This window comes from Lygodium microphyllum, chromosome 29, assembly GCF_053477565.2.
Source record: "Lygodium microphyllum isolate KBCC chromosome 29, Lygodium_microphyllum_v1.1.10, whole genome shotgun sequence".
NCBI lineage: Eukaryota > Viridiplantae > Streptophyta > Polypodiopsida > Schizaeales > Lygodiaceae > Lygodium > Lygodium microphyllum.
Window position 1 is genome coordinate 102,830,057 of NC_141163.1, and position 72,089 is coordinate 102,902,145.

Genomic DNA, 72,089 nt, shown 5'->3' on the forward strand with positions numbered 1-72,089 from the left:
TGTTATATTGTGTGAGTTCCTTGTTATTTAAAACAATCCTCAATGTTACATGCACTCAAACGCTCAAGTGGTGCGTATCGATGTGCACTGTGCAAAATCAAGCTTTCCACTTTTTCGGTGCACTCCAAGTGTTTAAGTGATGCGGTGTGTCAGTTCAATGAAAGCAATGCAGATCACACTCTTTCCGATCACCTTCAACTAATTACAACTTCTTCATATGGGTGACGGCCACTCTTGATGGTCCGTTCTAATCTCTACTACATTTTAGATGTGTGGTCCAAGGGATAGCAAGCTTGATTAGCTAATTCGAGTCTCTAGTAGGATAAGTGACCAATGGCTAGTGACCATAGTTGTTTTTGGACCGTCGAGTAGTGATTCTTGAGTTTGTCAGCTCTATGAGCCATTCTATGCATTTGGAGACATACGGGGGTATCGCCTAGCTTGGACTCAAGCTTTGCCAGGCCCTACGATGGGTTTGATGTGCTATAAATGTTATTTTGTATTGTTGAGAGTGGAAAAAGACTGAATTTTGACTGATTTTTGTTGTTTTTGAGGTCCGAATGATTGATTTTTGATGGATTTAGAGTGATGTATGGTTGTTAAGGGAAGTATTTGAGAGTGTTTTGGATGATATTGATTATGTTTTGAAAGTTCATGATGATTCTCAATGGAGATATGAGGTTTTGTGATGTTCTGATAGGTTCTGATTGGTTATGTATACCTTCTGTATAGCTTCTGTTTTGTTCTGATTGTCTTATGTATAAAGCATGGATTGATGATTGATGAATATTGAGATCTTTTGGAAGCCTATCAAATAGTTTTTGATAGTATGGAATGGTTTAAGTATGAGTTATGAGGTTCTGATGACCTTCTGCAACCCTATCCAAACCCTCTATAGAGCTCTGTCGCTGCTCTGTCTCTGTACTGTAACTGTACTGTAGTTGTTCCGGTGCTGTACTGTGACTGTTCTGTAGACCTTCTGTAAGTGTTCTGTAGAATGTATGTGTGACTTTGGGAAAGTTTTCTAACCTTTGGAAAGGATGAATCTAAGTTCAAAAGAGCTAAAACAAGTGGAAGAAACTGCTGCTGAAGATTGAAGAGAAGACTAAGTGACAGTGACAGTAGTGAGTTGTGAAAAGACACTGTAGTGGCTCTGGTGACTCTTCATATCAGATATACCTCTTGGGAGGTGCATTCATGACCTAATAAGGATTATTGAGGATTATTATGAGAGCATTGTAGTGAGGATATGATGTACTATTGATAGAGAGAGAGAGAGACAGAGTCAGAGATAGTCAAATCTATCAAAACAGTGTAACTGTATATGAGAGATTGAGAGAGAGAACTATGAAGACATTGAAGATGAATAATATGTGATTGATTTCCATTCAAATATGGTGTATTCCTTTGTGTTCTTTGTTATATTGAAGAATTTTATGAAGATGTTGAAGATTATGGTTGATTCTATCAAATCCGTGGGAGAAATCTACTATGATGCTGCGTGAAGAATTGCTGTTTTCTTTGTTTTGATGATCAAAAGAATGAAATAAAAGCTTGTTGATGTTACAAGATAGATTTTCTTGCAAGAGAATTCCCTTTTTCTTGGTGTTCCTCTTGGGGCTCCATGTTGTTGATGCGTAGCCGGGGAAACTTGCCATCAACAAGCACCAGAAGAGGCTGAAAATGAAGGAAATGGCATTGCGAAGAAGAGGAGAATTCAATGGATGTTTGTAAAGTTCCTTCTTCCACTGAAGAGTTGGAATTTCTTATAATCAAAGCCACTTTCCACAAGAAGTTCATCCCATAATGGCGGAAACATATCACCATCATGATGCATGCTCTATGTGGTGGATTGTTTCCTCTTCTTGTTGAAGCAGTAGAAACTTGCATCTTGGTGGCAAACTGTTTGGGAACAAACTGAAGAGCAGAAACAAAGAGAATGACCACCCATGGAAGATTTGGTATTCATTGAGAAGTTTCCAGACATCATCAAGTGGGAGATTGTGAAGAAGCTTCAGGAGTCTTGGTCTGTAGAGGTTCACGAAGACAAGAAGGAAAAGAGTTGGAATTTGTTCGTGGATGCTCAAGAGCAAGATACATGGGATGCTTGGTGCACTGATAGTCTTCTGTTTGTTCAATTAGCAACCCACTGGAAGTTGGTAGACAGAGTTTTTTTCACAACATACACTGTTGAAACCCTCAGAAGCTGGTATTATTATAATGATGTAACAACGATCCTAAGAAGAATGAGTTTTGATACTTTCAGAATAGAATATCTTCCCCTCTGTAGTGGTTTGAAAGCTGAATTCAGAGATGTTGAAAAGAAGGAAGTAGAGGAGATGTTGGCGAGAGAATAAATACTGAAGCCCCCTCTGACACTATCTTGTTGAGTCTAGACCAACTGGTTGAATCCAACCCCCTGATGAATGACACAATAAAGAGGCAAGCATTAGAACGAGTCCAGAGGTACGTGAGAAGAGAGAATGCAAAAATCAAAGCTGAGAACGAGCTCGTAGCAAAAGCCTCCTTTGATGCCCTAAAAGCACTCTTTACAGAAGTCCCCATGGCGACTCAAGGTCCCCTTCCTAGTCAGATTCGTCCTAGAAATATTGATGACAGGCCAACAAATGTAGTCCCATTGCCAGTTTTTAAGGGAGAGTACAATGAAGACCGTGATCTTCATGTAGCAGAGTTCATGGCAGCATGTGTGGCTAACAATGCTAGAACCCCTGAGCATTGGTTAGCAATCTTCCCCGCCACTTTCAAGGGCGTGGCGTTTCAATGGTATGAGAGACAAGCAGCAAGAACTTTTGGCACATGGGACGACTTGAAGTTGGCCTTCCTCACTAAATTCAGGCGTGAAGGTTTTGAAGAGTAGATGCGAGAGGAGTTCATGAATCTAAGTCAGTCCTCTGGAGAAAGAGTAGAAGCTTATGTCTCTCGAATGGAATCCATCCTGAAGAGATGGACTAATCATCATTTGAACGAAGGTATCCAAAAAGGAGTGTTTCTCAAGGGCCTACAACCAGAAGTTCATAAGTTCGTGGAATTGAGAAGACCAGTCAATCTGCAAGCTGCAGTGGAAGGTGCAAGATTGTATGACGAAGTTGAACCAAGGCTGTCAATGACTCTAGGAAGAGGAGTCTTACCTCCTCATATGCCTGGAATGGTATAACCATCAAATGCAATCGGAGGGATAGTTCCCTACCCCTATCCCTAGATGCAAACAGTGTCGCAGTATAATGCACCTAATCCAGTGTGGTCACCAGAGACAACAGTGCCTCAAATGATGGTTCAACCACAACAACAGTGGCCTCAAACAGTTTCTCCAATGGCGACTCAATAACAGTGGAATCCTACCAACTGGAATCAACAACCCCAGATCACAATAGGAGCTCTGAATCAGAGCCAGAACAGAGGATCTTATGGATCTACCCAACCAGTGTATGTAGTAATTACAAAAGCTTCCCAAAACCCTACTACAAGCACTTAAGGAGGTGAAAATCTGAAGGACTACTTATCCAACTCAGTTGCAAGTATCAAGAAAGAGCTTCTGGATGTGATTATAGAGCAACTACAGATGCTGAAGGTGAATATCGCCAATATATCCACTCCTGCAGGAGCTGGAAGAGATGTGATGCGCTCTAATACATGGTGTGGAAAGTGTCATCAAGCGGGACATTTAGCCATTGAATGTACCCGAAAACCAACCATTCCTGGAGCCTTCTGTTCTTACTGTTTGCGGAAGAACGATACAGAGGATATTTGCTCTCTTAAAGAGATGCATGAACGAAGACAGAAGGATGAAAATGAAAGATTCAACTTGCTAGAATCCAAAATGACAAGACAGGATATTGGACCCAAGCCTAGAGAGTTTGGTCCTAATTTCGGTCCAAGGAGGTTTCCCTCTCAAAGTTACAGAGGACGATAGTCTGGCGGTGGTCAGAGATCAGAGGTGGAATGTTACATGTGTGGAGAAAAGGGACATATCTCCCCGAATTGCCCAAATTCTAGAAGATCAGTGGATTACAAGCCCTTGTGCAGCCGATGCAAAGGAGAAGGCCACACTGCAAAGAGCTGTCCCAGTCCAGCCCCTGTAAAGGCCAATGCCACTGATAGCCAACAGAAGGTGCAAGAGCCTGCTTCCAATTTGGTCGAGTTGAAAGTTGCTGCTGTTACGTGCACCAAGAAGAAGGAACTAGTGGTTCAGAATGAAAATAACTCTCCTGCCAAGACTATGAAGTTCAACCTACCTACAGAGGGACAGAGCAATACAGAACAGAACAGTGCAATACAGAGCATTACAATGCCACAGAGAGCTACAGAGACAATCACACAGACAAGACCAGAGGCCCAAGAGGTAGAAGTTACAAAAGCACTTCCAGAAATAGAAGAAGTGTCGATGCAGGAATTGTTAGCTGAAAAAGGAAAGATGAAAATGGGTGTCGCCCCATTCCCCAGCCGGCTGGAGAAGCCTGTGAATCCTATTAAAGATTATGACTTGGTCAAAGACCTAGACACTTTTAAGCCAAACTTAACATTCTGGCAGTTGCTGATGCTGTCTCCCAACTATCGAAAGAGATTCAAAAGCATCTTAACGCAAAGACGTGGACTAAGGATCGCTCCTTCAACAACAACCAAGACCAATAAGGACCCGGAGCCTGTAAAGGAAATAGATTTAGCTAATGCCTTCCTAGATCCTAGAACCCCAGAGATTAGTGTATGGATAGAAGGATGTTTCATTTCAGATGCATTGATTGATGAAGGCTCATCAGTAAACATAATGACGAATGTCACAATGAAGGACTTAGGGTTGCAAGGAATTCAACCTACACAGTGGCTTATCAGATTGGCAGACCAAAGTAGAATCAAACCGTTGGGTATCCTCCCATACGTAAAAACAACCCTTGTAGGAAGAGACTATTGGTTGACATATCTAGTGGTTAAACCAAAATCTTATGGGACTTTATACCCTCTACTGTTGGGAAGACCTTGGCTTTTTGAAGCAAGAGCCAGGACGAACTAGCTCAAAGGAACCCTAACCCTAGGTAGAGGACCCAACAAAGTGGTGTTAAAGCTGTATGGATCTCAAAAAGGCAATGGATCCACATCCATTGAAGTCATAACTGACTCCTCTAACGAGGCAACAGATGGTACATCAGGAGATGAAGAAGCTGTTAAGCAAATCTTTCCTAAGTTGCAGAGACAGAGTAAAGTCAGTACAGAGACAATACAGCTACAAAGCAAAGTTAGTATAGAGACAGAGCGGCTACAGAGCAAAGACAGAGAGGATACAGAGACAGTTACAGAGACAATAACAGATACAGAGCCAGAACCAGAGGCAGAAACAGAGTCAGAACTGGTGACAGAAGCAGAAGTGCATGCAGAGGTAGAAGATCTGTTCTTCTCCTACAGAGCCTCTACAAAAGCAGAGACAGAGCTTCCAGAGGATGAGGATGAAAATGATGAGGAAGAAAATGAAGTAGGCTATGCAAGTGCAAATGAAGAATTTCCTCTAATAGAGGATGATCTGGTTGATATCCCTACTGAGACCTCAGAGACCGAATATTTCAGGGTACTAGATGGAACGACCATGGTTCCATTTGGGTTGGTCAATGGACCACAGAGTATGTAGAATCTGTATAAGCAATGGATTAAAAGCATAAAAATTAAGTTCACCAGTGGCTCCTGTCGCCCTGATTATTCAGTCAAAAGAAAAGATGATGATGATGCCCCGTGCCAACAGAAGCCCAAGCCCTCAAAGCCACAGCCTCTAGCAGGTCCGTGCTATGTGACATTCCTGGACGCATCCTCTGAAGATGAAGCCTTGAGTCCTTAAGAGGTCAAGCAAACAAAGCTCTGATACCCTTCCAGCAACTTAAACAGACAAATGAGTCACCTGTTCAAAAGGAGGACACTGGTTCTAGTGGAACATCAGAGAGGATACGACTCTCTTGAAAGAGTCAGGACCTCTACCCAGAAGCAATTCGTGGAACATTTATCCGCGAAGTGGAAGGTAAAAGACGAGTAACATTCCTGGATGCTGAGAAAACTGAACGTCACCTGAAAGTGGGTCTCAATCTTCCAAAATAAGAATTAGTGGTCCTTTGAGACCTACTAAAGGAGAACTTAGATGTGTTTGCTTGGTCCTATAAAGACCTAAAGGGGATTGATCCCACAATATGCCAACATCACATTAACCTAGAGCCTGATGCCAAACCTGTAAGGCAAAGACAAAGATAGATGAATCCTAATTATTCTGCTCTGGTGAAGACCGAATTATTGAAACTCCTTGAAGCCGAGTTTATTTATCCCGTAGCTAATAGTGAATGGGTTTCGCCCATTGTGGTAGTACCCAAGAAGAACGGGAAACTTCGAATATGCGTCGACTTTCAAAAGCTCAATTCGAAGATGAAGAATGATCATTTCCCTATCCCTTTTACATACCAACTATTGGACACAGTGGTAGGCCATGAGCTGTATTCCCTCTTGGATGGATTCAGTGGATATAACCAAGTCCAAATTGCAGAAGAGGACCAATCTAAAACAACCTTCACCATGGAATGGGGGTCCTATGCCTACAAAGTGATGCCATTCGGACTCTGTAATGCTCCTGCCACCTTCCAATGAGTAATGATGGCGGCCTTCCAGAATCAACTTCATGGTTTCATTGAGGTGTATCTTGATGACTTTTGCATCTATAGTTTGATCCGTGAGCACTCGGGACACCTAAAGCAATGTTTTGATAGATGCCGCGAGTATGGTCGACAAATGTGTCTTTGGCATTTTCTCAGGAGTTTTGTTGGGCCATATTGTCTCTGCACAAGGAATTGCAATAGACCCGGTAAAGATTGAAAAGATTGCCGCATTAACAACACCAACAAACCTCAAGCAATTGAGAGGATTTCTTGGCCATGTGGGCTATTACAGAAGATTTATTGCACATTTTGCAACTAAAGCAGCCCCTCTGCACAAGCTCCTAAGGAAAGAAGCTGATTTCCTTTGGACTAATTGGTGCACAGATTGGATGCCGTAAGCACGCTAGTGAGTGTCGGAAGGTTTCCAAGAACAAAAGAACTCTACTTTTTGCACAAAACTCAAGGTAGAAAGCATGCACGATATGAACAAGAGACCAATTGGGTGCAATCTCCCCCCATGCCTTGTGTGAGCGCTCCACAAAGCATGTATTTTATGTATTAATCATCTTCAAGCTCAAATAATAGCCCAAATTGCAAAATAGCACGCTTTTGGCTTTTGAGTTTGCTTTAGTACTAAATAGAAATAAAGTTAATGGGCGGGCGCCCAAGAAGTTAGGCATACCCAATACAATGTCCAAATACAAATATCATAATCGTGCGCCCATACACATACAAAAATAATAAATAAATATCCAATGCCTTAATAAATAGGTACGTCAAAATATAGGCGCCATGCCTAAGGTATGCGCCCATCAAAATATAGGTGATAACTCGAATACACGCTATCCTCCAATGCTTTCCTCCGTCATTGCTGCTATCTCTACATACCAACTGAAGCATTCACAATCGTTAGTAAAATAATACAATTAAACCGGCAAAAGTGAATACCTAGCAGTCTTCAGCTACATAAATAAATCAATTGGTTAGAAATCAATCCTAACCTTAATTTATCACGAGTGCGCACTCTAAACTCATAAACGTTTATTAATTTAATATGTATTTTGCGGAATCACCCGCTATGGAATCACCCATGTACACACTAAATTAACGAAACGCCCGAAAAGGATAGGTGTCCCCATCGATTTCTCGCACAAATAATCCACTTTGTGTATGAGCCCCAGTAATCAAAGTTTACGGAATCCACCGTAAAACCTCACGAAATCTACCGTGGCACGAAATCCACCGTGAAATATGCCTCCTGGCATCATACCCCCGGGGTGGGATAGCAATTGTCCTCAATTGCTATTAGCTCAATGAGGAGCTAACAGAGTGGGAAAAGCATTTAAGTCTCTAGCGTGCATCCATTGGGCTTCTTCAACAGGATGGTTTTTAAACTTAACCAAATATCTAGAATATCTACGGCCAGTTCTAGTGGTCATAAAGTCAGTATCTATAATAGCTTTAGGCTCAAGGATTTCAGTCTCTTCATCTAACAAAGGTGGGTTTTCATAGATAGGGTGTACAGGTAATTGGCCTCTAAAAGATCGTAATAAACTAATATGAAAGGTGTTGTGAATTTTCCAATATGGTGGTAGTTCTAGTTTAAATGCATTGTCATTGATTTCGTGAATAATCTTAAATGGTCTATAGAATCTAGGTGCTAATTTCACAACTGGGTGTTTATCTACACTTTGTAATCTACATTTTTCTATTCTTAACCAAACATAGTCATCAACTTTGAAATTCATGGCCTATCTTTTCTTATTGGCTTGCTTTGTATATGATTGCTGGGCTTTGGCAATCATGTCATTAACCTCATAAAAAATAGTAGCCTACATGTGAGCAATATCAGCAGCACTCTGAATTTTTTTGATAAAGATGCAACAGGTGTAGACAATCTATAACCATAAATCACTTCAAACGATGCTTTCTTTGTAGTTGTGTGTGGTGTATTGTTATATGCAAATGAAGTAAATGTAGATGTGTATCCCATGTATGTGGTTTTGAAATAGTGTAAGCACGTAAAAGATCTAAAATAGTACTGTTAGTAGCTTCTGTTTGTCTATTTGTTTCAGGATGAAATGCAGATGAAAAATCAATCTTTGTTCCTAAGTTAGTAAACAAAGTAATCCAAAAATTATTACAAAATCTAGAATCACGATCGGAAATAATAATTTTTGGTAAACCATGATTAGTAAAAATAGTTTTCAAAAACAATTGAGCTACTTGAGATGCTGTTAAATTTTTCTTGCATGGAATGAAATATGCTTGTTTACTAAACCTGTCTACAACAGTCCAAATCATATCATGGTTAGCTTTACTGATTTTTGTTGTTTTTTAGGTCTGAATGATTGATTTTTGATGGATTTAGAGTGATGTATGGTTGTTAAGGGAAGTATTTGAGAGTATTTTGGATTATATTGATTATGTTTTGGAAGTTCATGATGATTCTCAGTGGAGATATGAGGTTTTGTGATGTTCTGATTGGTTCTGTAAACCTTTTGTATAGCTTCTGTTTTGTTCTGATTATCTTATGTATAAAGCATGGATTGATGATTGATGAAGATTGAGATCTTTTGGAAGCCTATTGAATAGTTTTTGATAGTATGGAATGGTTTAAGTATGAGTTATGAGGTTATGATGACCTTCTGCAACCCTATGCAAACCCTCTGTAGAGCTCTGTCTCTGCTCTGTCTCTGTACTGTAACTGTACTGTAGCTATTCTGGTGCTGTACTGTGACTGTTCTGTAGACCTTCTGTAAGTGTTCTGTAGAATGTATGTGTGACTTTGGGGAATTTCTCTAACCTTTGGAAATGATGAATCTAAGTTCAAAAGAGCTAAAACAAGTGGAAGAAACAGCTGCTGAAGACTGAAGAGAAGACTAAGTGACAGTGACAGTAGTAAGCTGTGAAAAGACACTGTAGTGGCTCTGGTGACTCTTCATATCAGACATACCTCTTGGGAGGTGCATCCACGACCTAAGAAGGATTATTGAGGATTATTATGAGAGCATTGTAGTGAGGATATGATGTACTATTGATAGAGAGAGAGAGAGAGAGAGAGAGAGAGAGAGAGAGAGAGAGAGAGAGAGAGAGAGAGAGAGAGAGAGAGAGAGAGAGAGAGAGAGAGTCAGAGATAGTCAAATCTATCAAAACAATGTAACTGTATATGAGAGATTGAGAGAGAGAACTATGAAGGCATTGAAGATGAATAATATGTGATTGAGTTTCATTCAAAGATGGTGTATTCCTTTGTGTTTTTTGTTATATTGAAGAATTTTATGAAGATGTTGAAGATTATGGTTGATTCTATCAAATCCGTGGGAGAAATCTACTATGATGCTGCGTGAAGAATTGCTGTTTTCTTTGTTTTGATGATCAAAAGAATGAAATAAAAGCTTGTTGATGTTACAAGATAGATTTTCTTGCAAGAGAATTCCCTTTTCCTTGGTGTTCCTCTTGGGGCTCCATGTATACTTGGTCGAGTTGCACACCAGGATGTCCAAGTCCGAGTCGTGTGCCTGTCCAAGCATGATTCCTCGGCCATTTACTATGTCTTTTGACTTTTTTTCATTTTCTTTTTTGCTTTCTTTGCACTGGGGTTAACACCCTTGCTTTGGTTAAGTTTTGAAAGTTTAGTAGCAGTTATTTTTAATAGCACATTCTCTTGGATTTTGCATTGGTATACTATCATTATGGGTGGTTCTTTGAATGATAGTGTTATTTTCAATATTGAAAAGCTTGATGACATAAATTTCATCTATTAGAAGATGCAAATATGGCAAGTACGAGTTCAAAAAGCAAGTTAGGCCATTGAAAACCGAGTGTAAAGCCCAAAGGCATGGATCAAGATGCTTGGAAAGAGTTGGATGAGCTATGTAAATCCACACTTACACTGTCATTGTTTGAACATGTTTATTTCAATGTTATGGCACTCAAGGATAATGCTTGGTAGTTTTGGGAAAAGATGTGCAACATTTATGATAAGCAAAGTTTTGCTTCACATTTGTATTAGTTAAAACAACTCATGGATCTTCGCATGAAGGAAGTGACTAGTGTGCCTGTGCATTTGAATTAGTTTCACTCGATTTTCAACTAGTTAACTTTGCAAGGCATTGAGTTTAAGGAAAAACTTTCTCCTTTGTTCTTGCTTGTGACATTTCTTAAGTCATGGGACACTTTTTGTATAGACATATGTGCTAATATGCCAAAGGATGGCTTAAAACTCAAGATATTGAGGGTGCTTTACTCACAAAAGAAATAAACAAAAAGAATGTGGATACCTTTGGTACTTTTTATGCATTGATTGTTAGGGGAAGACATGATGGTAAGAGTGGTAATGACTAGCATGGTAGAGACTCACTGAGATCTTAGTCTCACACAGAGTCTCGCAATAAGTCTCATCTTCATAAGTCCTCTCTAAACATGTCATTATTGTGGAGAGCAAGGTTATATTTTGCTATAGTGTCATAAGATTCACGATGAAAAGCACAAAGAGAATTGCAAGAAAAATTTACAAGAAAAGTTTGATGATCACAACATTATCCCTAGTAAGTCTAGTGTAAAGATTGAAGAGACAAATGTAGTATAGCCAGAGTCACATGATGAGTACATCTTAATAGCTTTCTCTCTTGATGCTTCTCAATTGACTAATACTTGGTCTACATATTCTTAGTATTAGTTGCTTGATTCCGTGGCTTCTTTTTATGTTGCCTCCATAGGGATTGCTTTCAATCCTATTGTACATGATAAGTTCTCAGAGATTGAAAAACGACTTGGCATTGAATATTATTTGCACTAGGGATGTATAATTGCTGTTTCCTTCAAGCAGCTCTTTTACTCTACACAATGTATGTCATGTACAATATTTGATCAAAATCCTTGGATAGTTGGATGATATAGGCTATTATGTAACTTTTGATAATTCTGCATGGAAGATTATCCGTTAGAATATTGTGTTTGCTCAAGGTTCCAAGGCTAGCAACCTCTATCCATTATTTGTATTTGGGTCTCTTGACCATGTTTTGGCTATGGCTAACATACCACGTGTATCTTTATAGAATCGTCGTCTTGGACGCATGTCCTTAAAGGGAATGAAAATACTTACTCTTTTGCAGTATCTTCCACCTCTTGATTACAAATGTTTTTATCCTAGTGAACATTGTCTTTACGATAGACAGACTCGTAGTTATTATAAGAAGTATGACATTATGTGCATGGGTGAGTCTCTAGCTCTTGTGCATTTTGATGTATGTGGTCCAATACCCCTTTAGTGGCATAAAGTACTTTGTTGTATTCATTGATAATTATTCACATAAGGTTCGGGCATATTCTATTAATAAGCAGAAATCTGATATTTTATCTACCTTTCATTTTTTGTTTGCTCTTGTTGAGAACTAGTTTGGGTATAGGTTAAAATGCCCAAGGTCACACAATGGGGGTGAGTATATTTCTAAGAGCAAGTATGTGATAAGAGATGTATTAAGGATCAGCTGATCACCCCATACACTCCACCCTAGAATGGTGGTGTAGAGCGCATGAATATGACCATTCAAGAAAGAGTCCATGGTATGCTTAGTCAAGGAGGCTTACCATAATATTTTTGGGCTAAGGCAGTTACTAATGTCGTATATTTGATAAACAGATCCCATGTAGTACTGTTATTGGTTATTAGATTGTAGAGGAGGTATGGTGTGAAAAACCTCCCTCATATGCACATCTTAGAGTCTTTCGATGTGAGGCTCTCTACCATATATCCAAGGACAAATGCAATAAGTTGGATCTTAAGTCAATGAAATACATCTCCCTTGGTTACGACGGGCATGCAAGTGAGATGGGCTATCACCTATGGGATCCATAGGCTTGGAAGGTTATCCATAGCCATGATATTGTTTTCCATGAGAATAAGATGCATAAGTAGCCTCTTGAGTAGGTAGTTGAGGTAGATATGGTAATCTTTTAAGAGGAGCCTCCTATTACCATACATCTAGCCAAACAACCTATGGTTGATGTTCCAATGATCCATAATCATTATGTTGGACACAATGTATAGGCCCCACAACCCATTTTAAAACAATCTACTAGAGATAGACATCAACCTAATCAATTTACACTCTCTATGGACTATGTTATGGTGACATATTCTGGTGAACTCCTTACTTATGAGGAGGCCATGCACATAGGTGATAGTCAATCTTATGAGAGGGCCATATAGTCAGAGTTTGATTCAATGCAAAAAAGCTATATATGAAATTTGATTTCTTTGCCCAGTGGAAAACATACATTGCTATGCAAACGGATGTATAAGTTGAAGAGTACCCCTAGATACCCCAAGCTAGCATAAAATGCTAAATAGGTTGCTAAGGGTCTTAAGTAGAACATGGTGTTGACTTTGATGAAGTATTTTCTCTTGAGTTTCTCTTATAGCCAAGATAACTACCCTACGATTGATTTTGGCCTTGGTTGTGCAATTAGATCTAGATCTTAGATGGATATGAGAATGACTTTTCTACATGGGGACTTGCAAGAGAATATCTATATGCAATAGCCTGAGGGTACTATAGAAAAGGGCAAGGAACATCTAGTGTGCAAGTTGAGAATGAGCCTTTATGGCCTTAAGCATGCATCTATGGAATGGTACTAGAAGTTCAATATTTTAATGCATTCACAATGATATACTCGCAATGATATGGATTCATATTTATACATACAGAGGGCCGGTAATGGTAGCCTTATTAACTTAACTTAGTACTTTATATCGATGACATCTTGATTATTAGGAGAGATTGTGAAGAATTGGATTATTTGAAGACTTGGCTCAAGAAGAGCTTTGAGATGAAGGATAGAGGGCGGGTCTCACATATTATTGGTATACACATTACATGTAATTTCTCTAAGGGACTCCTTTACATGTCACAACAGGCATACATACAGAAGGTACTTAAGTGATTCCATGTGCAAGATGTTAAGCCGATTGGCTATTCTTTACCTTCCCATGTGAAGGTTATTTGGGCCGATTGTTTGCTAGTTAGATAAGTAGAAGGCCAAGATGGCCAAGTTCCCTTATGCATTTGCAGTGGGTAGTTTGATATATACTATGATAGCCACTTGTCCTAACATAACATTTACAGTGGGAATTGTGGCATGCTATATTGCTAGACCTAGCCAGTGACATTGGGACACCATGAAGGGTATCGTGAGATACTTGAAAGCTACTGTAGATATATGCATTCTCTATGGTGGCTAGGATACTACAATTGTGGGTTTCATTGCCTCCGACTATACAAGACATGCAAATAGTAGGAAGTCCATCTTTGGATATGTCTTTACTTTTGCTAGAGGTATTATTTGTTGGATGTCTAGGATACAAAAATGTACAGCCTTATCTCCTATTTAGGCATAGTATACTGTAGCCACTAAGTCTTGCAAGGAGGCCCTACGGTTAGGTCATCTTGTGGTGGTAGACATTGGTATTATTGTTACTCATACACTGCATTTGGATTCTATGAGTGCTATTGAGTTGACCAATAATATAATCTTCCATGCAAATATAAAGAACATTGAGATATGCCATCGCTTCATCATGGAGGTGATAGAGGAGAAGTTTGTTGAGCTTGTCAACATCTTGATTGATGAGAATCTTATAGATCTGCTCATTAAAAGTGTCTCAACTGAATGTTTTGCCTTCCTTAGGAAGATGATGGGTGTAGGATGAGATGATGTCTATTCCTCATCCTATTGTACTTTATGTAGATTTATAATTTGCACTTTTTTCTTATTCTATCCTCATTGGAGGCACATTTGCCTTTAAGTGGGGGGTTATTAGGGGTAAAGGTGTCTGTGCTTATTTTGCCACCTTATATTTACTTCACACATCGCGACCACACACATGTACACTATAGCTAGCAAGCGTGTCCATCGTTGTCACTTCATTGTTTATTCTTTCAGTGACTATTGAATAAGAAAAGGCCCATCACATATTGTGACTATTGGAGTTTCCATATATGGTGTCTCTCTCTCATGCTCTCTTGTTCTATCTACTATATCTCTTGCTTTCACTTGTGTGTTTCCACTTGAGTTGTACCTTTCAAAAGTCTCCTAGTGGACTATTATGCCTTTCTTAGGTAGGTGATGGATGTAGGATGAGATGATGTCAATTTCTCATCCTGCTATATTTATATATACATGTACTTTGTCAAAATATTCTTATTTTCTCCACACTTAAATATATTCGCCTTTAAGGTGGGAGGTTGTTGCCGGTTAAAGGCTGATTTAGCATTTTTGGGCCGAGGCAGTACTACTGCCATACATTTGATCACTAGAACCCCATGCATTGTTATTGGTTGTTAGGTTGTGGAGGAGGTATGGTTTGGAAAACCTCCCTCGTATATGTATCTCAGAGTCTTCAAATGTGAGACTTTCTACCATGTACCTAAGTACAAATGCAATAAGTTGGATCCTAAGTTAGTGAGATCCATCTTTCTTGGTTATAGGGATGCAAGTGAGATGGGCTACTACCTATGGGATCCGCAAGCTTAGAATGTTATTTGTAGCCATGATGTTGTTTTCCATTAGGAGAAGATGCATAAGAGCCTGAGCAGGTAGTTGACATACGTAGGGTGATCTTTTAGGACAAGGCTCCTCTTACTGTATAGCCAGTTAGACTGTCTACAGTTGATGTTCCAATGTCTTTGAATCATGATTTGGGCATAAACCATGATGATCAAGCATCAATACATCCAACAGGACACCCGAATGTCAACAAAGAGCATTATGCATAAGCCATCCCTAATAAAACCTTGCTGCCTTTTGGATTGAGGCTAGAACCCAAGACCGGGTTGGAATTGAATATTAGTCTCTGATTGTGACTAGATCTTGCTTAGCTCTCTCTTGTCTCCCAATCTCTTTAAACCAAGTGTGGGGCTAGTCCACTCTTGGTCTTGATCAATTCCGAAAAAGTGATCTTTGATCGATTGGTGCTAGTTCACTCTTGGCCTTGATTGGTTGTTGTAAAGTCATATTTCTTAACTAGGCACTAGATTGTTGATAGAGATTAAGAAGTCATGAAGCCATAAAAGCTAAATAAGAAGGTTGGAGATGAAGAGAATTTGTATTACTGCATGAATGATGAATAAAAAGAATCCTCTTGCAGCTTATACTCGCGCCACTATGTCTAGAGCATTATTCTCTCGCTAAAATTAAATTCCTATTTTCCCACTTTATTGCAACTGGCTATTATAGGGTTGTTTGCTTTATGTTGAAGAAGAGGGAGAGAAGAAAGGATATTAGGAAAGAGACAAGAGTGATATATGAAGGAACCTTTTGTGACAAAAGGGTGAGCCATATCTCTTATGCATATGAGGGTTTTTATGGGCTGAACAATAGCAATTCATAACTATAAAGAAAGTAAAACATGGGCAACACTACTACTGTCCATATTAATTCCAAATCTATGAGCTTTTCATGCTTGTACCTGAGAAGAGAGTATATGTGGACAAATTTGGGGATTTATTTACCTACTATGGTAGGTGATTGAAAGGAGGGGTTTGAAGAGTCTATGCCCTACTCTAAACATGGCTCAAACAGGACTTTACTGTTGTAATAAATTTCAACATACTTCTCTTGCTTACAAGGCTTAAAATAGGGATAATCTTCTTGTATACATTGAATAAATGCTTTATACATGCAAATATGAGTCTTTGACTGAATTTAGAGTCGAGGAGGTAAAGGAGAAGCTTCTAGATGATGACATCATTTATGACATAAGCATCATCAAGATAAGTAATCATATGAGTTGTGCTTATGTAAGTGTTGATACAATTGCTCTTTTAGAATGTTCCAAAGAGTCTTCTGGAACTTTCTCAAATCTTCTAAAAGTTTCCAAAAGATACTAGATTTTTTGTTGTCTTGCTTAAAGAAGGTGTCCAAGTGACTACTAAACATTACCTACTTTGGCTAGAGATGGGTACATCACACATGGTATAAGAACAAAAACAATTGATGGGTTGGCTAATGCTAATAACCCCTCCAAGGAACTTGACTAGACCAAACCAAAACTCAAGAAAATGACACCTTAGTTTTTATTGAGATGGGGACATCTTGATGTCTCTAAGCGGAGGAGAATATACAATGCTTGTGTATATTTCTTAAAAAGATTTATTTGTGTGCTTATGTATGAACTATTTATTATTGATATAACCTTTTTATTATGGTCTAAGAGTAAGATAATTATTTTTATAAGGTTAGATTTATTAGATAGGTTTTAAAAGTTATTAGACAAAAGCAAGTTATACATGTAAGGAAAGTAAGAAGCCCAAAAGGAAAAAAAATAAAAAATTTTGTAAATATGTGCATGAGGGAGATGCTCACTCATGCATGAGGGTATATTGTATTCATTTTCTTGTCACTCACTCTTGCTCCATTTGTGCTCATTCAATTTTTCATCATGCTTGGTTAAAGCATGGGGAAGGGAATAGCAAATAACATTCATTGTATATAGTTTTAGTTGTCGGTTCAGGAAGCCCCAAACCTCCAAAGGGCCTCTCGCATATAGGACACCTCTTCTAAACCTCTCAAATATTTGAGTTAATATAAAAAAATAATATTCTAATTAAAATCTATAAGTATGCGTCCCATCTCTCTCCGTCTCTCATAGCACAATTGGCGCTCTCTCACACACACTCTAACTCACTCACTATCTCACACACACACACACACACACAGAGTGTGTGTGTTTGTGTGTTGGTCAATAGCATTGCCATTAGCATATTGTGGCTACCCACGGCACATGTTCGCTACTTGGCCACCTATCCATCCCACACCGCCTACCTATTGTGCCTCACTTTTCCTAATAGCTACTCTACTTACATGCCTAGCTTGCACTAAACCACCTACCCATCATTGTCGTGCCACCATACCCAAGCCCAAGTAGCACTGCCACATTTGAGTCATGCTACTTGTTCATCAAACCCATCTCTCACTCCCATATCTTCCACCATTGCACTACCTCTCCCATCATCACTACTTGCCCACCAATTGGCTTGCACACACACATAATAAAAAAAGAGTGAGAGAGATGGGAGAGAAAATCCACTTACTGACCTTAGTCCCTTTGTTGGATATGTTAAGGATGCATATTGTCCACATTGAAGAGTCCTTCATTGAATGCATATACTGCCCACATGGAATCAATAGCCTAATTGCTCCCCATTTACTTTCCAATGCATCATGTTAACTCTTCTTCATTGATGATTGCTTACTCTAACACTTATCTGATCATGTGTGTGTTGAATTGATCCCAAGTGAATAATAAGCCATTGTAAACGGGTAAGTGGCAGTCGGTGAGTCACTGGTGGACTAGAGAGAGAGAGAGAGAGAGAGAGAGAGAGAGAGAGAGAGAGAGAGAGAGAGAGAGAGAGAGAGAGAGAGAGAGAGAGAGAGAGAGAGAGAGAGAGAGAGAGAGAGAGAGAGAGAGAGAGAGAGAGAGAGAGAGAGAGAGAGAGAGAGAGAGAGAGAGAGAGAGAGAGAGAGAGAGAGAGGCTTCTCTCTCGAAGCTACCTGCACGAAATTGCTCTCCACCAGGCAAGGTAATCTCGAATAATATCCTCTCCCATTTTAGTATTTGGTAGTTTCGCACTCAAAGAGGATGAAATGTGGGCTATTCCTTTTCCCCAACATCAATGTTTCAAATTTTCAACAATGGTTCAAGAAGGAAAGTAGAAAAGGCCAACGCCATGTCAAGTCCATGCATACATATAACAATTTGTTAAATATTTTTGTGGTAACAATCTATATCATTTGATAAAAGGGTATCTTCATGACATCCTTGAGGGATCAATGCTTCTCTTAGGGACAAAAGTTTGCAAATGACATAATTTAGGCTAGAAAGGGACTAGTATTAACATGTGAGAGGTAGGTCAACAAAATGAGATTATGTTAGAGAATTTTGATTTATAGGGGAAAGGCCCTAAATTCTTCTACTTGTAAATAACAAATTGGAGGTCAATAGTGATATCACGAACACATATGATTTTTAAAGCCCATGCAACCAACTTGAGAAGATGTACCTTCAAAGCATTACTCTATTAGTTAATAAGGTGACCCCTCTACCAAGACCCTATGACCCTCTCTTTTGTTATGTCTAAACTATGAAAAGTTATTTCCTAAGGAGAAGGATTGCCATGTGAGTTACCTTCTTGAGGTAGAAGCTGTATAGCTTCAACAACCATATAAAGTGTCTTCTTGAGGAAGCCAACATGGAGGTAGTCCAACATGCACCTTTGCATTCAACATACATCAGACACAACAATGGACCACCTTTAATGCTTGACTTGTAATATACTTTATTGAACAAATCAAATTTGTGGAAATACGTCCCCAAAGTGATGGTCTAATGGTAAAGCTTGTGATTTATAACCTAGAGGTTGTGGGTTCATGCCACACAAGGTGCATCATGGGTAGGGACGTCGATGTCCACATGGAATGTTCATGTGGTCTAGGTTGTTGTCTGCTGAACACTTAGGTGAATTCTCCTTGGTAGGTGGCGAGGATTCCACTTGTGGGCAAGTATGAGTCTATTGAGATTTTTTTTTTTTTTGTGGAAGTATTTGATCATGAAAAAGGACAAAAATGTGTTGTAACATCACAAGCGTGAATGAAGTATATTAGGTTTGAGGATCCTCCAATTTTAAGACAAGTAAAGAGATCTTCAAATTTGGGTACTTTTTGCATATGGAAGAAGTAAGAATGTTAGGTCTGCGTGTGTGTCCCAATTTCAAGACGAGCGAACATATCTTCGCCGTGCATGTGAATGAATATGATTAGAAATTATGGGGCTGTTCTTGCTTATGGAAGAAGGCATGTTCCGCGAAATCCTTGGATAGGGGGCCGAGAGAGATGGTAGATCATGGATGAATGGACGGCCCAAAGGGACATGCAAAAGGCTCTAACTTCTAAAAGGAAATAGAAATCATAGATGGCACACAAATGCTTTTGCTTGTGACAGAAGTCATCTTGCTGGTAAGGTTGTGGAGCTGATATGGGGCTGTGCTGCCGCAGGGGACGGCTCAACTGCTTCCCGACTCAGGACTCAGGGGCAAGGAAAGAACCCAGAAGGAGAAGAATCCACCCCCTGCGAGCCTGCGCTGAAGAAGAATAGCGAGAGCCCACATCGACCCAGCTCCCTCATTCTGTGCTACCTCCAGCCATGCGGACCAGGGGAGAGCGCGCATCGAGCAAGCAAGAACGGGCGTAGAACCTTCCAGAGGTTTCCAGAAGCTACTGCTTCTGTCTGCATCTCGTGGGCTCCGGCCATGGCAGCCAAGTGTTCTCCCTCTTCTCCAGGCTCCCCACATCTGTCTCCCTCTGGAGAGCAGCTGTCTGGACCTGATGAGGGCGTTTCCTTTTCGGGCAAGTTCCACCTGCCCCCCGGCTTCCGCTTCCATCCCACTGACCAGGAGCTCGTGCTTTATTACCTCAGGAGGAAGGTCTGTGGCCTCAAGATTGAGTTTGACGTGATTGCAGAGATTAATCTGTACGAGTTTGAACCATGGGACCTTCCTGGTATGTTATCTGCATATGCATTCTTTCTCTGGCACGACTAATATTACTGTAAAGTCGTCATTGTGTCAGAGTTTCTGTTCTTGGTACATAATTTTCCGGCAAAATAGCATCAGTCTTTATTTAATCTCAAGCAATGCCTATCTTGCGACAACATTGTAAGTTCTTGCTTGAATTTGATGGCTTCATGAAATTTATTGAGTACTTTTAAACTCTGGGTATTCTTTTGCTGCCATGAATATTGTAATGCTAAGGTCCTCGTGTGTTCAATCCATTATTGGTACATAAAATTTTCTGCAAACTATCATTGGTTCTTATTTTAGCCTCAAGCAATGGCTTGCCACAGCACTGTATATGCTTGCTTGGCTGTAATGGCTTCATGAATTTCCTTCAACTCTTTTTGAGTTTAGACATTTTGCATTGATGAATCTGCCTGTGCCTTGCATTTATTTTGATTCAAACAATTGAAGACTAGGTGGGCTATTATGTTAAGTGTGATTATGCATTTATATATTGTACAAACCTTGAGATGTTACCGCTCATGTACTGTTTGTATTTTGTGGTGGGTTTTGTTTGGCAGAGATTTCTTGTCTTCAAACAAGAGATTTGGAATGGTATTTTTTTAGTCCCATAGACAAGAAATATCCTAATGGGGGTCGCACAAACAGATCAACACATGCTGGATATTGGAAGGCTACAGGAAAGGATAGGCCAATCACATCGGGCTCAAGAATTGTGGGGATGAAAAAGACCCTAGTATTCTACAAGGGACGAGCGCCAAAGGGTGAGAGGACTGATTGGGTCATGCGCGAGTATCGCTTGACTGACCTAGAATGTGAGAGGATACATGCTCAGCAGGTACTATCTATGTTTTACTTGCTTTTTGTAGGAGGGAGGGAGCAACCGAGAGTGTATGTACACCCGGGGGGGGGGGTATGTGCACAATCCTTGCATAATTGTCTCAAATTAGAGTGGGTTACTAGTCTTACCTATATCTGTTTATCTAGTGTTTTGATATACCGTGTGTTCCTTTGAGAATCTCACATAGAGGGGTCCTTATATTGTACATTTCAATAAATTAGTTCAAGAAAACTATGTTTGCATGTTTTATTAGAACTTATTGTATTCTTTTGAAGAGACTTTGTCATGAAGGCTGATCCCCTTGTGTGTCGATGAGCTTTTGTACATTGACAAGCTAAGTGTAGCGATTTCATTTAAAAGTGTGTGCACATGTCTCTGCATATGCATTTTGTGAGTATTTGCCTCCTTTTGAGGTTGTTCATGTGTATGCGTGCTGGTTTTAAATCCTTTTATAGGATATTTGTATGTGCATTTTGTGTCAATAAAAATTGATTGCTGTCAATGATAAATCTTTGCAATGTCCAGAATACTTTTGTGGTATGTCGAGTCTTCAAGAAGAGCGGGCCTGGACCTAGGAATGGAGAGCAATATGGTGCTCCTGTTGAGGATGAGGAATGGGAGTCCTTGGAGACTGAAGGAGATGGGCATGATAGGATGGGAGCCCATCCTCCATTAAATACAAACTCTAGTGATAAAGATTTTCAGTGTGGTGAGAGCCTTGGTGAAGATGGTAGTACTTGTATGAATGATTTGCCAAGTTCGGAAGCTAGTTGTAGTCAAAGGGTTTGTTTTGACTCAAATGCGCAGTTACAATATGTTAAAGGAGAGACTATGAAGATTGTAAAGTATGAGGTAAGCAATTTATACTCGTACTTTTAAGTGAGTATAGTATAGGGTTAATAATATCTTTAATGTTTTTGAAGCTTTCAATTAAATGGTATGCTTGTGAAAGTAAAAGATATTTGTAAAATAATTGCTTGTCAAGTTGTTGAAGCATTTCATGTGTTCAAAATAAAGCACCTTTTTGAGAGAGAGAGAGAGAGAGAGAGAGAGAGAGAGAGAGAGAGAGAGAGAGAGAGAGAGAGAGAGAGAGAGAGAGAGAGAGAGAGAGAGAGAGAGAGAGAGAGAGAGAGAGAGAGAGAGAGAGAGAGAGAGAGAGAGAGAGGTGTGCAAAGGGATGCTAGGATACATAGAGACACAAAATGCATGACAATAGTGGAACACAATTTGTAGAATGCTTAATTGAAGAATGAACGAGTATGATACAAGAGGGCCTCAAACCTTCGTGTCTTAAGGATGGAGGATGAGGTGAGTGGAGAGGGGTGCAAGACATTGACATAACTCAGAGAGTGTGTTGTTTTGTCGAGATAGATTTCTAAACGCAACAACAATAGACCATTGGATGTAGATGGTTACTCCAGTTCCGAGAGAGAGAGATCAAGTTGCGAGTGATTAGGATGGCCCTAAGTAAGATGCCGCTACAATGGGTGGGGTTGTGCTGGAAGGATTTGATAGCATGACGTTGCTCTGCATCGGTTATAAATGGATTGCCATTGCAAGCAATGTTGAGGTGATGGTTGTACCGGGTTTTAAGGAATGGATGTTGAGAGGCACACTTCTAGTGAAGCTTGGTCACTTTGGCTGGATTGTGGGCCTCCATGATCGAGCCGTAATTGGAAATCAATCGCATCGCTTTGGTGCCCTTTGTGGGGACATTGCCTTGTAAGCTTCCTCTAGATTTTGGTGGAGTAGCCAATGCTTTGTTGGCCTAGATATCATTGACACTAATTAGTTTAACGGGAAATCCATGGTCATGTATGTTTAAAGGCATTGGCAATTGCAGATAGGATCGTCACAAATGCTATTGCACGACATTGTTTTTTATAACAGACATAGAGAGTTGCTATTTTAGGCACTAGTACTATTGACATCGACATCAAGTTCTCTTTGAGGCATCTTGGTGGTGGCTTGATCCCCCGCCGCTTGGGTATCCATGTTGCCATTTTGATGATCATTGTTGTATGTATGATGATGGGTTAGATAGAGTGTTAGCAGATTAGTCAGCGCATGAGTGAGTTTGTGTGTTGTTTAGTGGGGTGGGCACAATATTTTATTTGTGCATTTTTATTGTGCTTGATTTATAAGGTTTTGGTGATTTTTTGTCTGGCCGACTAGCTTTTATTATTCTATTATTTGATGGCTGACTTTTCTTGATTGGAGGTCTATTTATTGGTCTAGGCTCTTTCTTCTTATTGATTCGTCACTTGCATACTTTTGGAGGACTTGCCATTAGAGAGAGGGAGCGAGTGCGAGTGTGTAGATCAGTTGGTGATTGCAATACATGGGGTTATACCTATTAGTAGCCATAGCTGGATGTTAGATGCCTTGGAGGAATATCTGGAGAAGTTTCTAGTATTGCATTTTACATTCCCCTATTCTCACTGGATGGGGGTAGATCTACATGGCATCATTGTCTCTCACATGCATATAGCCCGTGTCCCAAGATGGACATACTTGTATCCATTGAGGGCTTGCATGGATGATGATGTCTATAGACTACACTTATTGCACATTTAGATAGGATTTTCATACACTTTTCACTTTCATGATATCTTGAGGATATTCCTTTGTACATGGATATGTCTCATAGACCGATTTGGTATTTAGTAGATGTTAATATATCTTTCTCTCTTCCCTCCCCAACCAAAAAAAAAAAAAGGCCATGTGGCATGGATGAATCATGATGGGCCATGGCCCATAGTACATACACTTACTCACACACACACTCTCTCTCATTCTCTCCTTACCCCTTCTTCATCACCAACTCTAAATCCTAAAATACACAAACACTCTCTATAAAAATCTCTCCCTCTCCCTCTCCCTCTCCCTCTCCCTTTTCCCTATCTCCTTCATCCTTCAAGCACTCTCCATTCCCTCAAGCACTCTTTGCCACCTCAAGCTCTCTACTCCCTCAAGCTCTCTCTACTTCCTTAACCTCTCTACCTTTCAAGTTTCCTACTTGCTCAAGCTCTCTCTACTCTCTCAACATCTCTATCCCTCAAGCAAGTGCTACCCCCTCAACCTCTCTCCCCCTTCTACTCCGTCAATCTCTCAACCCTCCACCTTCTTGAGTCTCCAAATTCATCTTGTTGAGTCTCCACCCTCTTCTCTTAAGCTCTCCCTTCCTCTCTCTTTTTCCGTGAATAAGTGTATATTAATGTATGAAAATGTTTACATTAAGTCTTTAAGCCAACCAAACAGAATAGAAACAACTATAATGAAGCTATTAGGCTATTAGAACAACCTACTATTTGAGCAAAACCTTTCTCTCTCTCACTTTCCGCACCTCCCCTTCCCCCCCCCCCCCCCCTTTTGTTGCCTTTTGGGCAGCCATGAAAAATAGTGTCAATCACAAGCCAAGCCATAAGGTTGCCAAAACATAGCATGCAAATATCATGCAAATAGTACAATTGGAGTACAACAAACTATATCCAGCTAAGGTGTAGCTACATTAGGGAGGACTAGGTCTATTGAAATCATAGAAGAGATTTGCCATAAGAGTAATCCTTGAACACAAGCAACATGATCATGGATACCTGAGGCCGAATAAAAAATAAAGGCTTTACGGGTACACTAAATGTGCCAAATAGCCGTCCATCTGAGAAAGTGGAAGAGGTAGGGGTGATCCAATTGCAAAGCTGATGAGGAAGGCATGTTGCCCAATACTCGGGAATGGATGGGTGTTTGTTGCCTAGTCACTAAGGTCCACACACGGGAAACTTAGCTCCAAATGTGCCTTGCCAGAGGGTAGGAAATGAAGAGATGAATTGATGACTCATCACTAGTAGTGCAAAAGATACAATGGCCCTATGAGGTCTTGTGGGCACGTAGGGCACCCCTAGTAGAAAGACCACCGATAAGTAGTCTTTGTACAAAAACTTTCCCCTGATAAGGAGTCTTGCACCTTCATAATTGACCACTTCTGTCTACTATCCTGAGCATGCCAAAATTTATTAGCTTTCTTAGTGACCCATGACTTGTTCTCTATCATCTTATGGTAGATTTGATTAGCTGGCCTAAAAAAATCATCAGGTTTCACAAGTATCCAATCCTGCCAAGGTGAAGTAGACGGAAAAGTAGGCAATGGATTATAGCTCTAAAGCCGATCCTGTAGGGTCAACCAGATGTGGCTATAGCCTCTACTATCTAGGCACTTGAAAGTATTGGCGTATGCGATGGAAAGAACAAAGATGGGACTGCCCAGGAATGGCATCTTGTATCTTTTGCAGTCCCAATCTGACTGTCCGATTAAATCTCTCTTTGCAATTCTTAATCTGGCCAATCAAGCAGCCTAGAAGTGGGCAACACTTGTGCATGTAAGGAATTAGCCTCCTTTTGGAGATCGGGAGGACGCCAAATTGTAAACTGAAGAATCTCTTGCTAAGAGGCAATCAGATGAGTTAGGAGAAATGAGTGTGACATTTTAAGAGGTCGCATAGAATTCAGCACATGCCACCAAGATGCCTGGATAACTGTGCGACCTTGGGAGATGCCAATCTCCTCGATAAAGGATTTTGCAACTTCATTCCAAGGATGACTTTGCAAATGAAGGGCTTTCAAAAGTGCCATTCTTAGAGCTTTCATATGAAGTTTGACATCCAATAGAGCAGCTCCTCCCAATTGTTTTGGAGTAGTAATATGTTGCCAAGATATCCATACTTGACCCAAATGATTGCCTTTCTTTTTCCATAACATAAAGCGGACGGGTTGCACCAATTCCAGGAGAGACTTCTTAGTCCAAGGAAGTAGGGATAAAAAATAAGAGACCATACTAATCATGATTCATGATAGATTGAGCCACTTTGAGCCGCAAATGAAGAGGCTAGCTTTGAGATTTCCAAAAGGAGAGCCTTGAAGACATGCACCGACTGAGGAGTCATTTCCAAAACCAAGGGTAAATGATTTGAAAGAACAATGATGCATCTCCATGCACATGTCAATCTCAGTTGGAATAAAATAATCACTTTGGTAAATATATACTCTATCAGGATCAAGCCATTACCACATGTCCTGTTTCAAAGCCAAGGCAGCCATAGCATCTCATGCTTGACGCTTAGGACCATCCATAACCAAGTTTTGGCGGAGTTGCGTGATCCATAGACACACAGACTTTAAAGTCACCCATAAGAAGGCCTTGATGTGCCATGAAAAGGGATTGCAAATCTTCCCAAAGTTGACGACGGTCCTGGATTGTATTAGGAGCATACACGCTCATCAACCATAGGACCTCCCCCTCATACATAATCTCCACGGCCAAGAACTTGCCTCAAACATCTTGATGGACCAACAAGGTTGTAATGAAGATTGCATAACCAACATAACTTAGGATTTATGAGGAGGATGGCCACTAAAGAACATAGTAAAGTCCACATAAACATAGGTGGAACCACCGGTAAGTACTATTTTTGCTTTATTGCACAAAAAACATCCCAATGACTTGCAAATACAGTCGTCCACAGCCTATACTACTTGCTAGTCGATAAAACCCCTTAACATTCCATAAAGTGAGCCTCATGATGAATAAAGGGGAGAAGAACTACTAGATCGCCACTTTCCCTTTTGCATCCACTGATTTAGCAGCTTGAAATCTCTGCATTTCACTGTGCATGACAACCACAAGATCCTCGTTTTGCAAATCTAGCAATCGATGCAAGGGGAGGGCATTGATGCTACTGAGCATGGAATGCATCTCAAGAAGGCAACTATCTCCCACGAGCATCAAATCTCAATGCAGAACCGGAAGCACCATTACTTGCCACTCACCTTGGCAGCACACCAGATGGTTGAGGTTGAGGTTTAGAATAAAAGCCTTTTCCCCTGCATTGAAAATTCTGCGTAATATTATCATTGACCGATTGCACAGGAATCAGACAAGAGTCTTGTGAAGCATGGCTTTTAACCATAGAAACTTATGGAGCATCCTTCGATGCTTGTCTTTGACAAGTAGGATGCTACTCACCAACCAGCCTAGCCTGAAGGGAATTGGTGTTAGGATTTCTGCTCAATTTAGAAGGCGTGAGGGGAGGAACCTGTTGCTGCGGTGCATCTTGGGATTCACACTTGCATATCCACTTTAGAATCCAAACCACGCTATGGAAGAAGCTACATAAAGTACGAAGGAAAATTTACTACTTTCACCCAAAGTGGGCATGGTTGCCTAATTACATCTTGAAATTCATCCATAGGTCTCCATGGAATAGCATGAACCGATTGACCATCTAGAAACAGAGGGATACGTTGCATGATCCATGCCCTAGCATGTGAAGAGCGAAAGAGAATCTCAAAAAACCCCCTAGGACCATTATAAATCTCTTCAACAAGAGGGGCTTGCACTTGCTCCAAATCATCGGTGTGACACATAGCATCATTCAATAGTATTGATTGTAACCATACTCTAATATGGGGAATCAAAGGAGTCCTTGTAAAACAAAAGATGGCTGCCCGCTCATAGAAGGCAACGAGCTGCTGTGCTGGAGGATGTGCAGGTAAGAGGGGTTGGATATCGTGTCGCTACGTGGACACTGTGAAAAAATCTAGAGTACAACGTCATTCGGCTTTCTTATTGATCTAGAAAATCAATGCCATATTAGTCATTAGTGTCAGTGTTGGTAGTGTGGATGGTTCAAAAATACTAGATTTTTGGACAAGTTTAGTCTATTTTTGATATTTTGAATATTATTTCTTGTAAATATCCAAAAGCTATAGACAACTTCTAGAATAGGATGACATGTAAAAAAAAAAAAAAAAAAAGCAAGTGGCTTTCAGCCATTTTTGGGGAATTTTATGCAAAAAGAAGGATTGGCGAAATCAGCGACGTGCGATCGTAGTTTACAGGGAGCAAACAACACTCCGAACTAGGAGAAGAAGAATGAGTGATCTGGGAGAATTCTGAGTAGGTGTCCTGGTATTTTACCCCCCTTTCGGAGCCAACAAAAGCATCAGATTGGTGGTTTGAGCAGCAGAGAAGAAGCTACTGTTTGATGCACGTTTTTGGTCTATTAGGAGTTTATCTTCTCAAGAATGCAGAAATCAATGGATAGGTTTCACCTCTATGAGTATTCTTCTACATCTTCTATTTCTTGGAATCCCTTCTCTGTCATCAATTGCTCTCCTTGAATCTCCCTTCACCCTACTGTATCTTACCCTCGTGGTAGACTTTCCACCCCAAACGCTCCAACAACGTGCACTTGGAGGTCATCTTTACTTTGTTACATTTATTGACTATTGATGACTACTCTCGGTATACATGGATGTATGGGATGAAAGCAAAATCGGATGTGTTTATGCATTTTAAATATCTTGCTGTAAAGCTTGAGGCTGAAACTAGCTTGAAAGTGCAGACACTTCGCACGGATAGAGGGAGGGAGTATATGCCTTGTGCTTTTGAGACATATTTGCTTGATCATGGCATTACACATCAAGCCACTGTTAGAACGACTCCTTAGTAGAATGGTGGTATTGAAAGGAAGAATCATACTCTTATGGAGATGACTCGAATGCTCAAAAGGAAAGGGTTGTCTCATAAATTTTGGTTAGAATGCCTTCAGTGTGCAAATCATGTGTCGAAACGTACACCCACTAAGGCACTAAAGACGATCACCCCGCTGGCATGGCAAGAAACCTAAGGTTGACTACTTTTGGGTGTTTGGTTGCATAGCTTAGGCACATCTTTTGAAAGAGCTTTGTGGGAAGCTTGATGACAACACTGTAAAATGCATAGTCCACGAAGCTGGATGACAAGGCTGTAAAATGCATATTTAGTTGCTACAGTTCGGAAAGCAAGGGCTATTACTTGTATGACCTATGCACAAAGAAAGTTTTTGTCAGTAGGGATGTGATATTTGCTGATGCTTGCTATAAATGGCCAGGCAGACATAATACAGCAAGCTGTTGCTGCACCATATGCACTTGAACAACATGGTATTGATAATGGTTTGCCACATGTAGTGGAAGATGCAACACAGCATGAAAGGGCTGCTGTTAATGCAGCAAAAACAATTCCGAGATGGCTATTACAAACTCTGCAGGAAAAGCTAAATGGATGGCCCTTTAGCTAAACACACTAGAAGGGTTGCTAGATATGCAGCACACATGATGCAAGGGGAGCCCATTTGGCTGATTTTACGGAAGTAGATAATTGTGATGAGCATGTATTTGTGAGCTCACTATCAGATGATGATGAGCCTACTTCCTTAGACGAAGCTCAGCAAGATGTACAATGGATGCAGGCCATGCAGGATGAGTTAGACTCTATTGCCACTAACTCTACATGGGATCTTGTGGATTTACCACTTGTCAAGAAAGCCATTGGCATAAAATGGGTTTTTAAACTCAAACACAAGGCTGATGGTACCATTGACAGGTACAAAGTATGGTTGGTAGCAAAAGGCTATGCACAGAAGAAGGGCATAGATTATGAAGAGACTTTTGCTCCTTCATCCCATATGAGTATGATGAGATGTGTAATGCTATGGCTGTAAATTTTGGTTGGAAGATATAGTAGTTGGACATTAAGACATCTTTTTTGAATGGGGATTTGCATGATGATGTTTATGTTGAGAAACCCTTCACCCGCAGTTTGCGTTTTTGCGTTTTGCGTTTAGGGTTTGTGTTTAGAGTTTGCGGCTCCAAAAAGGGGCGCCATCCTAGGCTGATTGTGCCTATTTATAGGCCACTCTCTCGTTCATGCCTTACGGTTGATTCATTTAGTCCGTCACCTCTTCTCTCTAGCTTGTTCAGTACCCTCATATCCCTTCAGGAGGACATTGCAGTTCGTGGTTCGTGGCTGTCTTCATCGTCTTCCTTGTACTACGACACCCTTGTTCCCTTGTATCACATTCACTCCATGATTCAAAACTTCATCATTCCATTCATTAGATTTTCTTCTCTCTTCTCCTCTTCTTCATGTTTGCCGAGTTCACTCCGTGTTCCTCTCTGCAAACCCTACTGTCTTGCTAGTACGTCATCTTTTGACATGGTATCAGAGTCGGATGTGCTCAAACAATGGCAAAGATTCTCCACTCCAGTGAAGACAAAGACCAGTGGCCGGTTCGCGTTTTTGTGTTCTACGTTTTGCGTTTAGGGTTTGAAGCTCCAAAAAGGGGCGCCATCCTAGATTGACTGTGCCTATTTATAGGCCACTCTCTCATTCATTACTTACAGCTGATTCGTTCAATCCGTCACCTCTTCTCTCCAGTCTCTCCACTACCCTCACACCCCTTCAGGAGGACATTGTGGTTCGTGGTTCGTGGCCGTCTTCATCATCTTCCTTGTGCTACGGCACCCTTGCTCCCTTGTATCACATTCACTCCATGATTCAAAACTTGATCATTCCATTCATTAGAGTTTCTTATCTCTTCTCTTCTCTTCTTCATGTTTGCCGAGTTCACTTTGTGTTTCTCCCTGCAAACCCTATTGTCTTGCTGGTATGTCATCTTTTGACATGGTATTAGAGCCGGATCTGCTCAATTAGTAGCAAAGATTCTCCACTCCAGTGAAGGCAAAAACTGGTGGTGGTTCGCGTTTTTGCGTTTTGCGTTTTGCGTTTAGGGTTTGCATTTAGGGTTTGAAGCCCCAAAAAGGAGCGCCATCCTAGACTGAATGTGCCTATTTATAGGCCACTCTCTCATTTATTCCTTACGACTGATTCATTCAGTCTGTAATATCTCCGCATAATAAAAGTTAGTTGGTTGGTTCGTAAGTTAGTTAGTCAATTAATAAGTTAGTAAGATTACTAACTAAAGACTAACTAAGGTAAAAACTAACTAACATTAATTATTGATAATTTTTATTTAATTTAAAATATTTTATTTAGAAAAATCAAGAGTCGTAAATTCGATATTTTTCTCGAATTGGTAAAGACCGTAGCTATCCTTCACGTAAATTACAAGGTGAACGAGACTTATGAGTTATATTAATCACTAAGTTCATGTGTATAGTTTGGAAGGTCCAAAAACATTAGATTTTGGGCAAAGCTAGTATATTTTAGATATTTTAGATATTATCCTAAAAAAAAAAACGATATGGAACTGGATGTCATTTAAAAGAAAAGACAAGTGATATTTTAGTTAGTTTGAAGATTTTATATAAAGAAAAATAAAGAAAAGTGACTGGCGAAATCGCGCGCGCCGCGATCGCAGTTTATAGGCAGTAGACAGCACTTCGAACAGAGAAAAGAAGAAGGAGTGAACTGAGAGCTTTCTAATCAAGTGTCTCGGGGTTTTACCCCCCTTTCGGAGCCAATGGAACCATCAGATTTATGATCTGAGCATTAGATCACTGATCTTTCCAAGATCCCTCTCCACAAAGAGCTCCACTTCTCAACCACAAGCCCTCTTCTCTAATTCACTATAAATATGAGGCATGGGAGAGGCATAAAAAGCATAAGGAGACCCCGAGAGGCTGCGAGAGAGAGGTAGAGAGGAGGATACTCCTCCAAGAGATTGTGAGGAAGAGCTTGAAAGAGAGCTTGAGAGAGAGAGAGAGAGAGAGAGAGAGAGAGAGAGAGAGAGAGAGAGAAGAGTCACCTCGAGAGGCTGCAAGGAAGAGAATTAGCTCAATTCCTTCTATCTCGAGCCTTGACTTAACCATCTTCTCTTACGCTCTCCCATCTTGAATCTACTCCACCTTCTTAATCTCTTGAGTCTATCTGCGGACGATGTTCTCCAAGCTAGGAATGTCGCGTGCGGATGACAATCCCGTAACCAACAACAAGGCTTCGGGCAAAGGCATCACTATCAATCCAACTGCGGTTCCGGTCGTAAGTAATGTATTTTCAAATTGATTGATGCTTGCTTTGATTCTCGTATGAGATACGTTAGGCCCCATACTATTGCACGAGTATAGGTAATGGGAAAGGATAAATTTCATCTCACCTATTCAGAAGATGGAGTTTGCGAAGTGCATATAACAAGGATAGATAATTGCATCCAGTTACATATGACGTATTTGCTAGTAGAGCAATTACAAGGAAGAATCAGTCAAGCGTTATGAATGGCATAGTCGTCAAAAGAACGACATTAAAAGATTGGGCATACAAGCGCTAGATTAAAGTATAGTCAAGGGTTATAACTAGCATGATTGCTAAGAGAATATGATATTAAGAATCATGAATAGAGAAGTACTAGTTTAAAGTTTAGATACTTCAAAAGTACTTAGCCTAACAGGCCAAATATTAAGAAAAACTAGATTCTAGGTCAATGCGAGGCCTATTGGAGTCTAATTACTTGAGATCATCTTACACTTATCTTATCAAGTATTTATATGTTATGCCTATAATATGTTTGATATATGAGGATAAATTTCTATTTGCCTCATGACTTGACTAAGAGCTAGTACAAGAAATTGATTATAAGGGTTAAAACTAGGATGTCTTGAAATCCGTTGGATAAGGATGACTTTTGCCAATCCAAATTCAGGGTTGGGTTATCAATTAAGGTAAGTGACCTATAGAACTTACATCATGAATAGTGTTTGAACCCTTAATATATGCCCTAGCCGAAGGAAGGAAGTATTAAGAACATGTTTGCATGGTATTGCTCTTAGATCCCAAGGGAGAGAGCAAATATACGATGGAAATGTTATATCGTCTATTCTTGCATTGTTTGGAAAGAATGCAATTGGTTTTGTTGATTGATCAAACAATATCCTAAATGCTTTTACATTCAACTGGTTGTTAGTTATTGTTTGGATGATTATTCCAAGTGCTTGTGATTTATGGTAAATGCATGGCAAGGGTCTGTGATGACAAGACGCCATGGAAATAAAGGAATGTTTTCTTGGAAAATGATATTAGGCTGAATGCTTTGTTTGTGCTTGATTCTTAAAGGATTTAATTAAGGAAGGATATATTGTACGGGTGGATCACCTCCATGGTCGCACCGCGTAGTAACCCGAGAAGGCATTGCTCGATTCATGGGCCGAAGGTCGAGTGGTGAAAAGGCCAACCACGGGAATGATGTTTCGCTCCTAGACAGCTTGTGGGTCAGTTGGAGCTCTGGACACCCCTTGCTAGGTCAAGAATGGAGTTGAAGACCTCCGTGGCCCCCAACATCTGGGCATGTTGGGAGATCCTATTCTAGATAAAGGATTGAGTTTGTGGTGCCATGTGAATTGGACCAGTTACTTCTGCAGGGCAGAAGGGATACTTCTGTTGGACAGAAGCGAAACATAATTTCTCCTGTATGGGCGGGAGACAAAGATTAACTTGAAGATAAGTTAAGGAACTTGTTTGATCTTGTTTGTCAATAGATTGCTTTGCTCTGTTTTTATGTCTGTGCTATAATTTACGCGAACGAACCTTGTTCCCTAAAAGGCTTAATTAATGAAGCTGATTTTAAGTGTCACACATAAATGTGGTAGGACCTAATTAGAAAACTAAAGCTATTAAGGGAAGCGGGTGGGCGGAACCCCCGACGGGTTCGTCCTATGGCAGGGTGGTCCCAGAGAACTGGGAGGCTTCTCACAAGTTTTTATCGTCATTCGACCTTTAGGTATGGATAGGTTAGAACCCGATTCATGCCGTTTTAGGGGACCGGAATGGGACTATGCCCTATGGGCAGAGAGGTTGAGCAACGCATCCCTCTCGTTTCCCATTCTCTTTGAACCAAGTGCGGCATAGATCTGCTTCGGGTTGGGTATCTCTGCATAAAGTAGGATGTCCAATACCCGACGCTAGAATGCTAACTGGAGACCTTGACAACTAGGAACCCAAATTTCAGGTCGATCCTAGTAGGTTCGGTCGTGAACGTTCCGTTGCGAGGCGGATTCGGGAAACCCTAGGCGACAAAACTCGGAACATTCTTTGGGAGTGCCGGGCAGCGACGCTTAGATTTGTTTCTCGATAGACCGCTAAAAGAGTGCCTGGACGGGCACCTCACACAGTCCGTCACCTCTTCTCTCCAGCTTCTCCACTACCCTCACACCCCTTTAAGAAGACATTCCGGTTCGTGGTTCGTGGTTCGTGGCTGTCTTTATCATCTTCCTTGTGCTACGACACCCTTGTTCCCTTGTATCACATTCACTCCATGATTAAAAAATTCATCATTCCATTAATTAGAGTTTCTTCTCTCTTCTCTTCTCTTTTCCATGTTTGCCGAGTTCACTTCGTGTTCCTCCCCGCAAACCCTGCTGTCTTGCTGGTACACCATCTTTTGACATGGTATCAGAGTCGGATCTGCTCAAATAGTGGCAAAGATCCTCCACTCCAGTGAAGGCAAAGACTGATAGCGGGTTCGGTATCCACTTCTCTTCTTCTTCCGCTGCATCAACATCTCGTTTTTGTAGGTTTCAGGTGTTTTCAGCTTGCTGCCCACACCCCTTTCGCAGAGGACATTAGTCTCAGTTGTCCCTTGTCATCGACAGTTTGGTGCCTGTTTCCAACCTTCCACCCGCAGTTTGCAGCTGTTTATAGCAGAGCGACTGTTGCTGATTACGCTCCATTCGGAAAACGCTCGTTTTTGCAGATTTCAGGTATTTCAGCTTGCTGCCCACACCTTAGATGCGGAGGACATCGTGGTCCAAGCTGGCCATAACTGTCTACAACAGTTTGGCCCTTGTTTCTAGCCTACCACACACCGTTCAGAGCTAACTTCAGTATGTTGACTGTTGCTGGTGGTTTTTCCTGCGTTTTCAGTCGTTCTCTCTCCTACAACCTGCGTTTTTAGTCTTTCTCTCTCCTCTTCAAAGAAGATAAAGACTAGTTGTGGGTTCGGCATCAATATTTGATTTCTCTATCATTTCCATTGCGCATTGGGAGATATCCTTTTTCTCCCTTTCACCCTCCCTTCTCTAGTTTACCCCATTGGTACCATGGCATCTCCACCGACAGATTGCCAATCTATTGGGTGTTCCTACTATGGCAAGAACTGTCATTCCGGTAATGATTGTCGACATCGACCTTTGCACCCCATCCACTCGGAGTATATGCATCTTTCACTAGGCATTCCTTGTGCTACCTCTCCTTTTTGGGCCACAGAGATTGTTCTACATCGGCTATCGGAGTATTATGCTCAAGACAATAAGCCGCACCCGACGCGCACTAAGTCCTTTCGAGCACATGGAGGCTCTAAGACCTTACGAGGTGATAAGCCCTCCTTGAGACCACCCCACTGCGCGGAGGTTTCCTTCACCCACTTCCGGGTACAATGGTTTCCACGGCCCACATCTCCTCCACTCTCCACTCTTCTGAGAGCTCACGATTGTTCCCCACCCTTGGCTCATCTTGAGCCTTCTTCTTTTCCACCCTCTTCCACTCAGGTTCGAGAGGCCACTTCTGGGTGCTTTTCGGCTTCTTCTTCCAAGCCCCAAATACCTTCTTCAGCACGACTGGTGGCACTTCCTTCGTCATCAGATGCTTCGCAGTCCGTGGACCATGATCTCTCAGATTGGGATTTAGAGGGATTTTCTTCCTTCACCCTCAGAGGGAGCTTCCACTTCTTCTTGCAGCGGAAGAAGAGAAGTGGATGCCGAACTTGCTACCAGTCTTTGCCTTCAATGGAGCGGAGGATCTTTGCCACACCACCACCTTTCACTTTCAAGGAGTGGCTCTCCTTTGAGCAGTCATTTCCTCTACTTATACCCAGGATCTAGAGGATCTACCTAGATCGAGGCCCTTAGGTCTTTAGCAGTGACTTGGTGGCTAGGCTTTCATATTCCTTCGAGCATGGAGTCACGGAGCTAGTGGCTTCTCTCCCGAGGTTGAGTTTTAGGTTCTATAGCTCATCCAGTCTCCTGATTATCTTCAAAGGTCTCCTTTCAGGTGGTATTCTTAGATAAAAGGGTGAATCTTCTTCGTCCCTTGGTCAGCATGGAGCCATCTTCCGAGATTGAGTACAGGCATATTCTTATGGTTCTCGGTACCACATAAAGTCCGACATTCCTCCTATGCATTGCATGTTTTCATCATCTTTGTACTAGGGCACTTCGACAAGTGAACAATTTCCCCACGAGGGACACTGTCCAAGTGGCACCTGTTGTTGCACGAGCATTCTTTAGCATGTAGCATTTCTTCTCCACCTCACTCCTCTTTTTCCCCTTTTTAGGCTTGAGAGGGGGTGTTGAGAAACCCTTCACCCATAGTTTGCGTTTTTGCATTTAGGGTTTGAAGCCCCAAAAAGGGGCCCCATCCTAGACTGTCTGACTGTGCCTATTTATAGGCCACTCTCTCATTCATTCCTTACAGGTGATTCATTCAGTCCGTCACCCCTTCTCTCTAGCCTCTCCACTACCCTTACACCCCTTCAAGAGGACATTGCGGTTCGTGGTTCGTGGCTATCTTCATCATCTTCCTTGTGCTATGGCACCCTTGTTCCCTTGTATCACATTCACTCCGTGATTCAGAACTTCATCATTCCATTCATTAGAGTTTCTTCTCTCTTTTCTTCTCTTCTTCATGTTTGCCGAGTTCACTCCGTGTTCCTCTCCGCAAACCCTATTGTCTCGCTGGTATGTCATCTTTTGATAGTTTATGTGTCACAACCTCTAGGGTTTTTAAGGGGAAAGAGCACATGGTGTGTAAGTTGAACAAAGCTCTTTATGGTCTCAAACAAGCTCCTTGTACATGGTACTCTAAAATTGATGCATATTTGGCTAGCAAAGGGTTCAAAATTAGTCCAATTGCTCCCACTCTATACATTAAGAATGAAGGGGGGGACTTGCTGATTGTCATTCTTTATATAGATGACATGTTGCAAATTCTAAGGCTGAATTAAAATATACATATTCTATGTTAGATATGGGCTGTCTACACTATTATTTGGGGATTTAGTTCACCTAAAATCACCACAGTATCATCATGTCACAGTCACATCATGTTGATAAGCTGTTACATAGGTTTAAAATGCAAGATTGCAAACCTATGTGCACTCCTATTGAGCCAGGCTTAAAGCTGTCAATGCATGATGGTGAAGAGATGTCTAACTTTGCAATTTACAGCCAGGCTATTGGTTGTCTTATTTATCTTTGCAACACACACCCTGACATTCAGTATGCAGTATCTTAGGTGAGTAGGTATATGCATAGCCCATTGACTATACATTGGCAAGATTTTAATTGGATCTTCAGATACTTGCAATGTACTCAGTCATATGCATTATTATTTCCTATGGGGGGAAGACTTGCAATTACTGGCTTATAGCGATTGAGATTTGGCTGGTGACGCAGACACTAGGCAATCTACTAGTGGACACTGTTTCTTTTTGGGCCATTCATGCATTTCTTGGCTAAGCAAGAATCAGCCTATAGTGGCTACCTCGTCCTTTGAGATTGAGTACAAGGCAGCCTTCATGACAATAGTGGAATGTGTATGGGTGTGTAGATTGTTGGCTGATCTACATTTAGCATTGGAGGGCTCTACACCCCATTCTTTCTAATAGCTAGAGTACTATTGCACTAGCACAAAATCCTGTGTTTCATGCTCACATGAAACGTATTGAGATGCATTACCATTATGTCAGAGAGAGATGCTATGCAAGAGAGATTAGCTTGATGTATGTTTCTACATAGGAAAATGTTGTAGACATTTTCACCAAGACACTACCTCGTGAGAAGTTTGAGGCTTTTCACAAGTCCTTAAACTTGCTACCCTTTGGTGATTGATCATTTCTCTACTTTACCGCATTGGCACTGTAGGGGGGTGCTAGAATTTGCCAATTCTATTGGCAGTGCCCAATGTTTTAGTCTTTACTTCTTTTTCGGTTCTTAGTGTGAACACAACTAAAGTTATAAGTTGTGTCACCACTCTTAGAGTTAGAGTCAGAGTTAGTTAACTCTAGTTGAGTTAAATATCCTAGATCTATCTTGTACCTTTCATTCTCATTCTATGAGTTCAACAAGTACACTCTCCTCTTTTGCTTCAGCACACTCTCATTGTCTCCCTTTTCTCTCCTCCATAGTTGGCTGCCATTTTCCAACATATTTAGCTTCTCCTATGCTGTTTTTGCACTTCAAATACCAATAATATGATGTATGCATTTATCAGCTAAGCTTGCTGCTAAATACCCTAATACTTTTTCGTTGCTTTCTTCATATTCTTTTCCCAACATTGTTGTATCTCTCCCGATGGCGAATTTATCAATTACATCTTGAGCTGACATCCTGCTTAATGGAAAGGTCTTACTAGGTTTTATTTCCCACGGTAGTCTCTAACTCCAGTTTACAAAGAATTTGATCAACGAGTGGGAAAAATCCGCTTATCAACAATCTTATCTCTCTTTGCAATGACAAACTCTTTGATCATTAGAGATCATGAATTGCATTCAAATAAAACTAGTTTGGGTAGCTAGTAGAATGAAAAACAGTTTCGTAGACCTCGAAGTGTAAATAGGGTCTTAAGGAACTAGTTCTATTGGGAATAAAGGCTCATTGTGCCTTTTGCAGTGTTTGGGTGTGAACACACCCTTACACTCTTGTACTTTATATATTATCAAAACCTAAAAAGTGGTACACGTCTTTGTACCGAACATCGAGTGTGTCGTGCTCACACTCTTGTCTATTGCTCTTTGCTTTCTACTCTCTATGCAATATTTGACATGCTCACCCTCAGCTCACTCAGTCTAGATTCATCACACTCCAACAAATTGGTATCAGAGCCAGTGACGGGCACCCAGCCGCAGGACAAGCATCTCCACATTGACACGCAAACTCGTGCTATCGTAGGTGTCGTAGGCGGGCAGGTGTTGTAGGAGTCGCACGCGGACTTGACGAGTAGCATGCAGCAGTTTAGAGGTGCCGCAGGGCACATGATAGGTCGGTTGACTGGGGGGGGGGGGGTTTAGGTAGTTGATGATACGCAACCAGGCGGACGAGACTAGCACACGCAACCAGGACGAGACTTGCATGGGGGGACCAGTCCACGGTAGCCAGGTGACCGATGAGATGGCAGTCAATGTTGAAAAAAAAAACTGAATTTTTTGTTCTCTCCCTTCTCTACCGGGCATTCACACGCAAAAGCACAATAGTGAAATTTTGCCTAAGGAAATTGGGGTTTTTCTTCGATTTGGGGACTTCAGCATGGGACAAGACAATCTAACTCAGAAATTGCACATTTGGTGCACATCTCACATTTCAGGAATTTCTTCAATTTCACTACAATTTGTGCACTTTGAACCCAAAAATTTGGGGCTTTTGCAAAATCCCTTCAATTTGTGCAACAAATGTTTGGTACATGCACTTGGGTACATGTATTGATGCAATTTGGACGAATTACACTCTAAAAGTTTGGGGCTTTTGATTAAAATTGTCAAATTTGTGCCTAGGAATGCCTTTAGAGCAGAAATTGCACTGAAATTTTGGGGATTTCACATGTAACTGCTGGCTTGGTCCCTAAATGTGTCAATAATTGCTTGAGGAGTGCACCAATAGACACCCTTTTAACTCTGAAAATCTATTTGCAGATCTGAAATTTCTGCAATCTCTGGATTTTTTCATTGCTGGTTGGTACTTTTGTGTACCATGATTACTTATGTCACGTTTGGGCTTACCTTTGGTGACTGGTTAGTCAATCTGGGACTGCAAATTATGGTTGGAAACAGTGATAGCAGTAATCTTTTGCACTTTAAGAAGTTTGAGGGTGCATATAATTTTGCAATTTGGCAAAAACAATGCTACAATGTCTTGGTGCAGAAGAAACATGTAAAGCCCATCAAAACAAAGGGAATCAAACCAGCATATATGGAACAAGATGAGTGGGATGACTTGGACGAGCTTGCTCGCTCTACCATTGAGCTCTCAGTGTCAGACAACTTGCTCTTTAACATTGAGAAGTTTAATTTTGCATATGCAATGTCGCAAAGGCTTGAAGAATTGTATGCTAAAAAAAGTGCAGCCAGCAGAGACTTTCGCATGAAAGAAGGTACAACCATGTCTGTACATTTGAATGAGTTTAACTCAATTTTTAGTCAGTTGATTGCCTTGGATTTTCATATTGATGAAGAGTTTAAGGCTACTTTCTTGCTATGTACTTTGCTTGAAAGTTGGGATACTTTTAGGACATCTTTGAGTAATTCGAATGCTTAGTTGTTATATTTTGATGTGGAGAGTTCTTCGCTGATGGAAGAACTCAATAGGCAGAATAACTCAGCAAACAAGTCTTCTAATGCATTACACAGTAGAGGCAGATTTCAGCACAAGGGCAGTTCTAAAAATAGAGCACACAGCAAGTCTCTTGGAAAAAATGTGGAGTGTCATCACTGTGTCAAAAAATGACACTACAAACGGGACTGTTTTTAATTGAAGAAAGAGAAGGGAAAAAACTAAAATAGTGAAGCCAACAAGGCTGAAAACAAGGACAGTCAGTCTGCAAAGAGGAGCAATGTGAAAATAGAAGAGGTTAATGTAGTTACTCATGATACTGACAGTGATGGTGATGTACTTTTTGCTTCTTCTTTGAGTGCACATGCATTAATTGCAAAATTTGAGGATGATATGTACACTTGGATACTTGATTCAGGTGCGCCCTTTCATGTCACACCACATTAGGAGTCGTTCTTTGACTATAATGGTGGTGTACGTGGTATTGTCCACTTGGGGGATAACTATGCATGTAAAATTGTAGCATTGGCAGTGTGAAACTAAAATTTCAGCATGGCTCCGTATTTACTTTGTATAATGTGAGACATGTATCTTAGCTCAAGAAGAACTTGATAAGCACAGGGTAACTAGATGATGAAGGCTATCATACCACCTTAGGGATAGCAAATGAAAAATCTGTAAGGGCTCTCGCATTATTACCAAGGGGTCTAAAAGTGATACCTTGTATTCCTTGCGTGGATCTAGTGTGTGTCACCATGTAGTCGCCATAATTGAGCAGCCAAGTGTTTCTTTGTGGCATAGCCAGTTGGGACATATGAGTCAATTTGGAATGAAAGTGCTCTCTGGTTTGGGTTATTTACCATCTTTGAGGTATGTCAATTTTGAATAGTGTGATCATTGTATTTATGGTAAACATGCTCAAACATCACATTAAAAATCTCTTTCTCTAAAGTCTTCACTCTTAGAGTTAGTACATTCAGATGTATGTCAAATGTTAGGATTATCTTTAGGAGAAAAGAAGTATTTCATTACCTCTGTTGATGATGCCACATGCAAAGTATGGGTTTATCCAATCCATCGCAAAGAGGAGGCCTTGGATAAATTTAAAAAATTCATGGCACTTGCTGAAAATCAGACCAGCAAGACATTAAAATGCCTCCTCTCTGATAATGGTGGGGAATATGTGTCCAAAGCCTTTTAGGACTTTTGTGATAACAAAGGATTAAAAGGGAGCTTACTGCTTCTCATAATTCGCCCCAAAATGGTGTTGTAGAGCGTATGAATAGTACCATTCAAGACAAGGTCCATACAATGCTGTCACATGTTGCTTTACCCCATGGATTTTGGGCAGAGGCTGTTATGACAGCCGTACACTTGATTAATCGGTCACCAAATAGGTCTTTTGCACAAATAGTCTGAAAGAATAGAGGAGGTGAGAAGGGTTGTATTTTGGGAGGATGTATTCTGCTGAACCTGCAGGACAGCAAGCTGTTCATGCAGATTTGTAGTCTGAACAGCCATTAAATCTTGACCATTGGGTCTGTAGGTCGACCAGAGTGCAAAAACAGTCAGATAGGTTCGTTCCTGGTGTAAACTATGTGGCTGATTATGCCATGTTAACAGATTGCGGTGGATGGTCATGCTTCTAGGAAGCAATGGACAGACAGGATAGTAAGAAATGGCACAAAACAATGCTATCAAAGATAAAATCCCTCATGAAGAATGACACTTGGGATTTGGTGCATTTGCCAAAAGGACAAAAAGTGCTACCTTGCAAATGGGTTTACAAAATGAAAGTCACTTTTGGTTCTTTGCCAAAGTACAAGGCACGCTTGGTTGCTAAAGGGTACAAGTGAGAACATGGAATTGATTTTAATGAAATCTTTTGTCCTAGAGTCAAAATGACTACTTTGCAAACCATCTTGGGCTTGGTTGCATCTAAAGACATGGAACTCATACAGATGGATGCAAAAACTGCTTTCTTACATGGTGATTTGCATGAGGAGATCTATATGCAGTATCTTGAAGGTTTTGTTGTAGAGGGAAAAGAGCATATGGTATGTAAACTCAATAAGAGTTTGTATGGGTTGAATCAGACACCATGAGAATGGTATCACAAATTTGATACATTAATGTAATCTCAAGGATTTTATCGTTCTCAAGTTGATCTCATTGCTTATACACCAAGAAGGTAGCAGATGGCAATCTTATTCTCTTAGTTTTGTATGTGGATGACATGTGGATTGCAGGCAAGGATGTTCATGCCTTGGACTCCTTGAAGCAAAGTTTACACAATAGCTTTGATATGAAGAATCTTGGTGAGGCCAATCACATTCTAGGCATACATATACTTAGAGACAAATTGAAGGGTCTTCTTTATCTGTCACAGCACGAGTATGCCACTAAAGTTCTACAACGTTTCAATATGGAGGGGGGGAAGCCATTAGTGTAGCATTGCCTCCATATGTGAAACTTAGTGCAGATGATAGCCCTACGTCATATGATGGACAAGTTGAAATGGCTAAGTTACCCTACGTTTCAGCTGTTGGTAGCTTGATGTATGCTATGGTTGCTAGATGTTCTAACATTGCATTTGCGGTGGGACTGGTTAGCATATACATGGCATATCCTGGCAAAAAGCATTGGGAAGTAGTGAAGGGTATCATGAGATACCTTAAGGGCACAAAGGATTTGCGTATCTGTTTTGGTAAGCAGAAGTCATCTATTGTTGGGTTCACGAATGCAGACTATGCTCGCCATCCTGTTTGTAGGAAGTCTACTTCAGGATATGTGTTTATGTTCACAGGTGGAGTAGTCTCTTGGATGTTTAGGTTGCAAAAGTGTGTGGCATTGTCTACTATCGAGGCAGAATATGTGGCTGCCATTGAGGCATGCAAAGAGACTTTATGGCTTTCATGTCTGGTGAGAGAGAGCTTGGTATTATAGAGGTTCCTATCCTCCACTGTGATAGTCAGAATGCTATCATACTAGCATGGAATCTTGTCTTTCACGTAAGACAAAGCACATACAGGTGAAGTATCACTTTATCAGGGATGTACTTGACAGCAAGGGCATTGAGCTTGTCAAGGTACATACGGATGATAACCTTGCAGACCTTCTCACGAAGGGTCTTCCAACCAAGCAATTTGCTCATTGCCTCCAGATGATGGGGTTTGGATAGTATATGTGTCTTTCAGCTTTGTACATACATAGACTTAGCTAATTCTTTTCTCTACCTTTAGGCACGTTGCCTTTAGGTGGGAGGTTGTTGGGAATAAAGGCTCATTGTGCCTTTTACAATGTTCGGGCGTGAACGCACCATTACACTGTTGTACTTTATATATTACACACTCGTCTTTGTACTGAACATCTAGTGTGTCGTGCTCACACTCCTCTCTATTACTCTTTGCTCTCTATGCAATATCTGATGCGCTCATCCTTAGCTCACTCAGTCCAGATTCGTCAAGCTCCAACAAGTTCTTAAGGAGAGGAGGTGTGAAAAGAGACTTTTAAAGAGGGACTTTTTAAAGCCTTTTAACCTTAGTGTTAATGTTATAAGGTTTAATTAGAAAACCGCATCTTGAGTAGCCTTGCGGCTTTTTTGGTCGCCATCAAATTTCACGAGGCCTTCAATATGTCGTGGAAGTGTTTGATGCTGACACTAACATCCTCTTGCTGCAGAGGATCTGATTAAGAACTCCATACTCTCTTTTTCTCTACTTCTCCTCCTCTCTGTTTTGTAACAAGAAAAATCCCCTTGCTTTTGGACTAAGCAGCCCTTAGCTTCTCTTCAGGCTATCCCCTTAAGTAGGGCTTGTGCTTGCTATAAGCAGTCCCCTTGCTTCAAGAAACATAATGCAATCGAGTAAAGAACTGAATAGAGAAATGATTAAATAGGAACAATATATCTTGAGAGAATACTTGAATCTTGAGCCTGAACTTCTTGAACTTCATGAGCAGCTATGGATACCTTTGGGAGGATTTGTGTTCCATAAGTAAACACCCAAACTTTCGGAGGATCCACATCTATAAATAGGAGGCTGTGTAGCCACTCTCCTCCTCCCTTGTTTTGCAGGTTGCCCTAGTTCTTCCCAGCCTCCATCCATTAGGCACCTCATTCAGCTGGTTGCCATGGTCATCATCAGCTATCACCCTTCGACTTGGCGCCATCATTATCTACAACATGTGGTTTTTTTGTTTTCAACATTTTTCTTCATCAACCTTTGCTTAGACTATTGGCTAGAGCACTCCAGATCTGTCTCCAATGAACGACATATATCGACACCTCCCTTAGCTTGCTCCCACGAGAGCCATCAGCTGTTGGACAGCTCTCCCCTTGAGCATCTCATACACTCTTTCTTTCATTTACAATATTCATTCATTCACTTTAGAGTTCTTTGTCCTCTTTTGTTCGCGTTTTGCGTTTTGCGTTTTGTGTTTTTTGTTTGAGTTCTTTGTGTTTTAGTTGTGGTCATACACTCCGTGTTTTTTTTTTCAAACCCTAGCATATCTCCACAATAGGTGGAGGTTGTGACTATTGAGATAGAAGGTTTTGAGGTTTGAGATTCTTTGAAGGTATCAATGTCTACCTGATTTTGGTGCAGCATTGTCTCTATGATCACTTAGGTTGGTGGATCATCTTTGATGCCTTGCTCATGTACGATAATACTTCGTGGGTGGTGAGACTTTGTGTGGAACACCACTACACCCTTGGTGGCTTGAGCTTAGCAAGTAGCAGTATATTTCTCACCTTAGTAAAGAGCACAGTTCAGGACACATCATAAATTATACATTTTGTCAAATCAATAAATTGCTACACGAAGTGTATGCATATCCTATTGTGTATTGCAATAGAAATTGTATAACAGTTAATTGCTGTCTAAAAAATAATTCTGAACGATAACCACTTTTGCAAGAAATTTTAGTCAAATCGAACTCCATTATTGGGAGTTGGGACAAGAAATGAGTGTATTTTGGTAATGTTTAAAATTTAATGGTATTTTGGTGATTTCTAAAAGAAATGGGAATATTTTGTTGAATTTCCAAATTCCCATTGCTAAAGTACTAATAATGCACAAAATTGGCAGGCAAAGATGAATAGCAGAGACTCCAGAAAAAGCTCTTAGGTGGGATGGCCACACCTCCCCACCCCCCTTCTGCCAAGACAACTGTCCCCCCTTGAGTCCTGCCAAACGGCTCTTTGCCAAATTTTGAACAATAGCAAAATGAGAAAACAAGAGAAGCTAATGCCTCAAGTCCATCCTCCTTCAACATAAGGACCTCTATCTCAAAACTTTACAAGAATCTACAGAGTCGGAGATATCTTGACAGATCAGTCAAGCACATCTCTACATGGCTCAGACTGCACAATTCAACCTCTTAACATCCGTGGGAAGAGACCTATTGCAAGGAGTAGGTCAGCCTTGACAGAAAATGAAGTTTTGACAGTCCTGCCTGATGAAAGTCATGCCTAGATCACAAAGATGAAAGAGCCCTGCATGGCAAAAATGATGGAGTTGGCAGCCTCACGTGATAAAAATTAAGCTTCAGTCATCACAAAGAAAAAAGAGCCTTGCCTAGCAAAAATGATGGAGTTGACAGCCTCACCTGATAAAAATGAAGCATCAGACATCCTAGATTGGCAAAATGCTGCTGCTACAAATGTATGTGGCAAAGAAAAATAATGCATGATTATCCGTGCTGCTTGCAATGGCTACACATATCCTTGCCCTCACTGAATGAAGCTTAGGATAGCTTTGCCTTGGTCTGGAGATGTCTGGGGACAGTGCAAACAATGGAAGTTTTGGCTGTAGGAGGCCTTTGAGCTTGCAATTCAACTTTTTCAGCTTCTCCAGGTTTGATTTTAGGGTCTCCATTTTTTTCGCAGCTCTTTTTTGGCACAATCAATTTTTTGAATAAGCAGGTCTCATACGATGTCAGATTTCAGAACGACTGCTTATCTGGGTCCTTGGGCTGAGATGCTTCTATCAAGATACAAAATCTTCAATTTCTGAAATTATCAGTAACTGCACTTTGTGGGACTTATATTTGGACTTGCATACCTAGTTTTAATGGAAACAAAAAAACAAAGCTCTAGTGGAACTCAGCTTTTGCAGAACTCAGACAGGACAACCGAATCACAACACTGGATTATGCTTTTGTGATGACAAGGGTTGTCAATTTATTTTCCTTAGAACACCTTATCTTGCACACATGAGAAATCCAAGCAATGTTGATATCTTAAAGATAGCACATACAAAAAAGAGGGAGTGCATTTGAATTATTGCAGAATGTACTGAATAGTGCTCTTGTGGAGGAATTGAAAGCTCCCATCAAATTCAGTGTCATCAGGTGTGGATGATTGGTCAGGCATGAATTGCTTCATTTACTGCCTTAAATGTTCACATGTTGGAGTTTTTATTGATGGTTCCATCATATAAAATCTTTACCAAGGTTTTGGCAAATAGATTGCAAAGTATTCTCAATGAGCTCATTCACTTGGAACAGTATGCCATATGGGTATATTCAAGATGAGAATATTTTGCATAATATCCTTCATATGCAGCTGGGAATCCATCATGGTCAGGCATGTAGAGTGCAATTGGTCATGGTCCAACTAGATAAAAGCATTGCATTAAGTTTTTTTAAAAGAATTTAGTTGCACATATTAAACTTTTGCGGTTGTGTAAATTAAGCACAGACACAAAAATGATACACAAAACTGTCACCTTTGCTAATTACAGTTCTTTTTGGGGTCCAGTTGTTTGAGAATATTGAAAATCCCTTTTCTGTGGGGTTTTTGGGTACCTTGGATTGAGAAAAGGGGCGAACAAGGATGCTGTTAAAGAGTTTTAGTCAAACTGTTTTTTTTTTGGGGGGGGGGGTTTTGGTGGGGGGTAGAGGGGGGACAAGAAGTTGTTTTTGTTGACTCTCAATTTGGTGCTTGCAGGTCAAGGATTTGGTTGGTGCAGATTATGTTGACTTGACTTCTTCTTCTATTGAACATCTGGCAACAAGGACTTTGCAGGTTCCTTCTTGCAGTGAATTTGATCTAGAGAATGAGTCTGATTTACTGGAGTCTAACTCAGTATTTACTACACATGATGAAGAAGTCCTTTGGCATTCTGTGTTGGAGCTTGCTGGACGAGATCAAAGTTCAGATAGGCTTTCCAATCTGATTGATATGAGATATTCTAATCTTTGTGCTTATTCTCGATTTTCGGAATTGGAGAGTCATATGGACGCCATAGAGCTGGCTGGCTCATGCTTGTGGGCATTCAGAAAACAATTCAGAGAACAGGAGAAACTATTTAAGGTGTTTCATGTCCTCTTTGGTAGCAGGTTATACCCTAACATGAAAATTCAAGATTCAGTATTGTTATGTCTTATCAAGAGGGCTGCAGTGTGCTCTGCTGAAGCTATCAGATGTCCAGAAGTATGCCTTTTTCCCAAGCAGCCAGAGGTATGAACTTTCTGGGAGGTCTGCTTAATGTTCATTTGTTGCATCTGGAGAATTGATAGCTTGGCATCTTCTAATAATAAGTTTGTAGGTGTTAGAGGATATTGTCTTGAAAGCCTTACAACAAGTCCCTTTTATTGAGGCCATTCGAAGTTCTCATCCACCAATAATTAATTCAAGCTTGCAGTATCCTGTGATATGTCATTGCATTCCAAATGTTGGCTCACTCTTCCAAGGTATGATCTAGGTGATTAAATCTTTCACATATTGAACTCTGAAATGCAAGAGCTCTTGATTGCCGGTTCATCATTCAAGGTATTTCAAACTGTACATTCTTGGCAGGTGGTAATTATTTGGAAAAGACTTATCATTCTAACCACAGGAGTTTAAAGTGTGTGACCGTTGGGAGTGATGGAGCGGAGGAGTTCCTCTTGGTGCTGCATCTCATATGGTATCTAACGAATGTGCTAGGAGTACTCGTTACTGTGTTGAGCACCATTTCTGAGCAACCTAAGCATACAAACAAAGATCTAGAATCTGTGGGCATACTGGAAACAGATGTTGGGGATGTTAACTCTCTTCCGGTAGATGCATCTACTGAATCTGTTGGTAAAGAAGTGTTTACACATGTCACATGTAATAATGTTCTCTCTTCTTGTATGAGGTTCTCAGTCATGGAAGAAGAGATGTTGCTGCACCCTCTTCTTCATGTTGATAGAAAGCCGAAACTGGTTGTTAATAACTTTGTCAAAGTAGCTGAACAGCATGTTGCTTTGGTTTTTCTTTTGCTACTGGTGGCTGGACAGCACTCAAAAACTTATGCAATGCTTGCACAGACAAGTTTTCATTATTCTTGGAGGCAGGGAATGACCACGACCTCCACATGTACCCAGTAGCTTTCTCCGGGGTTGAATTGTACAGACTCTTGGAGTGTAAGTATTGCAATTTTACTGCTGAAGTAAACAAAGAGTTGCATTTTGCCAGTTTGTCTGTGCAATTCATGAAGTTAGCTGGTTGATGTGGATCTCTTGCATTGGAGTTCTTTCACTTACATATTCTCCATCAAGCTAGGAGTTGGTTAATGAGCTTTGCTTAAATGCTGTAGAGATGGCCACATTTTCACTTTAGTGCTGTGGTTTCACTGTGATGAGAGAGATTCTGGCAGCTTAATAAAATTGAATGTTGAAGTTAACACGGTTTGATGTTTTGTTCTGTTACTTCGCACAGTTCCAGCTCCGAGTGATAATGCTTTGAGTGAGCTTCAAGTTCTCCTTTTAGTAGCTAGTAGTGGTTGCACATAAAAAGCTGAGCTCTCTCAATTCACATCTAGGTAAGAAGCTTCCATACAGCCATTTGAATTACTGCTATCATGTGACTACGCATTCGATGCCAAACTTTCGAATGCCAAACTTCAAAGAAGAGATCACTTGTTGAGCAACTGGGTATGATTGGAAGATGCTTACTCCAAGGTTAATTGAGTATAAAATTTTGATAACAATTGATCTCAGAGAACTTAAGAACCACTCGGCGAGAACAAACTAGATAGAGTTGATAGTGGGAGGATTTCAATCATATGGGGTTGATCAAGATTAAGCACAGGGCACCATGAGGCTTGAATTTGAGTGTTGCCATGCCAAATACCCATGCTCCTAGAAAACATCTAGCAAGGGCAATGTAAAGTTGTTAGAAAAACACATATGGCACTAAACAAGTCATCATAAAACTATCGTGCATCTTTATGTTGCCCCCATTCAGTCCTATGAGAGTGTTGATGTCAAGGCTGTGCCAACTAGTTGTTGGGAAGGGTGAGACAAGTCGATTGCCTCACCATTTTCAAGTGGGACAAGATTGTTAGATTGTAACAGAGTTGCGAGAGCAAAGAACTAAGGAGTCAAGGACACCCTTGTCGAATAGACTCGAAAAATGAGAAAGGCAATGTAACACCTCCATTGAGCACTGCTCTGGTAGATGCAACCCTGTTTGTAATGTGGAGCAGATTTGAGAAGTAGGTCCAGAACTGGCCTTCTGCTTGAGCTTGGCTATAAAAGCGCAATCCAAATGATCAGAAGCTTTCTGCAAGTCCAAGTAAACCATTACTCTTGATTTTATAGCGTGAATTATCCATTTCCATTTATACATTGAGAATATATGCAAAATATCCTATCCTTTGACAAACCCAGGGGTGCACGATGTTTATGCAATCTATTGGTCAACACCTTGCAAATCTTATACATGCTACCCATCAAGGAAACAGGTCACTGATGCTCGATAGAGATAAGCGAGGGCACCTTTGGTAGCAATGTACCGTCAAGCATAATCTTTGTTTAATAAACTTCTCGACAAAGAGTGGTCAAAGGTTGTGCAAGCACATTTATATGCTCTACAAATAACTTATTTATCATGCTATCCCAATCTTGGACTTTTGCCCTTGCATACATGTGTGAAAATTGCATACACCTCGTCTTCATTAATGTCTACTTCCAAGGAGGTGGCTATGTGGGAGGAACCCAATTCTTGACAAACTATAAAACATAGACCAAGTAGTTGCAACCCTCTCTCACGTCAATATTCCTCTCAAAATCTCACCCTTGTAGCTTGAGTAGTTGGAGGCAATCCTCTCTCTCTCTCTCTCTCTCTCTCTCTCTCTCTCTCTCTCCACACACACACACACACACACACACACACACCCAACCCCAAACCCAATATTGACTTGCGTGACATCAAATAAATTACAAACATTTTCAACTTTTGAAACAAGCATAGAGCATATTAATGCATGCTCTTTATGAGGGGCATACTTCAACATCTCTCTCAATTTGTGAGTAATACAACTCGATAACTTGCCATCTAGCTCAATTGTAAGGATCAATAGCAAACTTGAGCAACTTGTAGTTGCATTTTGCATTGGTTTGCTTCACATTCTATTCCCTCCCTTCAAAAGTATTTGTAGATGGGCTTAGGTGTTTTGTAAGCTCTCATCACCTTCTCCATGCAATCCAAGGGCAACACCTAGGGGTGAAGGTTAGACTTGAGCTCTTGACCTAATAGCAAGATGTACCCAAAGACTTAATGAAGCTACATTGCAAATGAAAGTTACATTGGATGGACACTTATGAGACTTGATTGATGGATGACATTAAGAAATACAATAGAAACCAGATGATCAAAACCACGAAGGATATTCAGATGCATGCACGCTAGTGTGGAAGATGGAAGTATTGAGGCAATCATAATTTGTATCATGACATTGTTATATACTTACATATTGCTATATACTTTTCCATTGCTCTATGTGTGTGTGTGTGGTCATGTATCCATGCACCATTTAACATTTTGAAATTGCTAGGTACTAGCATCACAGTGTATATACATGCTCACCAATATGTAAACGTTTCAAATCGTTCATACATTGTGCAAGTTGCATTGTGATACGGTGTTTATGTCCATTGAAAATGGTATGTATAATATGTAGTTATATAGTAGTTTGAAATTGTTATATACTTACTATTGCTGTAGACTTTTTGATTGTTATATAGTGGTTTGAAAAGCTTTGTAATATATAGTAGCATGATGTTCTCTCGTGACGTGTACATTGACTATTCACTTGATATGAAGTTGGATGTTGCCTATTATAATGTGAAGTTGTCTACATATTAGCATGACTTCTCATAACTCACTCATTTATTCATATACTTGCTATTTAGTTGCTCACTGGAAGATAATAGTGTGAAAATGTTATGTACTATACTTGTAGCTTGCACGATGCTATATAATAGTCTCAAATGTTGTCTTCATTGTGTAATTATATACATTGCTATGTAGCAGCTAGAAAATGCATATAGTTGGTCACTATTGTGTACTTGCTCATTGTTATAAACTTGCTCCATATGATATGTATATTTTGAAAATGCTCGTGGTTCAAACCTCCAAACTTCGTCAAGATCTTGCAAAGCAACTTGCTCACATTGCAAGCAATGATTCATCGTGAGTGAAGTGAAGTTGTAACACAATAACTTCACTTTACTCATGACAACAACCCCTCATCAATAAATCAAGATGTAATGAGCTTAAGTGAAGGTAGTCACATAGTTCATTTTGCACATGTTTACCACACAATGTGTGATTCTCTCTCTAGCAATGTGCAATGTGCCCTAATTATCTAATAGAACTTGAGGCAACGATTTCCTATTTTGTTATACATTCGTGCAATAATAGGAAGACTTCAAATTTCTTTCATCGATTCAAAGATATATCAAAAGAGCATGACAAGGATGGATGTATGTTGAATAGTGGAATGGAGTCAATAATATCTAAGGCCATCCTATTTAATGTGGAACTCATAACAAAAGATTTACATAGAGTGAACATGTATTCAATAGTGAGAAACATTAACAACAACCAAGCTTATAAACTGTCATAGAAACATAATAATTTGCCAAATGCACATGTGATCAAGCTCATCCTTCCTTGCTCAATGTAGAAGTTTATGGTCAAAGAAATGCATTCCAATGTGACATTTCTAAGTCTCTACTCGAAATTATTTGAGGAGGATGGAAGGATCATAACCGCATATTATACAATCTCCATTAAGACACAAACTCATATATATTATAAGAATGAGGAATTAGAGGAAGATAGAGTGAACATGTATTCAATATTCAAAATCATTAGTGAACATGAAGAGTTAGAGGAAGATAGTAACCACAGGAAGCAATGCTAGAGCATAATATATTGGCATGAGCATACTTTTCAGATTGTTGCACAACAATTCAAGGAACATTGTTTGCAATGTGCACACAACAATTTCACAATTAAATCACCAAGAAACTACATTACTTGTATTAAGTTGCCATGTAAACCCACAAGCTAGGCTCTATCCCATGCAATTTGTAATATTAGTATAGACTTTTGAGTCAAAACCAAAAGGGTTCTATTCTATTCTCACCATAGGAAAAATATGCAATAAGAGGTGACCAGTCATTGGACCAAAAAGAGGGTTGGATGTTGAAGATGGAGGGGGAAAACCTTACCTCCAAAGATGTATTTAAAGGATGAGAAAGAATAGAACAAGCTATTCATGTGCATGCCAACCTGATATACTTGCTTTCTTGTTTCCATCGTAAGAGAGTTTCGAGAAAGATAGTGAGAGATTGAGAGGGAGAGATTGACAGTGAGAGTGAGGGACCAAGCAAGTGAAACTCTTCATCTCCTCTCCATACTCTCTTTACCAAATCCGTGTTGGAATTTTCGCAAGCTCGACCATTGGACTTGATGGAATGCTTATCGTTTTAAGTGCTCCATCTGATTTGGTAATATCTACCTCTCACATAGTCTACATATCCTCCAAATTCATTGATCTATCCATTCTTCTCCCAAACCACACGAAAGCAAAAACTGATAAATGAATAAGGGTTTAGTGAACTCACTACCTTACCTTCTCCTCAACACCATGAAGCGAAGGCTTGATGGTGGCTCCATGATTCGTGTGATGGTACTTGATTTGTAACCTCTACTCCATAGCTCTTGATCCAATTTGCAAGCACTCATTCATGAGAGGAAATTTGAAGAAGAAGAAAGACAACTCGATCCCTCCTTCAATCTACCTCTCACCCAAGAAGGGGAAGAAGGGAAGAGCGCACACAAGGAAGGAGGTTCACCTCTGAAGTCCCTCACTCTCACACTCTCACTCTCCCTCACTCTCAAAAAAGTACAAGGAGATAGAATAGAAGCAAGAAGAAGAAGAAGCACACTCTCAAGTTTACACCACAAGAATGAGCTTATCCATTCACTTTTCGATTTTTATACATGGGGTTTTGAGTTTGGCCTTCCACTTAAGTTGGGCACCCATCTCTCCTGTTTGGCTCTTAGCTGGCCATTTCTAGTTTATTCATACATGTTAGATTACATCGACAATCAACGAAAGTGAATGAAAGCTAGTGTATGTGCCCTTATTGAGCTACATATCCTTTTACCCGACGGAAAATATTACAACTTGCACATGTCCTACACCCGGCTTTCAAACTAATATTACAACTAATTGTATGATTGTGAGCTTTGACAAAAAATTTAAATGCCTTACGCTCTTCCATTGATTTGCACTTCTCTTTACTTTTTTCGCCTTCGTGCATCTTTGTTGATTCTCTTTACTCTCCTATTGCCTTTCATCTTATGGTCTCTTGATGTCTTTTGTCCTACAATTAACATTACCCCCTCTTAGTAGATGAGTGCCAATCTCATGGCACTCTTTGTCAGAGGTAGCATGCTTTAGCTTGCACTGAAGACGAAGAATGTCGGGGATAGTTGGGGGATCGTTATGAGGAGAGTGGTGGTTGTTGTTGGAGCATGATTTGGATGTTGAAGTTATTGGAAGGTCTTTATGGGAATTGGAGTTGTTTTGCACTTTGGATGCCAAGCAGAGAGTGGTAATGTGTATTGAATATAGCTCCATGAATTAGGATCTCATGGCAGCCATTGGGAATCAATTGGATGGGTTGAAGTTGGGTATCACAAAAGATGTTGGCTCAAGGTAAAATTTGTAGGCCACTATATTGGCTTGTGCCTACAAGGGCAAACCTCTCGTGCTCTCTCCCTAGGGGAGTGCTAGTTTGATTGGGTGCATATGTCATATGTACGGATTAGGAGATGGATTGAACTCAAGGCAAAAGCTAGAGTATTGTTCCACACTTAAGTACCTACTCTGTCTATAGGTTATGGTGTGAATATTATATAAGTGCATGCGCTTACATAGGCTATTACGTAGAAGATAGCATGATGGCTTTAGTTTGTCAATTGTCAATGAAGTAGGGCACCTATTATTGATGGATAGGTGATGGTGAGTATTATCGTTGTTGCTATTGAGGGATAGAGAAGTCAATGGGACATCATGAGAAAAGCCTCAAAGTATCGTGTGACCCATGGGGTTCACATTCATGGACATGATAATGAAGGTTCCTTTTTAATGAATTGAGATTACAATGCATAGTAGGAGTGCAACATTGCGTGATTTGCGGATGACAAGCTAGTTGTCATTCTTTATGTTTTGTTGCCATATGCACGAGAGATTGGAAAGAATGTAAAAATGTGTGAGTGACTCAAGGAGACAGGTCTATGAACTAAGGTTGCCTAAGTGTGTCTTGCCTTTGATGTGGCCTAAGTTTACGTGGGGTCCAAGGAAGTGGGGCAAGGGGGTTAGGAATAGAGTTGATCGACCAAGGCCACTGAGCATACTTAACTTAAGGACCCCTATGTGTGGTGCCATGTTTGTGCATGCATTTTTTCCTCCTTTTTTGGGGTTCTTTTTTCTTCTATTAAAAATATATACTGTGAAATACAATATAGTACATAAGGACTTTCCAGCCTCAGTAAGAAGAATATGATGGCAAGATCAAGAGACTTGAGGGAGCTCTTAATAAGAAGGGATTACTGGATTGAGATTGAAGAAGTAATGATGGTGTGGTCTGTGGAACTTGAGAGAGGATATCATTAAAATTATGGCTTGATTGATAAAGGAGCTCTCACCAATGATAAGAACTTCTCTTCTCATTGGTATTGTGCTTGGTTTGTTGGTAGAGAGGGTAGCTAAGAGAATGCCTATGGAGGCACACTTGTAGTGGAGCATGATCTTGCAAATATGATCTTTAAAGTCTCCATGAGTGACATGTTCTGATTAGGCCTTCATTGCTCGGTGGTGTTTTTGATCATTCTTCCAAGGGTTGATAGTCCTTGGTGGCTTCAAACATTCGATTCGCCTACATAATTATTTGACTATCCTGCATTCACTTGATAAAAATATGAGAGTGCATGCACTTGAAGTGCTTCAAAATCCATTGATATGTATATTTGAAAAAGTACGACTTACTTTGAGTCTAGTTGCGTTGACCTTGATTGTGATTACCTCTACTTGATAGTCACTGCTTGTAGGATGTACTTTTTTTTTCTCTTAAAAAAATTAACATAATCAAACAAAACTATGGCTGATCTGTACATAATCAATTTATGTACATATTTACGATTATAAATCCATGTCACTCCAAGATGTTAGAAGCCAATTGTAGAACTTAGGATTATACTCTAGTGCAATGCAAGCATCGAGGAGTTGTGGAAACTTTGCTAGGAAGGATAAGTATTGTTTATTGTCTACTAACAATATGTGGTTCCTATTTTGTTTTGAATTTCATCAAGTAGGGGAAAGTCTAGGATGGGTCGTGCTAAAACCATACCATGGATAGTAGTAAGTATGTGGAAGAAAGTAGGGGCTACATAGGTTGGGTCTCTTCAAGACTGCCACATGGCTCCTTATTCCTCTGAGGGATAGTAGTCATTAGTTGGCCTCCAACTTCAACCATCAAAGCTTGAGTATTGAACCACCATTTCTTAAATTGGCTTTGTCCCCTAGCTTGTTGTTTGATCTTCTCGATGTTGAGCACATTATACTGAGACAAAGCACTTCGTTGAATGTAACTGTTAAGCATTGTTCTTCGGCTTCCTCATCAAAGATATGCTGTAGAAGATTGTCTAGAATATCATCATAGTGCTCACCAAGATGTTCTTTCTCCTCCTAAGTTAGTGGATAACCTAGGTATTCCTCATGTTCTTTAGATGTGTCCATGTCAGTATCAGGGGTGGTGTCCCTATTTTTAAAGCATGCTTGCTTTGTTGCCATTTCTTCTAGGTTTTTGATAGTTGCTCTGGGCTTTAGTTTGTTGGTAGGAGATTCATGCAAGATTGAAGGAGTGTAGGATTGGTTGTGCTTTCAAGATTCTTTTGTTTGTCTATAGTCTTGGTGCCCACCATGTCCTATTCCTTATTGGATGTGATAGGTGGAGTCACAATCACACCCATTTGTTGTGACTCCACCTATCATGAGAAAAGTGCATTCATGGAAGCACTTGTTACTCGGAATGCTTGGAACTCTCAGAAGCATTCACAAGCTTATCACCTTTGGGAGAAGTAGGAGTGGGGATGTCTATGGATTGGCCATGTATTAGGGCTATCAACTTCTCACTGTTTATCTTGGATTTGATTTTTGTAGCCTCTACAATAGCAATTATTTTTGGTTATTGCTTCTTTTGCTTCCTTTTCTTTCTCTTGATAATGAAGTAGCGGACTTAGGGGATTCTATGCCTTCATCTGGTTTGAAAATTGTAGCATTGGATGACTCATTAGCGATCTCTTCTCCTTTTGTCTCCTCATGGGATTTCCCTAGGTCACAATATTGCTAGGTTGCAGTGATTCAATTGCTTCTTGTTTTGCAGAGTTGAGCCTTTTAACTACCTCTTCTTCATCAAGTATATGTGCTATGGGTGGTGTCAATCATTCCTGCTTAGTGGTTGTCTTTGGGGCTTTAGCCAGTCCAATTGCGGATAGCTTGTCCTTGGGCATCATACTCAGTATTGCCTCCTTTGGCTATTTCTTTTCAAGTTTTGTTTTATGTTTAGGTTTGTCTTTCTTATGTTGAAGAGGCACTTGTGTGTGGTGTGACAAAGGTGGTCTTGTAGGTGGTTCAAGAAACCACAATCAATGATTCCTTGCATAGTACCCTTGAGTAAGCAAGAGGGATTATGGAACCCATTGCTGCGTACTAGCACTCTACTAACATTTTTTACCAATGAAACTTGGGGTATTTTTTGTGGTTTTCTGTGGTTTTTATAGGTCCATCTTGTATCATTGGCCTTTCTCCTCAGAACTTTCATTTGAAGAATGATTGTGTTGACAAGTTCTCTTTCTTCATGGTGTGCTTGAAGTAACTACTCAAGTATCTCCTTGCTTCTCTCACTACTTAATATCTCTTTTGAGTTAAGGATTTTCTTCTTGCCTTTCCCTTGTGGTTTTGACAACATCACCCTTACTAAAAGTTGTAATTATCCTCAGATTCAAGAGTGTCAGTATATTTGTTGCATTGCATAATCAAACTCACATTTTGTTACTTGCTTGAAAGTTCTACCGAGAAGTATTACATTTCCTATGTCCTTATGGCTTGGAGTACATGGAATAAGGTGCGAAGGCTTTTGGTTTTGATAACAATGAGGATTTTGCACTTCCCTCTAGGAGAGAATATGGTTTCCTCCCATAGTGATTGAGGATTGCGTTGGCTAGTAAAAGCTTTGGTTGGCCTATTTTAGTCCATGTGTAATAAGTAAAAATATTAAAATCCACTCCCTTGTTGTTAATAACATTAACCAAAAGCTGCATTTTTGCCATAAGTTTGACCCTAAGATAGGGAGGAGGTATTATCTCATCATCTTTCAGGTCTTAGTTTATATCCCAACCTTTCGAATACAGATCCTTGGGTCCCTACCTGCATATTAGAATTTTGTCTTGTTGTTGGTATAATGCTACTCTTATTAGATTCAATGTCAAAGTTGTTGAGTTGATTCATCTTTGTGTTGGTCTTTCAATGACGTTATATTCTATTCAGACTGAGTGCATACTAAATGCCATGTGAATGTGTCCCTGTGTGGCCTAGTTGCCCTAGAATGGCCCTGTTGAGTTCTATGGTGTTTGTTTTTTTCCCTGTTTGGGTATGGGTTTCCCTTGTTGCATCCTGAAGATTTCTTTTTGATATCTATAGCTTGGGTATAGTTGATCCTTATTCTTCTTGACGTTTCTTAGCTTTTAACAAAGTAGTTTCCCTACGACTTAGGTGGTGGCTAGAAGTTCGCTTCTCATTTGGTCTATTTTTTTTGTGCGCTTGATCTCTCTCTTGTCTTGTTCCTTTTATGGTTGAGTATCCTTTCTTACTAATGCAACTAATGGTACCTAGTGCACAATTAGGTTTTTGAGTTTTCTCACCCAGTGTGGTATCATACAATTTCTTGGTGCACAAACAATCCCACTTTTAATGCAACGTGTAGCAAGTCATATCACAACAACGATACATAGGGGTTCCTTCCAAATAGTTGGGTCTCTTGATTCCCCACTTACTCTCACTTCTCTTACCCTTGTCTTCTACTTGGCTTAGTCTAAGGTTGGGTGACTAGTGTAAAGAAGATCGCTTTGATTTCAAGGGCAATGTCACTCGGATTACGTGTGTGGCTCGTAACATGCATTGGGAACCTGAATAGGTGTCTATGACTAGAAGGCATAGGCCCTACTAAGACAACTCATGGTACAAGTGTCTTACCATCGGCGGTGTATTTGTGAGCAATGGGGGTTTTGGATAAAGGCTAAGGTTCAATACAACATCTTGACTCCTAGTAGAAATCCAAATCTAAGTAGTCGAGTCTTGTGAAGGATGGAAGGGTGGCTAAATTGTGCAGCTAGTGAAGAAGATGGATTCGATTGGGTTAAATAGATTGGATGGGATTGCGTAGACTCGGATCAAGGGTTGAGTAGTGGAAGTGTGCGAGGCAGAGGAGAAGATGTGTGGGATCGGATGAAAATCCTAGAATGAAAAGTGAGATGGGAATTATAAACCAAGAGTACTCGACTAGGATGTTCAACTCCTACCTTGATTGGAGCTCGACTTTGCTTGCATGTGCCTATATGCTCTTTGGGTGTAGTGGCCTTATGGTGAATCCGCAATATGGCTCTTCCTTACTCGATTGCTATGTGCTTCATGGAGCTCTAGGAGTAGTCACTCATAAGGATGCACTTGGATGGCACGACGGCACCTGGAAGGTTCCTTGACACTCTATTCGAGTGGGGGGGTCGCTTCAGACAAATCACTTGAGGAAACATAGGCTTCGACAACCTACTTCAACTTGGATGGGTTGGTCCATTTAGACTCGAACCCTCCACTCGGACTCGAATGATCCACTCGCTTCCTTGCATGCACCCCAAAGGCTATTAAACAAATACCAACATTTTAGATTAAAAATAATAATCTGAGGTTGCAATTCCTCTCTAATTTACTTCAAATCAAATTTCTCAACCGATTTTTTTTCGAATTTCTTCTCCTCCATCTTCCCTACTTTAGTTCACAAACCACACGAAAGCAAGAATGAAAAAATCGACAAGGGTGTAGTGAACTCATTGCTTTACCTTCTCCTCAATGGTAGGAAGTGAACATTTGATGGTGGCTCCACAATCCATGTGATGGTAATTGATTTGCAACCTCTACTTCATAGCTCCTAAACTAATCCACAAGCACTAGATCTGTGACGACGAGAGAAAATGCAAAGAAGAAGAAAGACCACCTGATCCCTCCTCTAATTCGCCTCTCACCCAAGAAGGAAAAGAAGAGAAAAGCGCACTCATGGAAGGAGCTTCACCTCTCAAGCCCCTCACTCTCTCCCTCAGTCTCACACTCTCACTCTCCCCCACTCTCAAGATGAAGCATAAGTAGATAGAATAGAAGCAAGAAGAAGAAGCATTCTCTTAAAGTTTGCACACCACAAAAATGAGCTTATCCATTCACTTTTCGATTTTTATACATGGGGTTTTGAGTTTGGGCTTCCACTTAAGTTGGACTTCTGTCTCTGCTATTTTTGGCACTTAGCTAACCTTCCTAATTTATGCATATATGTTAGATTGAACCAGCTATCACGAAAGTGAATGAAAGCTAGTGTCCATGCCCTTGCTAAGCTACAGGTCTTTTTACCTGATGAAAAATGTTACAACTTGCACGAGTGCTACACGACTTTCCAAAAAATATTACAATTAATTGTATGATTGCAGGTTTTGACCAAAATTTTATGCCTTGCACTGTTCGATTGACTTGCACTTCTCTTTGCTTTTTCTGCATTTGTACATCTCTCATGATTCTCTTAGCTCTCATGCTGCCTTCCATCCTATGGACTCCTGTCGTCTTCCATCTTACGGACACCATGCTTCTCTCATGCATGTGGAGGCCATAGAGGGTCAAGGATCAAAGGGCACTGGCGTAGTTTGTGGAGTTTGTTGTGTGCAACCATCATGATTTCATAAAGTGCCTTGCAAGCTCACTATAAATGAATTGTCATGTTCTTGGAATATATGACAGGCTAGGTGAGAGATAGCCATCGTACTTCATGGATTGAGCCTCTAGATAAAAGTTTAGATTGTTTGGGAATCCAAATGTAGGCATTACCCTTGTAATAGCCTTGAGTCTCCAAGAGAGCACGGGCCGACGTCGAATTGGCTTCCTATGTAATGGCTTTGAGGGTTGTGAAGGTGGAGATGGAACTGGTAATGGGAGAGGTGCAACCACCACTAGAAGTGAGTAGGACTTTGTAGGTGCGGGTTTTGAGGCTTGACTAATAGGAGTAGCATGATGATGGTGGGTGTGGAGCAATTGATGAAACGAGAGGCCAATGGATTGAGAAGGGATGGGATGAGGAGTTGGCGATTGCCTTCTGGAAAGATTCCCATTATTGAAAGCAGAAACTATATGGGCACTTGGATATTGTAATGTAATGAGCCGATCAACATAGTTGATGGTGAAAGGAACTTGATACTTAAAAGGTCAGCCCAAGAGAAGGTCCTTTCCCACATCCTCTCAGTGTGGAAGAACGCAAAGAGGAAGAGGGATGCTCTCAGTTGCAATAGTAAGCAAAAGCTTACATTTACCCAATAGTGAGTAAGGTTGATCACCATAAGGGTTAAGCTTAGTGTGAGTGGGTTGGCCCAAATCCATCTAGAGGTTATATGGGAGGGTGTTGAGGTCAGATTCTTCATCAATGTGCATAAGTAGTGACCTACTTGGCAATGGTCAACTAGATCCAAAGAAAGGGTAGGGGAATAGGGTCATCCTCAGGGTCAATTAAAGAGATGGAAATAACCTATACATTAAAAAAAGAAGATGAGTTCTACATGTGGGGCTGGGTGAAGCCGACTTATGAGCATTAGCCTTTTGCTCAAGTTGCTCATACTATGTTTGTTTAGCCACCATGACCGCACTGGCAGGAACATCAAGAGGATGCATGGGGCATTCATGTAAGTAATGGCATGGGGGGTAATAGTTCATAATACAACTACCAATGAAGTGTCCGATGCCTTCCCAACTCCATGGTCTCAAGCTCAATATTGCCCATATCCTGGTGATTTGACAAACGTGATACGGTCCTAGGCCTTGAAGTTTCAATTCCTCCTTATAGCCTTTAAGAGAATATAAGAGCACTAGGTCACCTTGATCAAAGGAACACTATTGCACATGTCTATCAAACCGGGCCTAATGTCAGGCCTCTTTAGCAAGGAGGGCATGTGTGGCCAAAAGGTGAGTCTCAGTGAGGTGTTTCAACTCCACAAGATGGTTGGTTGATGGAACCTAGAACGGGACGGCATTGACTCGTGCACTAGCCGGACCTCTATCTCATGCGCTCAACAACCCCACGGCCTCGTGGCTAGGAGCGTTGGTGACACATATATTGCCTTCCTAAATATCTTGCATTTGTATTATGTCGTTTGTAGTCCACTTTTCTCTCACCCACTACTCCTCAGAGGGAGTCCCTTACACATTGCCTAATGGCACGAAGCACAGACATAGGGGGTCCTCCAACGGCTGAGTGCCGCCACCCCTCTGCGACTCTCCTACACCTTGGGGATTGGCCCCTCGGTGCGTCGCTCAACATATAAACATTTCGCACAAAATCCACTCAAGGTACCATTTAATCGTATACAGGAATGTACCATTGTCCTTACTTCTCTTTCCCCTAGACCCCACGACTAGCCTATGGCTTAGGGTGTCCTGTCTCTCACTCAACGTGGGTCAAGGTCCTAATGAAGCAATTGCTGTGCATCCAGGATTTCTGATACCTTTAAATATTTCCATGATTTATGCATAGTGTAGATGCTAAGTGCTCAAACAATTATAAAATCAATATTGTGCACATGTGAAAAACATCCTTTTAATGATTTTCAACTACCGTTCTTATGCGGCGTTACACATACCTAGCACCGAGGAAACCCTCGTGCTACTAGGCCCTTATTTTATAATTATTCACCGACCTATATGACATGCAAACAAAAGCCAGCAATCTTTTCATCATTTTACTCCACATTTAGACACATTTTAACCAGTCTACCCTCCCATCGATCAAATGTTATATTGTTGTATAGATTTAGAGGGCATTTTGCCATCATTTTATGTGTAAAATCCGGGAAAAACACACTAGCACAAGAAGGTGGGGATGAACTGAGGCAAATCCTCATGCTTCATTCCCCACTAACATTCACAAACATTGTTCTTAACCTTAGTTCCTTCTTGCAACAAAAATGAAAATTTAGTTGGTGTTCCTATTTATTCTTCCATTTTTATGCCCAAAAACATCATTTTTTCTTGATTTTCCATATTTTACGTGTTTTAGTGTATTATTTTGAGTCACAAGATGCATATTTTTCTGATTTTTTGATTATGATCAACAAGTACTCATGGAAAACAGCAACATAAACAATTTTTAGCCCACATGAACAACATTTTATCACAATCAAAAGCCATGAAATCCCAAATTTTCTTTGAAAAAATTGAATTACCGCTTATTTGCGTGTTTCGGGTTTCATGTCCATGGCTGCAAATCTGAAAATCAGTAGCACTTCATGCTCATGACGATCACAAGTCACCATTTCCAGCCCGTGGAGCAATCCGATCGATGCCGGACAAGCCTCCACCATTCTTTCTTCTTCCTTTCTCTTCCCACATGAACTCCCTCTTAGAGGAGAGAGAGGGAGGAGAGAGAAAGAGCGATTTTCTCTCTCCCTCTACAGGCTGCCGTTCCTCGCGTAGACCGGAGCGATACGGAGCGAAGACCGAGTGTAGTGGCCTGGAGGAGTTGGTTTCATGGCTTTCTTACAAGCCTCCATGTTGATTTGTGGGGGGGGGGGGGGGGGGGGGGCCTTTTTTTCGGCTGCTCCTGATCAGCCGCCACCCCCCCTCAATCACGATTTTTCGAAGGGGGGGTGCCCCTTCACAAAGGCACCCCTTCTTTTCTCATTTTTTTGGGCACCTCCCAATTTTTGACCGGCCTTTTGGCCTTTTCCCCGCCTCTCGCGCATACGGTGTGCAAATCGCGATCTGAAAATTTCTGTGAGCTCGTCTCGGTATCCCGCACTAACTGATAGCTCTACTAACCACCACAGGTGCATGGAAAAATTACTAAAAATCCGCAAGTGTTACCCGGGCGTTCTTAGAGCACTTTGACGCTTAAAATCGTCCTAGGTTGAGCTGCCGCCTTTGACATTGGATATTTTTCCCTTGATATTCATAATTTTTAGCTATTTTTAAGCAATTCCCGGCACCAAAATTCCGCTCTCATTGGCGACCACGGGATAGGGCGACTCAGCCCGTCGAATCCACGAACATATCTGCACATAAACAACCAAAGAAGCATCAAGCTGATACAAAACAAATATACGATAAAACTCAGCACAATGCTCCCCCTACCCCTGGACAGAACCAAGGCATGACATCCACAAGGAGTAGCCTAGCATCATCTAATAGAAGATCCGAAGCGAGTCGCTAACCAACTGCTCCAACACAGCCAAACTAACTACAAGGCGAGGACTCCTATAGCCTGATCAAGGATGATTTTCTTTCAGTACATTTCTTCTTTTAGGGTTTTTATTTTATTAACATACTTGGGCATGTAAAAAGGAGGGAGCTAAGCGTAGTGACCCAAGGAGAACAAGGCATCGGCCTCAGGACTTGTCTCGGCACCCAAGAACCTACCAAGCCCTCGCAAGGCGGCACTTAATCCTTTTCTAAACGCTCACTTTTATTTTCGCTCCAACCTTCCTTTCCTTGTTTTGTTATTCATTTTTTTTCCCTAGCACGAAGCCACCCCTAGGAAGACAAGGTATCGGCCCCGGGTCTGACTCGTCCCCAGGAACCTACCAGGCCTTCGCAAGGCAATGATCAACTGCTTATATATTTTCATTCCTTTTCTTTTCTTTGATAGGGGTTAGAACCCCTTTTTACACACCTTCGTATTTATATTCACCTTTTAGGATGTTCAGGGTTTCTTGGCATCATCATTATTATCTTCTGGCAGGCTTCGCTAACTGCCTCATTGCTAACAAGAACTCCTAGAACGACTGCCTAGCAGGCTAGCAGAACAGGGCCACTAGGACTTCCTTCTAAAACAGGTCTTTCGATGCCTGACAATGTCTTTACAGGAGGCAATGACTACTTCAACCTCCCTCAAACATACTTAGCCTAAACCTAGGACTTCATGCCTTGGTTTCCGGTCCCCAACAAAAATGTATCCCCTTGACAAGTACAAATACACATATAATAGGAAAGAAAAGTACTCGTAAAGGAGAGATATCACCTGGATTGGCCACAAGAAGCTTCCATCGCAGCAAAGGCTCCTCCAGGCTCCACCAAATTTCATGAACCACGAAGTCTGTCCAGCACAATACTCAAAATAAAAACCCAATTAAACGCACCCGCACTAGACAGGGAAATGGCCCTCTTGGCCTAATGAAATCAAACATGACTACGCATAACATCCTCCTGGAAATAACTATGATAAACATCAAAGCATACCATTCCCAGGGGAACAGAGGCTCGTAGCCCTAAACTAAGTGCATTAAATTATGACCCATCCCTCCTGCGTATATCGCAAGAGGTGTTCGCATCACATGTCACCTAATCAGACTGTGGGTCCAAGATAATAAAGGGAGATGAGTCTTGCCTACCCTCTGCATCACCCAGATCAACCATCGTTTACCAAAGAGGGCATGTTCAGAAAGCATACCCCACAACCGACCAGGTCCAGTCTCATCGTCAATAGATATATCAGGACAAGGGCCACAATTAAAGAAGAGGTCTTTTTCATACGCAAAATTAGCCAATAAATCGGCAAACTGATTCCAGTTTCGTGGAATCAGCTGAAAAGACACTCTATCAAATTCGTCTAGCAAGGCTATGGCAGTATGATGGTACATGCAAAGGATGGGGTTTCGTACCATGTACGTCCCATTGAGTTGATTTAAAACCAACTGAGAGTCCCCTTTCACCAACAACTGGCGGATACGACCCTTCTTTGCAATGTTCAAACCCATAATCAGGGCTTTGTATTCTGCCATATTATTGGTAAAATTCACCCCGAGATAAGCAGCTAACTTCATGACAATACGTCCTCGGGGGTCTCGGATGACAACTCCTACACTTCCTTTTTTGCATGCACCCCTGGACGCCCCATCAAAGTACAAGGTGTACGTCCATAAAAGGTTTACATATCCCGCCATCCTGAACTCTACTCGTAATTATGGTAATCGAAATTCAGCATATTCAACGGGTGGACTGTAGGCTCCATCCCTCCATCATCATCAAATTCAACAGGGATGCTCGTCAAAATTTGTAGGTAGTAATGGCAGAAGACCTTGATCTCCCAAATAAATGTCCCGCCTTCTTGCTCAGTCACCTTATATCCTTTGCTCCACCAAATGAGCTTTCCCTGATGATACCTCTGTTCTAAATATGGGTGTTCTAAATAAGGGATCAGACGACCCATCAACCTCTATCACGATTTCCTTGCAGATATTTGATTGATCTCGCCTAGACCTGCAAGGCAGTCATAGTATTAGTGCAATCAGAAATAATAAGGTTTAATCTTATTAAGATTAACCTTATTTTTAAATTCTATCCCCTCAAGGTCAGCTAACAAGACTGTGGATTCATTCTTTCCTATTCTAACGATCCTATAGGGCCCGTCCCATTTGGGCTCTAGCTTGCCTGGAAATAATTCACGTCGTGCGTCATAATACAGAACAAGCTGTCCTTTCTTGAAGGTGTATTTCTTGGCTTTAAGGTCGTGTAACTGCTTCATTCGGCGCTTCGCCACTTCTTGGTGCAATAAGCTCTGTAGCTTAAGCTCATCTAAATGTGCCAGTGTCGTCAAGTGCTCAAAAAGTGCATCTTCATCACTCAAAGAATGATTGATGGCAAACCGAATAGTCGGCAGCTCAATCTCTAAAGGCAAGACACACTCCTCTCCATATACTAACTTGAACGGGGTATGGCCAGTGGCTCGTTTGAAAGTCGTATTATAGGCCCACACTGCCACGTATAACTTTTTATCCCAATCCTGTTTCTTTTCCGACACAATTTTGGACAGAATGCCCACAAGCTGCTTGTTGGTGCTTTCAACTTGCCCATTGGCTTGTGGGTTATATGGGGTTATCTTGTTATGCTTGATTTGCCAAGTCTCTGTCAAACTTTTGATTACCTTGTTCAGGAAATGGGTTCCGCGGTCCGACACTAATTCTTTCAGCGGACCAAAACGGCATATTATCTGCTCTAAAAGGAAACCAGCAGTTTCTTTAGCATCATCTTTCCTTGTTGCACGTGCTTCTGACCACTTTGTGAAGTAGTCAGTTGCTACAATGATATACCTCTTTTGCGTAGTCGACGACGGAGTAATAGGACCCACAAAGTCTATTCCCCACTTCTCAAATGGAAGTATTGCCATAATAAGGGTAAGTGGTCGTTTCCTATTCTCTCGACTATCATGTCGTTGACAAATATTGCATCTCTTAATATACGCAAACGCATCCTGGAAGATGGCAGGCCACCAATAACCTGCTCTTAAAGCCTTTTGTGCTGTAAGCCATCCAGCAAAATGGCTACCGCAAGCAGAATCATGGCACTCTTCCAAAATGAATGGCACCTCGTCAGGCATCACACATCGGCGATAGATGTCATCAACCCCCTGCCGATATAATGTACCTGCGATCAAGGCAAACTTTAACGCTTGCTGCTTAATTTTCCTTCTCTCATTTAGATAATTCGGATCCAGCCTCTCCCGTCGATAAATAATGCGTTATTGCAGCATACCAGGAGGGAATAGATGCCGTATCTATTTTAAATAACAACTCCATGTCACTACCTTCAGCCATCCACGGATTCTTTCGGCTCCCCAAAGTCCACAAGACATTCCACGATGCCTTGCAACCTTGGTGGCTTACTATGGATTTCATAATCAAATTCGTGCAAAGTGATTAACCACTTCACTAGACGATCAAGCGGCGGTAGCTTATTCATCAATAATCGAAGTCCCTCCGCCTTCGTATAAAGCATGACTTTCTCATAGAGAATATAATGCCTGAATTTCTTGGTCCCAAAGACCATCGCTAGACACAACTTCTCTATGTAAGTATAATTGATTTCGGATACCCCCAGCTTCCGGCTAGCAAAAGCAATCGGGTGGTACCACTTCTCTTCCCAAATTTGGGCTAAATAGCAGCTGAGACTATACATGGTGGCTGCTGCTGAGAATATATAGAACACCTCACCTCTTTTAGGTGCTTTTGGAACGGGAACTCTTGCTAGCTCTTGTTTCACATCCTCGAATGCTACCTTACAAGGGTCACCCCATACAAACGAACAGCTAAAGGACAATAAATTCGTAAGCGGCAACGTTCTTTTTGCCAAGGCGTCTATGAATCTACGGTAATTACCAATCGAAGATAGAAAGCTATGAACTTCCTTTGGAGTGTGTGGTGGACCCATGGCAACTATAACTTTGACCTTCTCGTGGTCTGTCGCAATTCCTACCGAACTGACCACATGACCCAACAATAGCCCATAAGGTACTCCAAAAACACACTTCCGTGGGTTTAAGGCGATGCAAAATTGTCTGCAGCGCTCAAAACATTTTCTTAAAATGATCAACTGCCTTCCTCTCACGGTGGCGGCCCCTAAGTCATCAATAAACACCTTCAACTCTTCAGGGGATATTTCACCGAATGTCTTATCTGCTGTTCGTTGCCACGAACCAGGCACATTGCATAAACCAAAGGCCATCACATGGTACGCAAAAGTACCAAATATAGTAATAAAAGTTGTCTTCAACTTGTCCTCTTCTGCAATTGCCATTTGGTTGTATCCTGCAAAGCAATCCATAAACAAATATATTTCCCTACCCGCTAATTGATCCAAAATCTGGTCAATAAATGGCAACGGGTAGTAGTCCTTAACTGACTGCTTATTCAGCTCCCTAAAGTCTACACATAATCGGATTTAATTATTATTCTTCTTTCTGATCACAACTTCTGTGTGTTGCACAGGAAAAATCAAACCCGCTTTCCGAAACTTCTGTAACTCTTCAAACATCCCATCCCTCAGTTCGAAAGGCATACGCCTTACTTTCTGTCGTACAGGACGATTGTCCTCTTTCAACGGAATTGTATGAACAACAAGACTAGAAGGAATGCCTCTTAACTCATCATAACTCCAAGCAAAGATATCACAGAATTCCTGAATCAAGGCCACATAGTCCTCCCTTTCTGCTGTGCTGAGCATAGAGCCTAATTTGATTGGCCGCGAATCATCAGGCGTACCAAGGTCTAGCTCGATAACATCTGCATCTCTTATACGATCTTGGCCCTCTATCGGCTCGTTCAAAGTGATCTGATAGATGTCCTCCGTGGTGGATCCCTCTTTGGACTCATCACTCGATGATGTCTCACTGGCAGATAAATCTTCTAATGTCTCCAATTCTGTAGAAGATAGAGGAGCTCTCTCACTCTGCGGGGACTCAGGATAAGCATCAACCACTACACGCTGGGCACCCCTGCCGAATATTAGTCGACCGGCGGGTATATCTACTTGGCAGTCCGCTTGTAAGATCCAAGGTCGCCCGAGTAATACTTGGTAACTTGGACGGCCTGCAAAATGAATCACCCTAAAGTCCAACAGGCATTCTACATTTGCAACAGTGACATGGACCTTAGTAATGCAGCCTTCCGGCTGCCTCAAACTATCATCTGCCATTCTGAGAATTATGGAGGTATCTTTCTGGATCGCAAGACCCAACCTTTCCATCAGTTCAGAACTCATAATGTTAACAGATGATTCCATGTCGACAATGGCATAATCTACTAATATCCCATCGACATAGGCTGCAACCCTTGGGCAATGCTTCTCAGCATGCTCGAACCAGTCATCACCAACTCACACAATACCCAAAGGTTCTACGATATACCCGGTACGTAGGATCTTTCTAAATTCCTTGCGTACTCCTGGGGAAAGCTTAATAAGCTGTAAAAGATTCACATCCGGCTTGACTTCACAAAGAGAGCTCGCCAAATCGAATTCATGGTAGTTCGATAGCGTTCGCTTTTCACGCCAAACCATCCGCTCTTTAGGGCTGAACCGGCTTTATCGTCTCTTTCTTAACTTTCACCTTCTTCTTTGGTGATTCCTTATCGGCTTTACTCTCCACGGGCTTCAAAGGTCCCCCTTCCATGGCAGGATCCAAAACTTGCGTTCCTTTGTCGCCTTGTTTAGGGTTTCCGTCGACAAGCTTATCCTTGTCGGCTTCTCTACCCTTTTGACCTCTTGTAAGAACAGCTCGCAGATTAGAGGTTTTAGCATCATTAACACGTACAGCCTCAATCAAACTAACCCCACTACCACTGGGTAGCTCCTCCACTGTAGTCTTTGGTCGTTGAAGTATTTGTTTAGGTCCGTCTTCTCGCTGGGAATCATTTCCTTGTGCACGATGATTAACAGGCCCTGGTTGTCGACTACCTCGCTGGAGGGAACTGATCTTACTCCAGCAAGTAGCTGCTAAATGGCCGGATTTTCCACAGATGTCACACTTAACATTTGGGCAATTTCTTGGATAGTGTTGCCCACCACACCATTTGCAGCTAAACCTCGAAGGTGCACCCTCATCTGGATATCTACTTCTTATCAAATTTTGTTGTTTTTAAGGAAGTTGACATCAATGGCTATTTGTCGATACTGCTCCGTAATCATGTCGATATAATGCTTCATCATGTCCTTAACCTCGCCAAGAACATTGGAAGCACTCGACTCATGGCCTTGGTCATTACCATGTCGTTCCATCGGCCCAACAATTCGATTAGGCACTCGTTGTTGAGCCACAGGCATGGTATTAGAATTGACCGCCTGGCCTCCACCATTTGGAGCCATTTGATTGCCCGTAGGTATCGACATGCTAGGGGGAGCTGGTAATAAAGGGACATTCTGCATCATGTTCCCTCTCCCATTAGGGTTAGCCATCTCTATCCCTTGGCCACTACTGCCATTGGCCATCACCATATTGTTTCCCAATACTAAACCCATATTCGAATTACCTCGAGAAGCATAGGTTGCTTGTAGTCGGGATTCCACTTCTTGTGCTTGTGTAATGGCAATGTCTATATCCCCCAAGGGGACACTACTCAACTGAAATTGGATATTAAAGTCCAAACCATGTAGGAAATATTGCAATTGGGCAGCTGCGGGGATAGGAATAGAGGTGTCCAACTTAGGAAAACCTCTTTTATTTTCTTTGCATAAGCACGAATATCCTCGTGTGGTTCTTGGCGGGTCACGTTAAGTACACACAACCAATATTGCCCACCCCTTTCAGGGGCAAACTCCCTTCGAAAAGCTCCATAAAATGAATCAATATTCAATATGGTTTCGGCTTCTAAACCATGATACCATATAGTGGCTCTTCCTTTGAGAGTCATACTGAAGAACATCATTAAATGTCCTTCGTCTTGGATGCGATAGTTAAACATTAGCTTTTGTAACTTCCTAATGTGGAGTTCCGCATCTTCCTCAACTAGCCCATTAAAAATGGGTAGCGGGCAACCTAGAGCCGGCAAATCCGTCGTTCCTGCTAAAATTGCAATAGGCTGCGCCATGATGAGGATTGGATTTGCACTAGGAATAAGGGACGGTGGGGTTACATCTCTCGCACTTGATATAGACTGGCTTATGGAAGGAAGGGGAGCACTAGAGCTTCCACCTTCTCCTAACTTACTGCTTGTGGCCCCAAGACCACTAGATCCACTCCCTCGTAAGGGTTCAGCACCGCTACGCTTAGGGGAATATCTCCTAAAAATTTCAGCACGTCGCCTAGCTCTTTCGTCTCTCTCTTGCTTTTGGATTTCTGCTAGACGATGCTTATCGATAAATAACGGATCAATCACAGTATCTTTTGGCATAAACTGCTAGTTGGTCCCTAGACAACCAGGATTCGAGGACCGCCACTTTTAAGCGGCTCCCAACAGACGCACCACTGATAGAACCTAGAATGGGCCGGCACTGACTCGTGCACTAGCCGGACCTCTATCTCACACGCTCAACAACCCCACGGCCTCACGGCCAGGAGCGTTGGTGACACATACATTGCCTTCCTAAATATCTTGCGTTTGTATTACGTCGTTTGTAGTCCACTTTTCTCTCACCCACTACTCCTCAGAGGGAGTCCCTTACATATTGCCTAATGGCACGAAGCACAGACATAGGGGGTCCTCCAACGGCTTAGTGCCGCCACCCCTCTGCGACTCTCCTACACCTTGGGGATTGGCCCTTCGGTGCATCACTCAACATATAAACATTTCGCACAAAATCCACTCAAGGTACCATTTAATCGTATACAGGAATGTACCATTGTCCTTACTTCTCTTTCCCCTAGACCCCACGACTAGCCTATGGCTTAGGGTGTCCTGTCTCTCACTCAATGTGGGTCAAGGTCCTAATGAAAGCAATTGCTGTGCATCCAGGATTTCTGATACCTTTAAATATTTCCATGATTTATGCATAGTGTAGATGCTAAGTGCTCAAACAATTATAAAATCAATATTGTGCACATGTGAAAAACATC

The 72,089-nt window shown here is 41.1% G+C and overlaps 1 protein-coding gene across 1 annotated transcript; it reads left to right on the forward strand.

Moving 5' to 3' along the window:
- The first annotated feature begins 19,390 nt into the window (after positions 1-19,390).
- On the forward strand, positions 19,391-48,609 carry LOC148010975 (uncharacterized). The gene is made up of 6 exons (XM_087671358.1): positions 19,391-20,198; positions 20,776-21,053; positions 21,582-21,908; positions 47,095-47,607; positions 47,696-47,840; positions 47,947-48,609. The coding sequence occupies exons 1-6, from the start codon at positions 19,949-19,951 to the stop codon at positions 48,498-48,500; spliced, it is 2,067 nt and encodes a 688-aa protein (XP_087527484.1). The 5' UTR covers positions 19,391-19,948; the 3' UTR covers positions 48,501-48,609.
- Positions 48,610-72,089: the final 23,480 nt, after the last annotated feature.

Excerpts from the sequence above, each read along its gene's own strand:
- LOC148010975 (XM_087671358.1), top strand. The coding sequence starts at position 19,949 with ATGGCAGCCAAGTGTTCTCCCTCTTCTCCAGGCTCCCCACATCTGTCT. Across the intron at positions 20,199-20,775 it reads TGAACCATGGGACCTTCCTG|AGATTTCTTGTCTTCAAACA; the intron begins GTATGTTATCTG and ends TTTGTTTGGCAG. Across the intron at positions 47,608-47,695 it reads TTTTTCCCAAGCAGCCAGAG|GTGTTAGAGGATATTGTCTT; the intron begins GTATGAACTTTC and ends ATAAGTTTGTAG.